General features: G+C 35.3%; 2 protein-coding genes and 1 non-coding gene across 4 annotated transcripts; 2 read left to right on the forward strand and 1 right to left on the reverse strand.

Moving 5' to 3' along the window:
- Positions 1–435: 435 nt before the first annotated feature.
- Positions 436–40,259, reverse strand: LOC131981950 (alpha-1,3-mannosyl-glycoprotein 4-beta-N-acetylglucosaminyltransferase A-like). 2 transcript variants are annotated; one of them, XM_059346492.1, is made up of 15 exons: positions 39,908–40,259; positions 34,492–34,668; positions 32,950–33,066; positions 32,304–32,437; positions 26,644–26,690; positions 23,141–23,254; positions 22,831–22,906; positions 21,688–21,802; positions 20,908–21,038; positions 19,714–19,821; positions 17,992–18,185; positions 15,914–15,992; positions 8,538–8,613; positions 3,116–3,228; positions 436–764 (listed from the first exon to the last, which is right to left on the reverse strand). In XM_059346492.1, the coding sequence occupies exons 1-15, from the start codon at positions 40,218–40,220 to the stop codon at positions 747–749; spliced, it is 1,812 nt and encodes a 603-aa protein (XP_059202475.1). In that variant the 5' UTR covers positions 40,221–40,259; the 3' UTR covers positions 436–746. The 2 variants fall into 2 exon arrangements, with proteins under 2 accessions (XP_059202475.1, XP_059202474.1); XM_059346491.1 differs by lacking the exons at positions 436–764; positions 3,116–3,228 and having other exon boundaries at positions 8,324–8,613.
- A 1,291-nt stretch (positions 40,260–41,550) lies between these two features.
- Positions 41,551–41,622, forward strand: trnaa-ugc (transfer RNA alanine (anticodon UGC)). The gene has a single exon. It is a non-coding gene; the product is annotated as a tRNA-Ala (tRNA).
- An 8,625-nt stretch (positions 41,623–50,247) lies between these two features.
- Positions 50,248–64,284, forward strand: mmp17b (matrix metallopeptidase 17b). Its single transcript, XM_059346627.1, has 11 exons — positions 50,248–50,438; positions 51,334–51,466; positions 52,461–52,626; positions 52,947–53,055; positions 54,331–54,508; positions 56,717–56,893; positions 60,095–60,203; positions 60,285–60,358; positions 60,962–61,111; positions 62,048–62,302; positions 63,575–64,284. Exons 1-11 carry the CDS (start codon positions 50,289–50,291, stop codon positions 63,961–63,963), a joined length of 1,890 nt encoding a protein of 629 aa, XP_059202610.1. The 5' UTR covers positions 50,248–50,288; the 3' UTR covers positions 63,964–64,284.
- The last annotated feature ends 7,805 nt before the right edge of the window (positions 64,285–72,089 follow it).

Genomic DNA, 72,089 nt, shown 5'->3' on the forward strand with positions numbered 1-72,089 from the left:
TAATATAAAGCGTTACCGACATTTTTTTTTGCATCTCGACAACATATATTGAAATTGTGACTTTAATCTGTTCAGGAAATATGGTCAGAACAAGTTAAATGTAACACAGGACAAACTATTAACGGATTAGAATTGTTAAATGGGTTTAAACTTCGCCTAGTAACAACAAATAAACTTTTTGAAATAAGCTACTTTTTTACATTTCTGTTTCCAGTCACAGCCACATGTTGGAGAAGTCACTTCTTGTTACAGTCACATGACCCAAATTTAGGGATTTAATGAGTTAATGTGAAGCATAAAGCTGAATATGGGAGATTATAGAAGATTTAAAGTGTTTGTTACACGGTGTCACCATAGGTTCTTATGGGTTAAAAAAAAACATGTCATGAGAGCTGAAAAATAAACACCACAAGAAGAGCTAGTACTGTATTTTTTCTTTATTTGTTACAACAAAAATATTGCAAATAATAACAATGTAATAGAATAATAAATTACTCATTGAGTAACTCTTGGAGTGTCTGTAGCAGCTTCTCTGGGCCAGCAGTGTGTCGTCATGTCCACATGTCAACATGTTGATCAGCCCAGTCTGAGCTGACGGGACCAGTACTCTCCAGTTTACTCACATTCGCTGTCGGTTTAGGCACTTCATGTAGTCCTCGTAAATAAAAGTCTGTGGAGGGAACGAGTTCATCCAGCAGGGGGCGCCGTGTCTTCATCCAGCAGCAGCTTCCTCTGTTCTGTGATCTTCAAACTTTAATGTCAATCTGTCAGACAGGAACAAGTGAGTGTTAAACAAACCTTAGCTGTACAACCACAGACACACACACACACACACACACACACACACACACCTATTGTGTGCATATGAAAGTGACCTTAGAAAGGGAGCAGAGGCTTTTAACCACACTGGTTCTACTGCTGCTTCTTTTTCTGTTCTGTTTTTTTTTGTTTGGTAAATCTTTTTTGTAGATCTGATTTGAGTGTGCAGCTTTCAACCCACTCTTTTGTGTGTGTGTGTGTGTGTGTGTGTGTGTGTGTGTGTGTGTTAGTCTACTGCCATTTAGTACAGTCAGACCTAAAATAATGTTTTATACATTTTTTTTCTTTTTTTTTTACAGAACATTTAGTGCAGAAAAATATGCTTGGAGTGATAGAAATGATAGCTATTTATTTTATTATTATATTATATATTATTAATATTTTCTAATTTATTTAAATATAATCTTACTGATACTGAACATACTGTACTGATGTTTATTTATTAAAAAAAAATTTAAATGCATTTTTTAAATTTTAATTGTCATCAGATCGATACTGAACATACTTTACTGATGTTTATTTAGGTATTTTATTTTATTTTAATCTATTTTTTTTATTTTAATTGTCATCAATGACTAATACTGAACATACACTACTAGTGTTTATTTAGTTATTTATTTTATTTGAATTTATTTTTTATTTTAATTGTAATCATAGACTGATACTGAACATACTGTACTAATGTTTATTTAGTTATTTATTTAGTTGTATTTATTTTTAATTTTTGTTGTTGTCCTAAACTGATACTGAACATTCTGTACTGATGTTTATTTATTTATTTTAGTGTTTTTTTTTATTTTATTTTAATTGTCATTATAGACCGATACTGAGCATACTGTACTGATGTTTTTACGTATTTTATTTTAATTAATTTTTAATTTTTATTGTTATCCTAAACTGATACTGAACATGTAATGATGTTTATTTGAATTTAATTTAATTTTTCTTTAGTCTTTTTTTTTCAAATTTTATTACTAGAATTGTTGTAAAATGTAAACCCCAGCTCAAAAAAAAACTTGAGACGCTGCAAAATAAAAAACCTGAGCTCAGCTCCTCACACTGTTGTCCCTGCTGCTGTTTGTGGTGATCATAAATAAAGCAGCAGTGTCATATGTGCTGCCTCCTGCACCATGCTGCATGCTGGCTCAGCCACATGGAGAACAGCCAACGACAATAATGAAAGTGCAAGTCGTGCCAGTCGAACATGTAACGACTATAACAGGGAAGTGAGGAGCTGTCAATCAAACTAGGTGTGTGCATGTCGGGAAGATGTTTTAAATAAGAGGAACTTCTTTAAACGGTATGTGGTCAGACCGGTAGATGTGTATTCACATTCATGTGTGCTTACTCACCTGACAGTTTTAATCACACCTTCTGGCTACATTACTTTTAACTAATACAGTTTATTAATATACTGTCCATATACCACTGAAACCCTTTTGGTGCTAAACCAGGGGTCTCAAACTCAAATTACCCGAAGGCCACTGGAGGCAGTATCAAAATGACCAAAAAAAGATACAAAATAATTAAAAAAAAAGACACAAAGTGACAGAAAAAAACTCAATTACTAAAAAAGACAAAAAATAACATTAAATTACTTTAAAAACACACAAAATGACCAAAAAAAGACACAAAATAACTGAAAAATTCCACTAAATTACCAAACAATGACCCAATAATACACAAAATTACTAAAAAAGACTCAAAATTATTAGAAAAAGACACAAAATGACGAAAAAAAGACACAAAATAACTGAAAAAATCACAAAAAAAAGACAAAATGACCCAAAAAAGACACTAAATTACAAAAAAAAGACACAAAATGACAAAGAAAAAAAGACACAAAATTACTCAAAAAAAGACTCAAAATTAGTCAGTGATAATAACCAAAATAATTATTAAAAAAAACATGGAAAATGTCTAGAAATCAGCTCTTAAAGTAAACTCTTTTGAGCTATTTTTGTTGTTATCATTATATTTGCGCAAACAAATGTACCTTTAGTTCATGATTGACAGCTGTGATTAGTGATGTACCAATGAAGCCTCATGAACCATTTGCTTTATTTTCTGAGTCACTAGATGGCGCCCTTGGTTTATTGAAAAAGGCCAAAGCAATGGTAATTAAGTGTGTTTTCAGCTCTTTGTTGATCAGAGAGCTCCATATAGTGGAGTCAGAAAATAAAGAAAATGGTTCATGAGGCTTCATTGGCACATCACTAGTATGTACTATGTATGGTGTTAGTACACAATCATACACAAGTGAATTCACACATGGACACATGTTTTCAGGTCTGACCTCGCTCAGTAGAGCCCAGACGTCAGAATCAGAGTGGACCACCAGGCGGAGAGCAGAGACCGGCTGCAGGGCGTCTTCAATCACCCCCTCAGCTACCCCGTTCTCAAAGGACCCTGGAACACACACACACACACACACACACACACACACACACACACACAACTGGTTTATATGGTTGTCTATGTGCAAGTGTGGAAGCACAGAAGCTAACAAAAGTTTTAGTCTTTACAAAAGCATCATTTTGTCATAATAGTGAGTCATGTAGCATTTTAAACAAGCACATCTCAAATAGATTTAAAGTCCCAGAAGGTGATTTAGTAGGACAACATGTAAGCAAACAGACAATACACAACATGTATTTATCAAGGCCAGGGGTCTCAAACTCAAATTCCCTGGGGGCCGCTGGAGGCAGTATCAAAATGACCAAAAAAAGACAAAATTACTAAAAAAAAAAGACACAAAATGACCAAAAAAACTAAATTACTTAAAAAAGACACAAAATTACAAAAAAAAGACACAAAATGACCAAAAAAGAAAACCAAATTACAATAAAGACACAAAACTGATAAAACAGTAAATTACTTTAAAAAGACACAAAATTACAAAAAAATACACAGAATTACCAAAAAAATACACAAAATTACTAAAAGACACACAATTATTTTAAAAAGACACAAAATGACCAAAAAATGCACAAAATTACTAAAAAAAAGACACAATTACCAAAGAAGACACAAAATTATCAAAAAAAGACACAAAATGACCCAAAAAAGACAAGAATTGACCAAAAAAAGACACAAAATTACCAAAAAAGTAATTAAAGGGACCTTCCACACACAACACGGTAAAGTGCCATTCATATAAAACTCACATTAAACTTTCATATCAAGGTGGGGGCCACAAAATATCGTCACAAGGATCTCAATTGGTCCGCGGGCCGCCAGTTTGAGACCCCTGATGAAGGCGGTTTGTTAAAGGCGACAGAAGGAAGTAAAGTCCTCTATGAATCTCTGACCAGATGGTGATAATGTCAAGTGGTGATGAGGGGGTGAGCAGTGTTATCTGATACTGGGAACTCTCAGTGTGATGGTTCTGTGCTTCATGTCTTATAGACTGTGTGTGTGTGTGTGTGTGTGTGTGTGTGTGTGTGTGTGTGTGTGTGTGTGAGGCAGCAGGGGACACAACAGAAGGACGGGTGGAACGATGCTTTTGTAAAGCAACAAAAGCCCCCAAATGACACTCTTTTGCTGCCTTTTTGCAAAGAATGTTTGATGTTTCCTGCATTTTTCCTAGGGCCGGGACTTTAACGCGTTAATTAAGATAAATTAATTACACAAAAATTAACTCGTTAAAAAAATTGACACATTTTAATCTCACTTATTTTTGCACCGCGGAACGTTTCTCACTGGATGAGTTTCAGGAGGACCGATTATACTGGAGCACCAACTAGCGTTGATGAGTTGAGACAACAACAAACCACAGTGAACATGAAGGAAGAAGCTGATGAGACCTTTGGTTGGCCCCGTGGATGATGGGACATTTAGTTACTAAAAACCAATGGAGGGAAATGACCAAAAAAAGACACAAAATAACTAAAAAAAAGATGAAAAAAGACACAAAATTGCTAAAAAAAAAAGACCCCAAAAGACCCAAAAAGGGCACAAAATAACTAAAAAAGACACAACAGAGACAAATGACGGAAAAAGACACAAAATGACAAAAAAAAAAGACACAAAATGACCAAAAAAAAAGACACAAAATGACTAAAAAAAGACACAAAATGACAAAAAAAGACACAACAACAGACACTGATGGATAAGAGCATGGTTGTGTTGCTAGGCAACAAGGAATTCACATATCACCGCAGCACATCCAGCCTCAAGTATCACCTCAATGCTAAACATATAGCAGCTAGCGGCTAGTGTGCTAGCTAGCGTGGATTGTGTTTTACTTCAAAAACCAAAGTATTCTAGTTTACAGAAGGTCTACCTACCTATAGGCTACCTGGATTTATGAAATGTACTATATTTATAAATATGCTATTGCTACACTTAATGGAAAAAAGTGCACTGGTCTGTTGGACTTGAACAAAAATAAACAATATTCTTGTTGCTTAAGCTAATGTATTCAGTCATTATTCAATGGTATACTAAAAAAACGTGAAAAAAATTACTTCTCACTGTTCTCAGGTCAAATATTTATATGCGATTAACATGCAATTAATTTCAATTAAATAATTACAAAGACTCTAATTAATTAGATTAATTTTTTTAAGTGGACATCACTCAACGAGGCTGCAATGTTTCAGAGTGTAAAAGTGTTTCTGTCCATACAGTGATTTCAGCTACAGTGCATTCTAATATGAGGGTTGCCACGGTAACACCAGTTAAACTTGTGACCTGTGTTACAGCTGACAGTTTACAGGAAAAGATCTTTATTATTTGTGGTTAGAGTGAAGCCAAATAGGCACTTTGACACTAAATCCTCTGCTGTCAAGTCTCTGTTTGAATATAAGCAAATGAATATGTAAAATCTGACACCTGCTGCTGCTGCTGCACACAACACAGGACTCTCTGTTTATAATTTTTTTAAATAATTCTGCATGACAACTTTGCAAACTGGGTGTGTTGAGGTGTTATCTGGGTTGCTGCATTTCCTGCTCTGCAAAACAAAAGTTAAGATTACACGCTGTTCACGGAACGAGTCTAGCCACAGAAGTTAGTTTCTGTATTGTGTGATTGACGTCAGTTTCATTAGCACATTCATGGTATCATATATAAGATATATCAGGGATGGGCAACATGAGGCCCAGGGGCCACATACGGCCCGCACCCTCACTTGAAGTGGCCCTCAGTACAACTACATGCATTTGAGCATGAAATCTTAAAAGTGCAGTGTAAAAATGCACAAAATTACTTCTTGCAATTAATGTTGGTCTGCTGTTCTTGCACTGAAAAACAAAGAAATCGCAATAAGTGTTTTTTTTTATTTGCTTCAAACCTTTTGTATTCCTATTTATACTGCTATACATGCATTTGAGCATGACATATGTTAAGTTACTGCACTGTAAACATATTTAAAATTGCAGTTTCATCATAAGTGCACGGTCCTATATGTGGCCCTGTGGTAGTGTCCATGTAGTGTCTCAAACTCAAATTACCCGGGGGCCGCTGGAGGCAGTATCAAAATGACCAAAAAAAGACACAAAATGACCAAAAAAAGACAAAAAATTACCAAAAAAAAGATACAAAATTACTAAAAAAAGACACAAAATAACTGAAAAAAACACTAAATTACTTTAAAAAGACACAAATTATTTAAAGAAGACACAAAATTACCAAAAAAAGACACAAAATAACTGAAAAAAACACTAAATTACTTAAAAAAGACACAAAATGACAAAAAAAAGACACAAAATGACCAAAAAAAGACAAAAAATTACCCAAAAAAAGATACAAAATTACTAAAAAAAGACACAAAATAACTGAAAAAAACACTAAATTACTTTAAAAAGACACAAATTATTTAAAGAAGACACAAAATTACCAAAAAAAGACACAAAATAACTGAAAAAAAAACCTAAATTACTTAAAAAAGACACAAAATGACAAAAAAAGACACAAAATGACCAAAAAAAGACAAAAAAATACCAAAAAAAGATACAAAATTACCAAAAAAAGACACAAAATAACTGAAAAAAACACTAAATTACTTAAAAAAGACACAAAATGACAAAAAAAGACACAAAATGACAAAAAAAAGACAAAATGACCAAAAAAAAGACACAAAATGACACAAAATTACCAAAAAGACACAAATTACATTACATAACATTTCCACTTCTTCCGGTAACAACAACATGGAAGATAATAATAATAGTAATAATAATAAAGCTAGGTGTGTGCATGTCGGGAAGAGAGTGATGTTTTATTCAGTAATAGAAACTTCTTTAAACCGTATGTGGTCAGACCGGTAGATGTGTATTCACATGCATGATTGGTTACTATTACACCTTCTGGCTACAACTCTCTGAACTAGAACAGTTTGATCAGAGTTGAGACTAAATCCAGACCAGAACTAGCCCGGCGTGTTTCCCACACCCCCACACTGACAGTAGAATGTGAAACATGCAAACTAAAAGCACTCACACCCACAGAAAACAAGACAATAGATCCTCTGATACTCCATTAATTAGAATCACAGGAAATGTTCTGCCTGCTGCTCCGAAGCATGGTGAGTAAAAAAGGAAGGGTTTAATGCAGAGTTTGGATTTCCCCATTGCAGGATTAATAAATTAATTTAATCTTAATGTAGAGGCTCATTTGCATAGAAAGGGGCAGATTTTGCACCAAATATGTGCATATTACATCATCTAATACATGGGTCTCAAACTTGCGGCCCGCGGGCCAATTGTGGCCCTCGTGACGATATTTTGTGGCCCCCACCTTGATATGAAAGTTTAATGTGAGTTTTATATGTCTCTTTACCATGTTGTGTGGAAGGTCCCTTAAATTACTTTTTTGGTAATTTTGTGTCATTTTTAATAATTTTGTGTCTTTTTTGGTAATTTTGTGTATTTTTTTAATAATTTTGTGTCTTTTTTGGTAATTTTGTGTCTTTTTTAAATAATTTTGTGTCTTTTTTTAATAATGTGTATTTTTTTGTAATTTTGTGTCTTTTTTAATAATTTTGCGTCTTTTTTGGTAATTCTGTGATTTTTTTGTCTTTATTTAGTATTTTTTTTGTCTTTTCTTGGTCATTTTGAGTCTTTTTTAAGTAATATAGTGGGTTTTTTTCATTTTCTCTTTTTTTGGTAAATTTGTGTCTTTTTTTAGTAATGTTGTGTCTTTTTTTCTGTCATTTTGTGTCTTTTTTTGGTCGTTTTGTTTCTTTTTTTGGTCGTTTTGTGTCTTTTTTTTGTAATGTTGTGTCTTTTTTCTGTCATTTTGATACTGCCTCCAGCGGCCCCCCAGGTAATTTGAGTTTGAGACCCCTGCTCTAATAGAATCGGAGCACTGAGACGCACTTTGCTCAGCAGCACGGTTAGTGTATGTTTTGTGGCCCCAAAAGCCTTGCAATCCCTTTGTGAATTAACCCTTCAAATAGTGTTAGGGTTCTGATCTAACCAGTCGGTCAGATATCTATGCTTTACATGAAACGACTTTAACTTAAAAAACAGACGAGGCCATCACAGCTGGTTGCAGACCACTAAAACACACATGCTTGTTTTTTACAAATCATATATTTCATTTAATTTCATTGAGTTTGGGGCTGATATGCAAACATTAACTAAGTATTTCTATACTAAAAAAAAGAAAAACAATGGTGGGCAAGTCATGTACTCTGTGAACTCCTGAATACAGTGAAACACCCGTCAGACTGTGTTTTTTTATGAGGTTATGAATGTGTTTGATGTATTTACCAATAACGACGAAGCCATTATTAGACTGTTTGTCTGGAGAAGACGAACCGGTCACTCGTGTGTCTGGTGCTGTAACCTGGAGGACAAAAAACAGAAAACATCAGTTAAGTTTACTCCACAAACACACCAAAGAAAAGAACTGGTAACTCTTTATATTAGGGAACACATATTCAACATGAATTAGTTGCTTATTAGCATGCAAATAAGTAACATATTGTCTCTTAATTAGTCGTTATTAAGTTGTTATTAATGCCTTATTCTGCATGGCCTTATTATACAACCAGTAAGACATTAACTAAGAGTTTTCCCTCAATAACCTCAGAATTATTGCTAATTACTAGTAAGTAAGGAAGTTGTTGTATATGAGTTACGATCTTAATGTGCTTTACATTGTATGGACTTGTTAAGTCCATACAATGCAGTCTGTTTTTATTTACACAGAATTTCAACTTTTTCAGATATGAATCCTTTCACTGATTTCACTGCATTTTACTGAATTTATTTACAATATTTTACTGTTTTTATTGTATTTTACTGAATTTATTAAAATATTTTACCATTTTTCACAGTTTTTTCTGAATTTATTAAAAATAGCTTACTGTTTTTTTACTGAATTTATTTTAAATATTTTACTGTTTTTTACTGTATTTTTCTGAATTTATTTACAATATTTGACTGGGTTTTTTATTGTATTTTACTGAATTTATTTACAATATTTTACTGTTTTTACTGAAAAAAATATTTTTTTAACTTGGTAAGAAACAAATAATCATCAGGTCACTCTGCTCAGGCCAGTTCATCACAGCTTGCAGCTTTAATTTATCTAGTTTTAAGAATTAATTTCTTATTTTAAGTGTTCAACATGTTTATTTCTAGATTTAACAATCTTCATTGAAGAAATCTTGTTAAGGTAAATTATCTGTCCATGCAGCAAGATCATTTCCCTCAGATTTACTGTTTTTATCTGGTTTTTAGACACACCTTTTTTGCAGTGATTGTATCGTGAATCAGGTATGTGATTCACACCTCTAATGGAGAGGGTAGCCTGAATAACCAGACGCCTTGAGTAGTCAGAAAGAGAAATACAAATGTTATAAGTGTTTGACAGAAACCTCCTGTAGACTTGAACCTTCCAGCCTCTCCCTGAACTTCTAGCTATCACCCATTACACACATTACACACACTGCTCTGTGTAGAATACACAATCAGTAACTGTTATCATCAAATCAACGTTTCAAAGACTTGAATAAAGAATAAAACCAGCTGATGCTGTTCGTGGCCACCCAACACATCCTGCTGACTCTAAAACTGCTCAGTGATCAATATTAACCCTCTGGGGTCTGAGCCTATTTTGGCCGTTTTTGAATACTTTTGATTTTGCCCTTCATTTTAGTCATTTTTGGTCATTTTGTGTCCTTTATTTGGTCTTTTTGTGTCTTTTTTTGATCTTTTTGTGTCTTTTTTGGGTCATTTTGGGTCTTTTTGGGTCATTTTATGTCTTTTTTTTGTCATTTTATGTCTTTTTTTGTCATTTTGTGTCTTTTTTTGTCTTTTTGTGTCTTTTTGTGTCAATTTGTGTCTTTTTCTGGTTATTTTGTGTCTTTTTTAAGTCATTTTGTGTCCTTTTTTTGGTCATTTTGTGTCTTTTTTGGTCAATTTGTGTCTTTTTCTGGTCATTTTGTGTCTTGTTGAGTCATTTTGTGTCTTTTTTGGGTCATTTTGTGTCTTTTTGGGTCATTTTATGTCTTTTTTTGGTCATTTTGTGTCTTTTTTTGGTCTTTTTGTGTCTTTTTTTGTCAATTTTGGTCTTTTTCTGGTTATTTTGTGTCTTTTTTTGTCATTTTGTGTCTTTTTTAGTCCTATGGTCCAACATAAAATGTGATTTTGAATGTTTTTTTTAAACTTTCAAAACACTATCATGCTTAATAAAAAAATGTAAATGTGTCAAATGTGAACAAAGGTGTCAAATCTAACATATAAGAGGGTTCCATCCAGTTCTATCATTTGATACTAAATCTATTTGAGCTTGTCTCCAGTTTTACTTGGTATATCATCATCAAACTGAAACTGGCCTCATGGAGTTTACAGCCAGAACTTTAGAGGTAAATTTACAGTAGGGCTCCACGCTGCTTTGTTTTCTAGTCTGATGGAGGCAACAAGTCTGGATTATTTGGAGTTTTGGAGACTCCACAGGGTTCAGACTGGAAGTCTCTGGTTTCAGCAGCTCTGAACGAGGTGTGTCATGAATATTCCACCTCCACTCCCTCCTCTAATCTCTGGACACACTCCTGATTATATCACACTGATACTGTAAGACAAAGGTGGATGAAGTCACAAGTTATAAATAGGAAAATGATGGCAGAGAAATTGACAGCAACATTTCTTTTCTCTTGAATTATTCTCCTTGTATTTAACCCTCTGGAGTCCTGCTGCTGTCAGCTTCCCCTTAAGGTTTTGGCTTTTCTAGAAGTTTCCATGTCCCATTTAGCGCGTCAACTCTTTTGTGTTTAATGTTTTTTGTGTTTTTTCATGTGTTTTTTGCAATTTTTTGTGCATTTTTATGTGTGTTTTTTGCGTGTTTTTGTGTATTTTTTGTGTTTTTATTTTTTAATGTGTGTTTTTTGTAATTTTTGTGTGGGATTTCTGTGTGTTTTTATGTGTTTTTGTGTGTTTTTTGTATTTTTTTTGTGGGTGTTTTTTGTCTCTCATACAAGTGTTATAAAAATGTAATATATAATTTTTTTTTCACTTTCACCACATCAAATCAGTTAGGAGCATAGATATAAAAATGTTTTTATTTATTTTTTCATTTTTTATGTTTTAATGCCCTTTTTGTCATAAGAACCACTGATTTTCTCAAGGGGCAAAAACACAAAATATGCAATATTTTAAAAAATTAGGTGGAATAAGGTGGAATATTTGTGGTGAGCTTATTACAGCCTTGACTATCTCCTATTCTATACACATTGCAAAAGAGGAATTTTGGAATTTTTTAAATTATAATAAAAAACAAACCTTGGCCAAGTTTCATATAATTAGCCTTTAAACTGACTGATATATTGAGAATCAAAAACATAAAATTAGCTGAATGTACAAGTTTGGACCCTAAGGTGGCTCGAAGGTTAAAGGCACAATGTGCAGGAATTGTCTCCTGCTGTTTGTAAACACAACATTTAAACTTGGCACCTCCTTCCCGCTCAACTAAAGTAAAAAGCAAACCCCAGAACAAGCTGTACCCCCATTTAACCCTCTGAAATCTTCGGCTATTATGTCCTTAAAAAAATCTGTTAAAAAATCTTCACCATGCCATGTTGGTATCAGTTTTTTCAGCGTTACCTCACCTATACGTCCTGATAATTACTTTTAAAACTTTGACTTACTGGATCAAAATGTTGAACCCAAAAGAAACAAAGGAAAACATAAAATCTGATCTTGAAAATTATATTTCAAGACACAAAATTTTAAATGTTGCAAATATGAAAACAGGTTGCAAATATTACATATATCAGGTACAATGAGGATAATATATACTTCTATATTTTTATACTAAATATATTTGACAGTATCTCCGTTTTACTTGGCAGAATATAATATTAAAAAAATCTGGTATGGAGTTTCAAGCCAGAACTTTAGAGGGAAGCTGATGGAGAGACTCAATGTTGCTTCATTTTTATGTCTTCACATCATGAAGAAGTAATGTGCCGGTTGTTTCATGGACTCTAGAGGGTTAAACTCTCTATATTTGAATTTTACTTGCTGCTGCTGACTGCTATTTTGCATCATCTTGCCCAAAGGAGAGCAGCGTCTCTGCAGAAACAGACACAACTACACACTTCTAGTGGGTCATAAGTGAAAGGACAGGATATTTGTGTATGAGTCAACTTCCTTTTGCAAATCAGTGTCAAATAGTTATGAACTGGTGTTAGAGTTTAGCTTCAGTTCTCTCAGAACTGGAGAAGATTTATTAATTTAAAGAGGAACAGAGAGCAGCTCTGAAGGCTCTGATAGACAGATGGTTCATCCATTCACCTGCCGGGTCATTTTTTAAAAGTGTTTGCTCTTTTCCCAACAGTTTCCAGTGACGTGGGGTTAGCTCTGACCTTCTGAAGGCAGCAGCCGCCACAGCTTCCACCAGGAATGGTTAATTCAGGACGCACACAGTGAATAAAGGAATATTTACACACCCCAGATTCTTTCTGGCATGTTTAATAACCACACATTGTCCACCAAACAATATATATTTTTTGTCTTCCCTCCCCATCAAGACCTTTGATTTCACACTGTGAAATGTCTTCATGTAGTCAGAATCAATGCATATTGTTAAGAAGCGGCTATTTATAATAGATGTTGTAAGAGCCATTTTGCTTTGTATTTTGACTATTTTCTCGTTATTTTGACTTTTTTTCCCTCATTTTGAATCATTTCTCGTGACTTACACCTTTTTTCCATGATTTCAACTTTGTCATTTTGACTTTTTTCTCGTGCCTTCAACTTTTTTCTTTTCATTTTGACAATTTCTTGTGACTTCGCCTTTATTCTCATTATTTCACTATATTCCCTCCCCATCAAGACCTAGATAGTTTTCATGTAGTCAGAATCAATGCATGTTGTTAAGAAGCGACTTTTTATAAGCAACTGTTTCCCATTTTTGGACCAAAGGCAGTTTGAAGGCTGGTTTGGAGTCGTTGCCTAATCTGATAAGAACCGGCTCTCGGCCAGGAAAAAAAGAAATTCCAGAGCGGCACCAACTCTTTGCTGGTTTCGAACTTAAACTGCTTACATCAGGGTCTGTGGGAGGATTATGGTGAGCAATAAGACCAACGAAAATGTTGTGACCCCTTTTTTTTTTATATCACTATAGACACAAAATCAAAGCGGTCGTGTTTGGATGCAAATTTTGGCTTTGCAAAGCCAGGAGCAACATTTGCTGCAGTAGCCAACCCCTCAGTAAGGAATGTTACTATTGGCTGTCCTAGTAGCTGAATGACGTCATCACCTAATTTGCATAATTTACCATATGCATGTATTGTAATGGACGCTGTAGGAGAGAGGAATAACGTTGTAGGAAAGACAAAAAGTAAGTAAAAAACACCCTAAAATGTTTAGAACTGCAAGTGCTCTGTCTTCTTTCACAATTCCAACCCTCCTCTTTAATCCGGCCTCTGGACCGGCTAAAGTGACCCAACAGAGACTCTGACTGTCAACCAGACAGCAGCAACTTTGTGCATGCGCGATTTGCAGACTGGACGCAAAGGGGTTAACATCCCGTCCGGCTCTGTGACTGCAGCTGGGAGAGACTCCTGCGGGAGGACTGGGCCGCTTCGACTCGTTCTTACTCTTCTTAACGAGAACAAAATTCAAATGCGAGAGCGCACACTGTAAAAAAGATAAACAATAGCTACTCAATAACATTGAGGCAACAGATTGCACGCAATATTATTAACTAAATCTAACTACGTTACAAGTTGAGTTAATAACAACTTAACAGGAAGTGCTACGTGTCAATTAAAAACATACTAATTCTATTGTGTTGGATTCATTCAAAATTCTCTTGATTTAGAATTACATACACATAAAGATTATATTTATTGTGATCGAAATAAGTAGATTCCATCTCAGACATTTTTATATTAAAGTTACTTAAACAACTGCCTCAAAATCAAGGACACATTTATATTTAATACATTTTAGCAAATATATTAAGTAAAATGAAATGACAACAGAATAATTTATTACAGTGCATTGTTGTGATGGTGATTATTTTATTATATGTGTGTTCTGGTCATTTGAGCATTATTAAACATGCCACTTTTAATTTGGTTATAAAAAACCTTATTGCATTTTTTTATATATATATGTAGGGGATTGGGGGTGCGTCAACCAGGTTGGGACAGCGATATTGCAGGCTATTTTTTTCGATAACGATATTCTTGACAATATTAGGAAATACTTAAAAAGATATAGAAAATATGATTTTTTTTTAGTCTGTATAAATAAATAAAAATCTAAAATGTAGTGTGAAGTGCAAATCTCAACAGTTGCCAAATACAAAAAAATTTACTCTTGACTCTTGAGTATGAGCAAATAATAAAAATAACCATTTCGGGGTTCCGGGGGAATATTTTAATGAAATTTTGTAAAGGAGAATAAAGGTTCTTGTATGTTTTATTTAAGGCATCTTATTTTGACAGTCTTCTTGTAAATTCTGGCTGACTGGTGACAGACACTCAGCCTTACGCCACTTCATCAAGAAGTAGGAACGTTGCCAATATCATGATATGCATTTTTTTTAACCATAAAAAAAATATACCGATATTATCATGAACGATACGATATGGCACACCCCTAGGTCCGCGGCTAAAAAAGTTTGGGAACCGTTGCACTATATAATACATTTGATATGTGCTCAATCCATTTCCTAGCCCCTGTTTGATGTTTCACTCTGTACTGTGTGTGAGTTTCAGGTGCAACGTGAGCTGTGAGGACCTGGACTCCTCTGCTCTAACGGGGTTTCCCTCTTATCTTCCACACAGAGATTCCATGTCTGTGTAACTTTACTCAAAGGTCACACTCGCCATGACCACTTTTCCCCTTTGGTGTGACAGAAGTGTCGATTGACTGACACACACACACACACACACACACACACACACACACACACACACACACACACACACACACATTCTTGTTCTTCTATCTTTGTGAGGGCCCTCATTGGAATAATGGATTCCCGTTTTTGTTTTCAAATTCAGTTAGTTTTCATGAGTTTTTAGAGTGAGTTTGCTAGTTTTAGCTTAGTATTTATTTTTTTAAATGCTTTAGTTTCACTTTAGTTTTTATTAGTTGTAGTTTTTTGTAATGGGGTATTTGTTGGGTGGGAGATTAAAAGAGGTCACAGTAAATTTTGCCTTTATTTCCTTTGTCTGATCCATCTTCATTATGTATGAAAAAAGTTGAAAAAGACGAAAACGAAGGACATTTTCACTATGATTTTAGTTAGTTTTGTAACCTCACAATACAGTTTCAGTTAATTATCATTATCATGTAACCTTTAACCCTTAAAACAAAGTCTGAAATCTAAAAAAAAAAAGCCTTTAAAGAAGTGAGGACCGGCCGAAATGTCCTCACTCCGTTGGTTAAAAAGGTGTTCTGGTCCTCACTATGTAGGAAGTACAAGAACACACACACACACACACACACACACACACACAGGTAGCAGATAGCTTGTTGTTGTGGGTGTTTCCTGTTGCCTTGCCACTCTTACCCAAGGTATCAACACCTGAGATGAAAACTAAGACCTGCTCGACGGCCCTGATGGAACCAAAGAACACACACACACACACACACACACACACACACACAGGCAGGTTACTCACATTGCTGGGCAGCACTTCTACTGTGGTGTTGCTGAATTTATCGGCGCTGGTCTCGATGTTCCCGCTGTGAAATCGGTACCTACAGTAAAGAGCACAGGTGAACTGTCAGGATCAACATACAGGATATCAATACATCAGAGATAACCTCAGGCTGTAACAATACCATGAAACGGAACAATACATTGATTCAATAATTGATAATCTACTATCATCAATGAACAGTGAAAATGTCGATATATATATATATATATATATATATACATATATATATATATATATAAATAAGAATTTCTGTGTGTCTACCTGTTAATGGACACCTTGTTGGGCATTAACCTTTACTTATACCACTAATATCTCAATATATGCACAAAGCAACAGCCTTTTTTATCTTAATGTGTGAACAAGATATGTTTGAGATATTGTTTGGTACAATCTTATCATCCTCATATTATGTAGATACAACAAAGAAGAAACCGCAGGCTGACAAGCTTAACTTTAAACGTCCAGCCGCAACTTTTAAATCATTTTTAACCTCAATTTGAACAGATTTTACGCGTAAATGTTGTTTGTTTGTGGTGTTTGAGATGTTTTGAGGCCTCTGGCTGCAGTCTGTCAGCAGTAACATCAGCTGCAGGTTCTCTGTGTTTATCTCTGCGGTTGCCAGGTCTGTCTAATGGTATTTGCTGTGTGTGCGTGGTAGAAAAAACAATCATGTCACAGCTGCACGCCTCTGTATTTGATGAGGGCAAAACAAACCAGCTTCCACTGCAGACAAACTGACTTGAATGTTACAGGGCCTATCTGTCATATACATGTTTACAATTCCTCTCTGATTGTCTTTAAGTGACGTGTCAGTCAGAGCGTCACACAGCAACATACAGAGGGAATCTGTGTCATCATGCCTTATCTGGACTAGACTAGACGAGACTAAATCTTATCTAGAACTAGAAATACCTCCTGTAACGCAGTCAAATGTAATAATGTCCACAAACTTAATAAAAATCTGCAGCTTTCAATGCAATAATCCCACAAACGTAATACATTTTCCACAAACGTAATAGCTGCTGTCTACTACAAACGTAACACGCGGTTTCCCACAAATGTAAGAACTATTACATTTGCAGGGACTTATTACGTTTGTGGGCAAGGGAAAATCTTCAACTAGTATTAGTAGTGCGTGTATAGGTAAACAAATAAACAACAACAACCCTGTCAACCATTATTCATTGCGTTATTACATTTGTGGGAAGTTGTTACAATATTGAAAGTTGAAGATTTTCACTTGAAACCTGTTATGTTCTCTGTGTTTATGTTTATGCTATGAGGATACATCTTTGTTGAACAATGTGAGTCTACCCACTTAAAAGGGGAGATATGACAATGTTATAACGCGAAATTATCACGTTATTTCATGTTATAACGTGTTATAACGTGATATATAGCGTTAGCCTGCTAGCCTGTGTCAATTGAATTGCAGTTGAACAAATCAAATAAATGAATGATTCATGTTTTAGTTGGTCTCTCTCAACGGCGCCAAGTCACGACACTAAAAACAAGAGCAGAGTCTCATGCGTGGTTAAAAGCCAAGGAATAAAAATAGGTTTTAAGATGAGTTTTAAAAATGCATGCTATCGATCGGCTGCTAACGTTAGCACGCTAGCGCTAGCCCGCATGTGCATCACTTTTGAGTGTCCTCTTGAAACACTTCTGTTGAGTTGTGGTCTTTGCAGCTCATTTTCTAAATGCTGCACTTGTGTTGTCAAACTGATGAAGATTTTTTTCAGGCTTTTGATTAATTGTTTCGGGACTGCTATGGTTGTTTAAATTGCTGTTGTTTTGGTCTTTTAAAACTTGTATGCACATTTTTATGTTATGTGTATGATTTCTATGTGAAGCACTTTGTGACTTCTGTCTGTGAAAGGTGCTATATAAATAAAGTTTACTTACTTACTTACTTACTCTCAGGGCCACCATACAAACAACTTTAAAATCTTTGTTTTCTGAATGGAGTTAGGATCAATCAGATAATTCATGGATTGTGAATTCACAATGACAGTGACGCTTTTGCCAAATCTGACCTGGAGATGTGGATTGGCTGGGGGAATTTGAAGAGGATATAATCGTTCTGGAGAGGCGTTAACGCCCAGAAGAAGTCCTCTCCTTTATACGCCCTTATCAGGCTGTGCTGCTGGTAATGTTTCAGGCTGCTGCTCAGCTCTGCAGCGGGGTTTTTGTGAGCCTGGAACAGAGTCTGCTTCCCAAAGTCTTTATCCTGCACACACACACACACACAGACACACACACACACACATTAGGACATGTATAAAAACACATTAATCTGCGTTGGGTCAATGCTTCTGTATCTTAAGTTTACGTGCATGACTGACAGAGATCTCCACCTTCTCTTGTGTTTATATCATGCTGTGATGACAGTTTAACCATACAGATGACCTTTAATCGTCCTTTCAGACGGTGACACCCTCTTAGTTCACAACATCTACAAATATTTCCCACCTCTTGTACCTACACAGGAGGCAATCATCTGTAATCCTATAGGAATACATAAATAAAAAAATACATTTTGTTCCAACTTCATGAGCCACAGTGTAAACAGTCATGTAAAAAATGATTAGAGCACCCTTGTTTTCTCTAATTTCTTGTTCATTTTAATGCCTGGTACAACTAAAGGGACATTTGTTTGGACAAATATAATGATAACAACAAAATTAGCTCATAAGAGTTTAATTTAAATGCTGATATTGAGCCATTTTCCATGGTTTTCTTGATAATAACAAAAATCATTATTAAAAAAACATGGAAAAGGTCTAGATATAGTCACAGATTTATGAGAAAAAAGTCTGAAAAACAGGCTAGTGTTTTGTTTTTCAAGATACTACATCACCACGTTTCATTTGTTTCTACGAGTGGGATGTCTCCCGATTTTCCATACAAAACACAAATTTTTCCGACTTTTTTTTATCTCATAATTCTGCTACTTTTTTCTTGCAAATTTGTCACTTTTAATCTCGTAAATTTGCGACTTTTCCATCCAGTGGAGGAGGGTAATATTTTGAGAAAAGTTGCAAATTTACGAGATTAAAGTTGCAAATCTACAAGAAAAAAAGACAAAGATTAGCGAGATTAAAGTGGCAAATGTACGAGAAAAAAAGTAGCAGATTTATTTGATTTAGAGTGGCAAATCTGCAACTTTTTTTGTTTTCCACATTTGCCACATTAATCTCATAAAAATTTTGCATGTTTTCCATACAAAACACATTTTTTTCAGATTTTTTTCCTCATAAATCTGTTACTTTTTTCTTGTAAATTTGCCACTTTAAATCTCACAAATTTGCGACTTTTCCCTCCGGGGGATGGGGGTAATATTTGAGAAAAAGTCGCAAATTTAGGAGATTAAAGTGGAAAATGTACGAGAAAAAAAGTTGCAGATTTAAGAGATTTTAATCTCATAAATTTGCGACTTTTTCTTAAAATATTACCCCCCTCCCCCGGTCCGTATTTGGGGTTTTTTCATACTTGGCCCTAATACGCTGTCGTAGTATAGAATGTATATATATGTCTTGTTTCTTGGATTCTTTTTCTGTCTGATTCAATATCTATGTGTCTATATTTCCCCAATGCGGGACAAATAAAGTGATTTCTTATCTTATCTTATCTTTGACAACTGCTTGGGGTTCAGAGAGTTCATCTGTGTGATTAAATCTATGGAAATATGTAAATCAGCCACTTCTATGAATGTCATTTCACGTCTGAGCTGCAGTAAAGCAGGTTGGTGCTCTCACCTTCAGGTGTTGGAGCTTCCCGGACAGAGACGAGTGGAGGCCGACGTGCTGGAAGAGAGACGGCTTGTAGCGCTGCTTCAGTAAAGCCTTCTGGACGTTACAGTCCTTCTGGATGAGACAACACAGCAGCATGCAGGTCAACACACTGTCACATGACATCACACTGTACAATAACAGCTAAAAGTCTGGTCAGAACATACAGTCACTATATGCACTTTATGTGTTTTTTATGCACACTGTTCACTGCACCATATTTGTTTCACAGCACCTATATTTTATACTGTATATTTATATTTTATTCTGCACAAGAATCCACACTCCTTCTTTAGAAATATTTGTTTTGATTGTATTTTATTGTTTGAATATGCCTAGGTTCTTCTTTTTAATTAATTGTGTTGTTATTGTCTCTGTGTGTAATGCTGTCTGTCTGTCTGTCTATCTATCTATCATATCTATGTACATTAACTCAAGTTCTGTACTTAAGTATCATTTTGAGGTACTTCTACTTTACTTGAGTATTTCCATTATACGTAACTTTATACTTCTACTCCACTATTCTATATTATACTTTTTACTCCACTACATTTAGCTTTTCAGGTTTTTTTATTTTATTTAACCTTTATTTAACCAGGGAATATCCCATTGAGATTAAGAACCCCTTTTTCAAGGGAGCCCTGGAGATATATATATATATATATGTGTGTATATATATATATATTAGATTAAACCTCATATCAGTATATTGAGTGTTTAAAATTATTGCTACCTTGAGAAAATTAAATTTGATTTGGATTTTGATACTTTAAGTACATTTTGATGCTGATACTTTTGTACTTCAGTAAAAGTTGACAGCTTTAAACTAAAAAGCTTTAGTTACTTTTCAGGTCAAGATTTATTGTTTCAATTTCTCTCTGTTTCTCTGTTTCTAGTTTTGAAGTTACTGTATCTCATCTCAGTCACGTTATCTTGACTCTTAATGAAATGTCAGATCTGTGTGTTGACTCGTGGCTCTACCTGCATAAAGAGTACTTGAAAGAAAAACACATCACAAGAAATACACGCCCAATGACTGCCTGTCAATCTGCTATGCAAAGAAAATAAATCACAAGGGATTATTCAATAGGTGTGTGTGTGTGTGTGTGTGTGTGTGTGTGTGTGTGTGTGTGTGTGTGTGTGTGTGTGTGTTGGACTTACTGCGTCTTTCTCCGGGTTGCAGACTTTGACCCACAGGATGTGATCCAGCAGCCAGTCGATGGGTTTGTCTCTGTGGAACATCAGGAAGAACTCAGAGATCATCGGGAGGTCCCGGGTACGGAACATCTTACCTGGAGAACACACACACACACACACACACACACACACACACACACAACACACACACACAGGTTTTATTACCATTGTCATGTCTGTATACTAATTAGTGGATCATTATTTGACTAACCTACCAATTTAATATTTAAACACACACAGGCCACACACACATACACATACATACACACACCCACATGTACACACACACACACACGCACACACACACACACACACACAAACACACACACACACATACACACATACACACACATAAACACAAACACAGACACACACACATATACGCACACATAAACAAAAAACACACACACATACAGGCACACACACACAGATACACACATGAACATACACATACACACATGCACACACATGCACACACACATAAACACAAACACACACACATACAAACACACACACACACAAAAACACACACACATAAACAAAAACACACACAGATACACACATGAACATATACATACACACACACACACACAAACACACACACACACACACATACAAACACACACACAGTTGTATTGTAATTGTCATGTTTGTATACTAATTAGTGGCTAATTATACTGATTTACCTACCAATTTAATACTTTAAACACACACACACACACACACACACACACACACACACACCTATGAACCCGAGCTGGGAGAACTCCAGGAACAACCATGGTTTGGGGTCTTCCTGGATGGCGTAGTTCTTCATGTCCTCGAAGTAGCTCGCCTTCGCCTCGACATCATCCTCTAACTAAAAACAACAACAACAAAAAACAACATTTTTTAAAAGCCAAACATTCACCACAAAATAAACACATTTGTAATATTTGTTTTTGATTGAACTGAGAAAACAGTTGAACCTGACCCAAAAAACAAAAAGGAAATTTTGTGAATTGTTCATTCTCCATAATTAAAGTATAACTCAATCATTTTTAAAACAGTAAAATAGTTTCTACTTCTCACAGAACTTCTTCGCAATCAGGGGTCTCAAACTCGCGGCCCGCGGGCCAATTGTGGCCCTCGTGACGATATTTTGTGGCCCCCACCTTGATATGAAAGTTTAATGTGAGTTTTATATGAATGGCACTTTACTGTGTTGTGTGTGGAAGGTCCCTTTAATTACTTTTTTCGTAATTTTGTGTCTTTTTAAAATAATTTTGTGTCTTTTTTAGTAATTTTCTGTCTTTTAAAAAAAATAATTTTGTGTCTTTTTTAAATAATTTTGTGTCTTTTTTAGCAATTCTGTGTCTTTTTTTTGGTCATTTTGTGTCATATTTTAAATATTAAACTTTTTTTTGGTTATTTTGTTTCTTTTTTAAGTAATTTAGTTTTTTTGTTGTCATTTTGTGTCTTTTTAAGTAATTTAGTGTTTTTTTCAGTCATTTTGTGTCTTTTTTTGTAATTTTGTGGATTTTTGGTAATTCTGTGTCTTTTTTAGATAATTTAGTGTTTTTTCAGTCATTTTGTGTCTTTTTCTGTAATTTTGTGTGTTTTGTTGGTTATTTTGTGTCTTATTCTAATAATTTTGTGTCTTTTTTTGGTCATTATGATTCTGCCTCCAGCAGCCCCCAGGTAATTTTAGTTTGAGGCCCCTGATCTAAATGTATCATCATTTTTGTAGGTTTTTCTTGCTGAAGCCCCCCTGATGTTGCTGCAGTACCACTCTCCACCTGTACTGTTACTGATGCACTGAGGGGGGGCGCTGTTTCACCACAAACTGTATAAACATGCATGACAGCAAACAGGTTTATCTCCAGTTGTTGGACCTTTGAGCCCTACCTGAACATAAAACGTTCCTTTGGCTTGAGCGTAGAGCATGAGGAAGCTGAAGTCCAGATTCTGCTTCGTTCGCCACCTAAAGATAGACACAATCATACATTTATGGGATATAATAAAACCCTAATTCACCTTCTACTGCTTATTCTCCTGCTTATCTGATCAAATACTGCACATAGCAGTATCCTAAATGCAAATGATCTGCACACAGAACACAAGAAGTTATATACATATAAATGGGAATAAAGCAAGAAATATCAACTTAATCCTAAAAAGCATTTAAGATGAATATTAGTATAAAAGGTAGAAGTACTTGACTCGGTCCTTGGAGTCTCCGAAGGTCTCTCTGAGGCTGCTGAAGTCGGGGTAGTAATACTGAGAAGGAGAGATGACCTCCAGCAGCCCCGACTGCACCTCCTTCGGAAAACTGCACAGAAACAGCTGGTTGAGTGACAACAGCAACATATAAAGATCAACATAACTATTCAGCATTTCAGTCATTTGATTTTGATTGATTTTATCCTGATACTTGAGTCACGATAAGTCACATAAGAGAAAATTCTCAGTATTGTAAGTGTATGTGTGTGTGTGTGTGTGTGTGTGTGTGTGTGTGTATGTGTGTGTATATATGTGTATGTGGTTGTATGTGTTTGTATGTGTGTGTGTGTGTGTGTGTGTGTGTGTGTATATGTGTGTATATGTGTGTATGTGGTTGTGTGTGTGTGTGTGTGTGTACGTGTGTGTGTGTGTGTGTGTGTGTGTGTTCAAAGTATTAAATTTACAGGTAAATCAATACAATGAGTCATGTTTTGTGTACACAAATGACAATAGTAATAAAATGTGTGTGTGTGTGTGTGTGTGTATATGCATGTATGCGTGTGTGTGTGTGTGTGTATATGTGTGTGTGTGTGTGTGTGTTCAAAGTATTAAATTGGTGTACAAACATGACAATAGTAATACAATCTGTGTGTGTATGTGTGTGTGTGTGTGTGTGTGTGTGTGTGTGTGTGTGTGTGGTTGTGTGTATGTGTGTGTGTGTGTGTGTGTGTACATGTGCGTGTGACTGTGTATTTATTTGTGTATGTGCGTGTGTGTCTATGGCTGTGTGTGTATTTGTGTGCCTGTGCACGTATTTACTTGTATTGTATTGTATTTATGTGTGTGTGTGTTCAAAGTATTAAATTGGTGTCCAAACATGACAATAGTAATACAATCTGTGTGTGTGAATGTGTGTGTGTGTGTGTGTGTGTGTGTGTGTGTGTGTGTGTGACCTAAACAGATCAGCGCAGAAGTAAACAATCTTAATATCAACAATGAATCTTTATATTATATGTATTATGATGTTTGTCATAATGTAGCAGCTCAGACAGACTTCTGACCAACCAGGTGCTTTAGATACGTTTTTTTATTGGTGTTTTTTAATTTTATGATTGTGTTTTATGATGAGTTATGAAGGCAGTTAAGTTAAAAGAAAGAGAGAAACTTGTACACACACACCTGTGCAAATATGTCAGCAATCACCACCCAGTATTTTCTAGGCTGACGTGTCAGTTTAAAGTACTTTAAAGCAGTTGTTCTCAACCTTGGGGTCGGGATCCCAATTGGGGTCGCGAGATGATTTCTGGGGGTCGCCAAATCATTTTGGAAGTCAGCTCTGTCTCCACTGAGTTAAAGTGTTCATGTGTTAATGTGTTTTAGTCTTTTTGGTCACTAAATGTTTTTTTTGTGGTTTTTTTGTGTGGTTTTTTTGTTTTTAATTTTGTGTCTTTTTTTGATCATTTTGTGTCTTTTTTGATCATTTTGTGGTTAATTTGTGTCTTTTTTGGTAATTTTGTTTCCTTTTTTTGGTAATTTTGTGTCGTTTTTTAGTCATTTTGTGCCTTTTTTGGTCATTTTGTGTCTTTTTTTAGTCATTTTGTGTCTTTTAGGGTAATTTTGTGTCCTTTTCTTTGTTAATTTTGTGCCTTTTTTGTCATTTTTTGTCATTTTTTTGTTAATTTTGTATCTTTTTTGTCATTTTGTGTCTTTTTTTGGTCATTTTGTGTCTTTTTTTAGTCATTTTGTGTCTTTTTTGATCATTTTGTGTCTTTTTTGGTCATTTTGTTTCCTTTTTTTGTCATTTTGTGTCGTTTTTTAGTCATTTTGTGTCTTTTTTTGGTCATTTTGTTTCTTTTCTGGGTGATCTGAACTGTGCGTGTGAGATTGTGTTCAGTGAGCGGGGGTCACGGACAACATGCATGTGAAATTGGGGGTCGCGACTCAAAAAGGTTGAGAACTACTGCTTTAAAGTACTTTAAAGTACTATTCAGAGAACAGAACACCTGTGTGACTGAAGTGTTGCTTTAACTGACATGTTAACTGCAGCTTGCAGCTTCAGCAACAGGAAACATCTAAAGATGCACAGATAAAAATGTTGCACCACATGAGCCACAAAGGAATAAGTGCAAAATATGTACAAAAGAAACAATGCGGATGTGTTGAAAAGACTTTTCCTTTAACTTTCTTTGGACTTCTAAGCAGGAAACTGTCTTGTAAAAATCAGTTGTTGCTTTTTTCCCACTTCCTTGTTCGTTTGGTTCTTGTTTGACCAGCTGTCACAGCTCATGTAATGTATATTATGTAAAAGCTGAGGTTGGGTTTCTGTTCATCACCCAAGAGAAATGGTAAAAGGCTGCTGTACAGGTGAGTGTTTGTTTTAACCTGTAACTTTAATAACACTAAACATGAGCAGCATGAAAAACCAGATAAAAACAGTAAATCTGAGGGAAATGATCTTGCTGCATGGACAGATAATTTACCTTGACAAGATTTCTTAAATTAAGATTATTAAATCTAGAAATAAGCATGTTGAACACTTAAAATAAGAAATTAACTCTTAAAACAAGATAAATTAAAGCTGCCAGCAGTGATGAACTGGCCCGAGCAGAGTGACCTGATGATTATTTGTTTCTTACCAAGATTTAAAAAAAATTGTGTCTTTTTTTTTGTGTGTTTTTGTGTTTTTGTGCCTTTTTGGTCATTTTATGTCTTTTTGTGTCTTTTTGTGTTTTTTTTGTCATTTTGTGTCTTTTAACATCTTCTTTTGGTACAAAAGAGATACAACTAAAGTTGCAAGCAGCGATGAACTGGCCCGAGCAGAGTGACCTGACAAGACTGTGTCTTTTTGTGTCTTTTTTGGTCATTTTGTGTCATTTTTTTAGTCATTTTGTGTCTTTTTGTATCTTTTTTTGGTCATTTTGGTGTTTAGCGTAACAATTTTGGTCATTTTGTGTATTTTTTTTAGTCATTTTGTGTCTTTTTTTGTATCTTTTTTGTTATTACATGTCTTTTAACATCTTCTTTTGGCCACAAAATGACCAAAAGAAGACAAAAAATGTACAAAAGAGATAAAAATTAAAGCTGCAAGCAGCGATGAACTGGCCCGAGCAGAGTGACCTGATAATTATTTGTTTCTTACCAAGATAAAAAAAACTTTAGATTTAGAAGTGTTGGATCATTTATCTAGTTTTAAGAGTTAATTCCGTATTTTAAGCGTTCAACATGCTTATTTCTAGATTTAACAATCCTAATTTGAGAAATCTTGTCAAGGTAAATTATCTGTCCATGCAGCAAGATCATTTCCCTCAGATTTACTGTTATATCTGGTTTTTAGACACCTTTTGTTGCAGTGCACCACTGTTTGCACGGAGCTCTTTGAAATCTTTTCCAGTAAGAAAACCTCAAAAGCACAGCTCCGAGAAGTGTCTGCAGTCAGAACAACCACAGAGGACATGAAACCAGAGCGGCGTGACGTCATAGTGAAAGTTTCCCACTCACTTCTTCCTGATGATGTCGGCCACGCTGCTCACATACTCCGGCTCCGTCTGAGGGAGAAAAGAGATGTATTAGTTCAGGGGGGGTTTCTGCTGTGTTAGTGAACAGCAGACAGACAGTATAGAGGTCTCGTGGGGTGAGACAGCTTCATTGTGCTCATCCCTCTGACTCCAGACCTCGTACAACCAGTTTTCACTGATATGGGGATCTGTTGTTACTCACTACTGTAACTGTAGCCTCACACACATCATGCTAACTCTATGGAGTCTCTTATTGTGTCCATTCTTTAATCCTTTCCATCCTGCCTGTATACAACACTTAAAAATGTTAGGTAACGCTTTATATTAAGGTCCTTGTAATAACCATTAATTAACAAGTAATAAGGCCCTTGTAAGTCCTTACAAAATGCTTATTAACATTATTGTGTGTTTATAAGCTTATATAAGTGTTAATAATGGCATTACAAACACCCATGACCCACCCATTATGTCTTTGCCATGCCTTTATTAATCTTATTTTGTTTGCTTATTGATATTAAAATATATTTTATTGCTCATCTATTATAAGTTAACTATAAGTTAACTATGCTTTTTGCAACTACCGAATCTAAAGCGAGAACAATGCCTTATTACTTGTTAATTAATGGTTATTAAGGACCTTATTATAAAGCATTACCAAATGCCATGTTGTTGTTGTTTTTTTCACCTATATGACCTGATAATAATTGATGGGTCATTTTGTGTCTTTTAAGTCATTTTTGTGTCTTTTTTTAGTCATTTTGTGTCCTTTTTTAGTCATTTTGTGTCTTTTCAGTCATTTTGTGTCTTTTTAAGTCATTTTTGTGTCTTTTTTTAGTAATTTTGTGTCATTTTTAGTCATTTTGTGTCTTTTTTTAGTCATTTTGTGTCTTTTTTTTGTCATTTTGTGTCTTTTTTAGTCATTTTGTGTCTTTTTTAGTCCTTTTTTTAGTCATTTTGTTTCTTTTTTTAGTGATTTTGTGTCTTTTTTTGTGATTTTGTGTCTTTTTTTAGTCATTTTGTGTCTTTTTTTGGTCATTTTGTGTCTTTTTTTGGTTATTTTGTGTCTTTTTTGGTCATTTTGTGTCTTTTATAGTCATTTTGTGTCTTTTTTTGTCATTTTGTGTCTTTTTTTAGTAATTTTGTGTCTTTTTTAGTCATTTAGTCCAACATAAAATGTGATTTTGAATCTTTTTTTTAACTTTCAAAACACTATCGTGCGCAATAAACTATGTTAAATGCTGCAAATGTGAACAAAAGGTGTCAAATCTAACATATAAGAGGGTTCCATCCAGTTCTATCATTTGATACTAAATCTATTTGAGCTTGTCTCCAGTTTTACTTGGTATATCATCATCAAACTGAAACTGGCCTCATGGAGTTTACAGCCAGAACTTTAGAGGTAAATTTACAGTAGGGCTCCACGCTGCTTTGTTTTCTAGTCTGATGGAGGCAACAAGTCTGGATTATTTGGAGCTTTTGGACACTCCACAGGGTTAAATACGAACACCCTTGTGTGTAAACAATACATTTAATTTGTGTGGCACCACAGAAACAACAAGGGAAGAAGTTTTCTCTGTGACTCTCTTTTGTTTGCTCGAGGTGATTTTGCATATGTTACCTGATCATACAACAGCTACAAGACCTTGTTTTACCTGAGTGAATACACACACACACACACACACCTAATATTATTAGTCTCTGGCATGTGTGTCGACTCAGAAAAGAAGTATTTACCAAGTTACCTGACCTGTCAAACAGCGTCTTTGCTCTGTGAGAGAGAAAGACTAAAGGTGGGAAAAAGCTGCTGACTCACTGCAAGACTTGTTCCATTAATCATGATTTATGAGAAGTATTTTACAGATAAGGTTGTGGGAAAGTTGTCTTTAAATTATGGAGTGTACAACAGCAGCTGGGCTCTCGGTAATACAGCTGCAGTAAATCTGATGTCAAAGTGCAGCTTTGTCGTTTATTAATTGCATCTATAATATTTTGGGAGAGATTTATGACACTGGGAGAAGTTAAAGCAATATTCAGCAGGAAAAAAAGCAAACCAGCCGGGTTACACTGTCTGTTTCATGTTCCTCTTTAAGGAAATACTCTGGAGATTATAGGAGAAGTGACTTAAGGGTGAAAGTGAAACCAGAAACCTCCATTCACCTGTATGCAGTTCACATACAGGTACAGCTCAAATAATTAGGATATCATGAAAAAGTAAATATATATATATATATATATATATATATATATTCTCAGTTGAATCTATATAATGTAAGAGTTTCACTTTCTGATATGACTCTTTCTGTAATTTTGTGTCTTTCTGGTCATTTTATGTATTTTCTTGGTTATGTTGCATCTTTTTTTGGTCATTTTGTGTCTTTTTTTAGTCATTTTACATCCTTTTTTGGTAATTTTATGTATTTCCTTGCTATGTTGTGTCTCTTTAGGTAATTTTGTGTCTTTTTTTGGTAATTTTGTGTCTTTTTTTGTAATTTTGTGTCTTTTTTCTCGTAATTTTTGTGTCTTTTTGGTCATTTTATGTATTTTTTTGCTTATGTTATGTCTCTTTTGGTCATTTTACATCCTTTTTTGGTAATTTTATGTATTTCCTTGGTATTTTGTGTCTCTTTTGGTCATTTGTGTGTCTTTTTGATCATTTTATGTATTTTCCTGGTAACAAACGAGGAAAAATCAATTTACACTCAGTCATTTTATAGATTACAGGTATATCTCCAAAAATTAGAATATCATGAAAAAGTTCAATATTTTTTGTTAATCATTTCAGAAAGTGAAACTTATACATTATATAGATTCATTACAAGAAATTACAAGAAAAACAGGCTTGAAATATTTCACTCTGCATGTAATGAATCTATATAATATACGAGTTTCACTTTCTGAAATAATTGACCAAAAATATTGATACTGATATTGATATTGATATTATATATTGATAAATATATATACTTTTTCCAGATATTCTATTTTTTTTAGGTGTACTTGTCTCTTGTATTTTAATATTTCTGCATATTTTGGGTCCCAAAACAGCTTTGGAATTGCATCAATTGGATATCACTAGAAAGCTGAGACTCTTGTGGATTCAATGAGCCAAATTGTATTCATGTGTGATGATGTTAGTCCCCATGGTAGCATTCCATTGTAGCGAGAGCATTTCTTGAAACTTGAGCTCAGTGTATAAAATGAGCTGCTGTAGGATAATCACAGCCTCATGAAACTTTGCACGCACAAACTAGAGACTTAGAGCATTCAATTTTACAACTTAATAGCAATGGCTAGATCAGCAGCATTGCTATACTAGAAGTGGCAGCACTACGTAATAGTATTACCTGGTAAAACCTGCATCAGTTGTTGTGTTAAGAGAGTTTGAGTGGGTGAACAATTGGCACCATATAGTAGAGTATAAGGAATGTCTTTCTTAAGGCTTTGATCTGAACTGAACAGACTCTCTGATTGACAGCATTGTGTAAAAGTTGGTTAACAAAAGGTGTCCCTCAAGGTTCGATTTAAGGCCCGGTACTTTTCCCAATTAATATCAATGATAATGTCCATCTGTATGCAGATGATATTGTTTTATATTTTCGGGCTTATTCTATACAAATGGCAAATGACAGTCTGCAACATTCTTGTAAATTTCTTCAAGAGGCACTCATTGATCTCTTGTGTGAAATGCTGATAAAACCAAATAGCTTATGTTTTTACAAGGGCTAAGAATATCAAAATCATAGCAAAGTCCAGATTAGCACTTAAATCTATAGGTATTGAAATAGTACCTTATAATAAATATTTGGGAATATGGATTGATGGAAATTTCACTTTCAATCTGGATACAAAGCTGCAGAAGAAACTTGGCTTTAAAAAAGAGCAGTGCATAAAAGTTGGTTAACAAAAGGTGTTCCTCAAGGTTCAATTTAAGGCCCGGTACTTTTCCCAATTAATATCAATGATAATGTCCATCTATACGTAGATGATATCGTATTATTCTATACAAATGGCAATTGACAGAGAGGCACTCATTGATCTCTTGTGTGAAATCCTGATTAAACAAAATAGCTTTCCCAATTAATATGAATGATATTGTCCTGGCTTTAAATGCCTGTAATGTCCATCTATATGCAGATTATATTATTTTATATTGTTGGGCTTACTCAATACAACTGGGATCAACAATCTTGTAAATTTCTATATATTGACAATAACAAGGGTTTCGTTGAAATTTCCTACCTAAGAGTTTCCTTAAATTGCTCGCCAATTCTTGCAGAAATTAATCCTCAAGTGGTAAAAAAATGAGTACCAAATCTGTGTAATAAATGGTATCAACTCAAAAATTGCGAGTGAGAAATAATTGAGCACAGCAATGCCCTTCATATACACACAGCATAATTCTCACTTTTAAAAACAAAACAAATGGGAAGTACAACATGAATTCACAGCATGGTTATAATAGTTTTGGATTTTTCATTAGTTTTAGTTTTAACTTCGTTGTCAATTTTTGTTTTCAAATTCAGTTAGTTTTAATGAGTTTTTAGAGTGACTTTGCTAGTTTAGATAGATGAAATAGGTTTCATATCAACAAAAAAGAATAGATATGAAAAAAGTTGACAAAGACTCAAACAAAGGACATTTTCACTATAATTTTAGTTAGTTTTGAACCAGAAAATACAGTTTCCGGTTAACTATAATAACCTTGCTTGACAGGCCTGTTTTATCTTATTCTCTGTTCACTGCTCTGGAGCCGGACCAGGATTGTGCTTGTGTGTTTCTTAGCCCCAAGATAGCAGCTCCCTTATCACCAGGCTAATAACTGCTTAGCCTGTTGCTAAGTGCAGTTTGAAAACAACAAGCTAAGCTTACTGCCTGCTGGCTCTGGCTTCATATTTAGAATACAAACAGGAGAGTGGTATCGATCCTCTCGGCTCTCACTCTCAACAAGGGAGCAAATATGATACTTGATACCAAAGAGAAAAAAACCCTGTGTCTGTGTGTGTGTGTGTGTGTGTGTGTGTGTGTGTGTCTGTGTCTGTGTGTGGTTGTGTGTGCGTGTGTGTGTGTGTGTGTTCTTGTACTTCCTACAGAGTGAGGACATTTTTGCAAAGTGAGGACTTTTCGGCCGGTCCTCACTTCTTTAAAGGCTTTTTTGAGATTTCAGACTTTGTTTTAAGGGTTAAAGGTTACATGATAATGAAAATTAACTGAAACTGTATTGTGTGGTTACAAAACTAACTAAAATTATAGTGAAAATGTCCTTCGTCAACTTTTTCCATACATAATGAAGATGGATAAGACAAAGGAAATAAAGGCAAATTTTACTGTGACCTCTTTTAATCTCCCACCCAACAAATACCCCATTACAAAAAACTAAAACTAATAAAAACTAAACTAAAACTAAAGCATTTCAAAAAAATATATAGTAAACTAAAACTTGTAAACTCACTCTAAAAACTCATACAAAAAAAAAAAAAAAAAAAAAAAATTAAAACTAAAACTAATGAAAAATTAAAAACTATTATAACCTTGCAACGGAATTCACTATTACAATGAGGGTCCTCACAAAGATAAAAGTACAAGAATGTGTGTGTGTGTGTGTGTGTGTGTGTGTGTGTGTGTGTGTGTGTGTGTGTGTCTAACCTCAGCAACAAAGACAATGATGAGCAGATCTTGCTGCTGTGAGGGCGTCAGGCTGTAGAGCAGAGAGCTGAGGGTGCTGACCAGGTAGCTCTGCTTCTCACGCTTCACTGTAGGAATACCCATCACTATGGAGACTGACACACACACACACACACACACACACACACACACATTTATTTTTCCAAGCAAATGAACCTTTAGAGTTTAATTTAAGAGCTGATATTGAGCCATTTTCCATGGTTTTCATGATAGTAACAAAAATAATTATCAAAAAAACATAGAAAATGTCTAGATATCAGCTCTTAAATTAAACTCTTATGAGCTATTTTTGTTGGTATCATTATATTTGTCCAAAAAATGTACCTTTAGTTGTACCAAGCATTAAAATGAACAAGAAACAAGGGTGGTCTAATAACTTTTTCCATGACTGTACACTTTATGTGAGGTAATCATGTTAAGGAGGCCTAAATCTCACAACTGTGTGTGTTCTTCTGAGGTTCTAGTGATGAAAATTAACAAGCAGCTACAATTTCAATCAACTTGGAGGAAAAAGGAAATCTTGAATCCTTCAAACGAAGCAGAAACACGAAGCAATACAGGCGTTATATGGCAGTAAAAGTGTGTTTTGTGTGTGAGAGCTGCATACCTCCAGTGCGTCCCTGTCCCAGCAGGACGTTGGGGACGAGGCTGTCTGGATGATGTTTGAGGTGGGGCATGTAGACGTAAATGTTGGGCTGGAGGAACGTCTGCTCCCTTGTTGTTTCTGTGCTCAGGAGGGAAGAGGAGAGGAGGCAGTCAGTCAATGCAAAAACTCACATAATAAGATACTAGATACAGGTAAACCTCTTATAAAGCCATTAAGTCTTTGGAGTCTTGGGCTATTTTGTCAGTTTTTGAATACTTTTCATTCTGCCACTTACTAAGCACTTACTGTGCTAGTGCATGTTTGTATCATTATTTTCAGCACCTCACCTATTTGATCTGATGAATATTTTTTCACTTTGACTTACTGGATCTACATTTTGAACCCAGGATTTTAAAAAAACAACCAAAAAACATAAAACTGGAATTTAAAAAATAGGTTTTTTTAAACTTACAAAACATAACCATGCTCAGTAAGAATTGTAAATGTCGCAGATGTGAATATATATATATATATATATATATATATATATATATATAATGAGGACCTAGTTCTATATTTCATACTTCATATATTTGACCTTATCATCTGCTTTACTTGGCCTAACATTATCGAACAAAAACTGAGTTTGAAGCCAGAACTTTAGAGAGAACTCGATGTCAGGGCTTGAAGTTTCTCTGTTATTATGCCTTGACATAATGAAGATGAAGATGAAGTAATGTGTCAATGCTTTTGTGGACTCCAGAGGCTTAAAACACTTTAAAATGTGCATGAATGCTGTCCAGCCAGCAGAGCCAGACCATCACGCTGCTCTGCTCTTCTTGCTGCCCGACGATTTGCAATTTCTCAGACAAGCTGGAGCCAGTTTAAGCGTAAATGGCGTTGGCCCTGGGGCCCAACGCTGGTCATGTCTGATTTCTAGCCGTAGGGTTAGACAAAGACATATGGTGGTATGGTGATAGAGGTGTGGGGAAAAAAATCGATAAATGTCTTTCTTAAGGCTTTGATCTGAACTGAACAGACTCTCTGATAGACAGCAGTGTGTAAAAGTTGGTTAACAAAAGGTGTTCCTCAAGGTTCGATTTAAGGCCCGGTACTTTTCCCAATTAATATCAATGATAATGTCCATCTATATGCAGATGATATTGTTTTATATTTTCGGGCTTATGCTACACAAATGGCAATTGACAGTCTGTAACATTCTTGTAAATTTCTTCAAGAGGCACTCATTGATCTCTTGTGTGAAATGCTGATAAAACAAAATAGCTTATGTTTTTACAAGGGCTACGAATATCAAAATCATAGCAAAGTCCAGATTAGCACTTAAATCTATTGAAATAGTCCCTTATTATAAACATTTGGGAATATGGATTGATGGAAATTGCACTTTCAATCTGGATACAAAGCTGCAGAACAAACTTGGCTTTAAAAATAAATAGAAAGGGAACCTGTTTTTCCACATTTTGTAGAAAAATAATCATAAATATTGTATGCAATAAATAATGCAAACTCAATGAATGAATGCAAGCATGTTACTTTAACCACCTGTGGAAATGTTGCTGCTGGTGGTGTTGCTGGTGGTGTGGCTGCTGTTGGCAGCTCTGGACATGTTCTTCAGGTGATCCAGGATGCTGCTGAGATCCCGGCTGACCTGACCCCCCAACTGCTCAGCCACCAACAGGCGCTCGTACAGGGTCTGCAGGTTTGGCAGGATTGTTGGACCTGCAGACAGAGAAGTCAATATGAATCACAATGGTATCAATCAGTGTTCTCACTGTGTCATCAGATGGCTCTTTCACTGGTCAAAATTAGTTTTTCTTAATCAAACTTGTTTGTTTTGAATTGGCCCCAATTGTCAAGCAACCCAATGGAAACCAATGATGGACCCAATGGAGGCTCCAGAACAGCTTTAACTCTTTTAAACCAGCTATTCTCAACCTTGGGGTCCCAACCCCAATTGGGGTCGCGAGATGATTTCTGGGGGTCGCCAAATCATTTTGGAAGTCAACTCTGTCTCCACTGTGTTAAAGTGTTCATGTGTTAATGTATTTTAGTCTTTTTGGTCATTTAATGTCTTTTTTTTGATAATTTTGTGTCTTTTTTTTTGTAATTTTGTGTCTTTTTTGGTCATTTTGTTTCCTTTTATGGTAATTTTGTGTCTTTTTTTGTCATTTTGTGTCTTTTTTGTCATTTTGGGTCTTTTTTGGTCATTTTGTTTCTTTTTTGAGCCATTTTGTGTTTTTTTTGGTCATTTTGTGTCTTTTTTGGTCAATTTGTGTCTTTTTGTGGTAAGTTTTTATAATTTTGTGGTCAATTTGAGTCCTTTTTTACTTCATTTTATGTAATTTTCTGGTCATTTTGAGTCTTTTTTTTTTTAAATCATTTTGTGTCATTTTATGGTAATTTTGAGTCTTTTCTGACAAATCCCAAAGTATCAAGTTGTTACTTTCCAAGGAGTCTCTGGCCTGAAGCTGACTGTTACACACTCAGGAGGTCAGAATGGACCTTTAAACTTATAACAAAGGACTTAGATTAAAAGTAACATATAAAGTGTAAAATATAAAAAAATATATAAATGCACAGACAGAGAGATGTTTTAGTTGTTGTCTGCTTCATTTTTTGTCCAAAATTTGTTGTATCAACTGAGTTTGTATGATCTGAACTGTGCGCGTGAGATTCTGCAACAAGCACACACTATTTTTAAAAAAATCTACATTTCAATACATTTGAACTTACACTGAGTTTACATAGCTTTAACTACTTGAGCTGAAATTTGACCTGTGATAAAAGTTTACATATAAATGACACTATTTACAGTGCAAACACTTCCACTGTCTCCATTCTCAGTTACACTGACATTTCAACTGCTTTCATATCTTCTTCTTAATGGACACTTTACAACTTTCAGAGTCATCAGACTGCTGAACTGATCACATCACATGTCTGTCTGTCTGTCTGTCTGTCTGTAACTAACATTTCAACTGCTTTAAAAAAAAGTGAAGGTATTTTAACCTGTAGCACAACAATAATCCAGCCCACTTATCTCAAATATAGCCTTTCTAGCTCACTAATTAACTCTTGCCACATGCACACAGACTTTCCTTTTGTGAGACACCTGTCAGCATGAGCTAACAGGAACAAAAACACTTTCAACAACCACATGGTGAAATCAGATACGAAGGAAGTCTTTGCAAGATATTTAACTGAAAACCAGTGGTGGAATGTAGCTAAGTACACCTTGAGGCACTTGTTCTTTACTGGAGTATTTCCATTTTATGTCACTTCATACTTTACTTTTTAGGGGCAAATATTGTACTTTTTGCTCCACTACATTCAGCTGCAAAGCTTTGGTTTTAGTTTAGTCGAGATTTAACATGAAAATATGATACATTTAAAATGATTATGCATGTTTATAAATTGAACCACATAAAAGTAAAAACTATAAATTATGTTTATATTTTAAACATAATTTATATATAAATACTTTTCCAAGTGCCCACAAATTTCACAAATGTTATCAAACAAAACACAAAATGACCAAAAAGAAGACGAAAAATTAGTAAAATGACACAAAACTACCAAAGAAAACACAGAATTTACAAAAAAAGACACAATACTACCAAAGAAAAGACATAAAATTACAGATAAACACAAAAAATGACAATATTTCCAAAGAAAAGACACAATATTACCAAAGAAAAGACACAAAATTACAGAAAAACATAAACATTTACAAAAACGACACAAAATGACCAAAAAAAGACAATATTTCCAAAGAAAAGACACAATATTACCAAAAAATACACAAAATTATGTTAAAAAAATAAACAAAATGACAAAAAAATCCTTAAAATGACGAAAAACATTTTTCTCCACATATTGTACATATTGAAGTATTTATGATGCGAGACAGCTTATAAAACAGAATATATATATATATATATATATATATATATATATATATATATATATATATATATATATTTTAAATAGACCAAATAGTAGTGTGACACTTGACTTATATTAATATAAAATGAGCCCTACCTCGACAATAGTAGAATGCTGCTACATAAATGCATCAAAAATAAACATTCAATAATTTTTTAGGATTATATCAATCCTGTGTGTCTATTCTGCATAACAAGTACTTTTACTTCAGTAAGTTTTGAATGCATGACTTTGTCTTGTAGTGGAGTATTAGTGCTTTTACTTAAGAACAGGGTGTGAATACTTGTTCCACCACTGATTAAAACAATGTCATTTAGTCAAACTAAGGTAAGCACAAAGGGACAATGGATGCACTGTCAGTAATGCAAACAATGTAAGGATGATACAACATAAAGAAGAGGATGTAAGTAAGCGGACTGTAGGAGGAGTGTCATGGATGGATGGAAGTGAAAAGATGCTGTATCACACCCAGTCTGAACCCTCTAAAGTCTCCAAAAGCTCCAAATAATCCAGACTTGTTGCCTCCATCAGACTAGAAAACAAAGCAGCGTGGAGCCCTACTGTAAATTTACCTCTAAAGTTCTGGCTGTAAACTCCATGAGGCCAGTTTCAGTTTGATGATGATATACCAAGTAAAACTGGAGACAAGCTCAAATAGATTTAGTATCAAATGATAGAACTGGATGGAACCCTCTTATATGGTAGATTTGACACCTTTGGTCACATTTGCAACATTTAAAATTCTTTATTGAGCATGATAGTGTTTGGAAAGTTTAAAAAAAAGATTCAAAATCACATTTTATGTTGGACTTAAGGACTAAAAAAGACACAAAATGACCAAAAAAAGACATAAAATGACAAAAAAAGACACAAAATGACCAAAAAAGACACAAAATGACCAAAAAAAGACACAAAATGACTAAAAAAAGACACAAAATGACCAAAAAAAGACAAAATAACTAAAAAAGACACAGAAAAAACACAAAAAGACACAAAATTACCAAAAAGACACCAAATTACCAAAAAAAGACACAAAAAGACTAAAAAGAGAAACTTCTTTATTGAGCATGATAGTGTTTGGAAAGATTAAAAAAAAGATTCAAAATCACATTTTATGTTGGACTAAAGGACTAAAAAAGACACAAAATGATTACTGAAAAGATTACTAAAAAAAAAGACACAAAATGACCAAAAAAGACAAAAAAAGAGATTGTAAGATTGTTTTATATATTCTAAATATATTATGAGATTATAATTATGATGCATTTATGTTCGCAGCATTTAATTTTAGCAAGATATGGCTCATTTTAACGATTAAATATACTGTTATGAGGTTTAGGTTTAAGTCAAATCACTAGAAATTGATCGTGTTTTTATGTTAAATCTTGAACTGAAAAGTAACTAAAGCTGTCAGATAAATGTAGTGGAGTAAAAAGTTCAATATTTGCCTCTAAAATGTAGTGGAGTAGAAGTATAAAGTTACAAATCTGAACATGGTTTTACCTTTTTTGAAGAGATTTTTCTAATTTTGCAGTGTGCGTTTCAACATTTTTAACGCAATCTTTTGTGTTTACTGTTTTTTGTGGGATTTTTGTGTATTTTTGTGTGTTTTTATCTGTTTTTTTTTGTAATTTTGTAATTTTTTTGTGTGTTTTTTTGTCTTTTTTGTGTTTTTTTTATGTGGTTTTATGTATGTTTTTGTCATTTTTTATAGGTTTTTTATTTTTTGTAGTTTTGTGTGTGTTTTTGTGTTTTGTGTGTTTTTTCTGTGTTTCTAAATGTTGATCCAGTAAATCAAAATGACAAAATAATAATCAGGTGAGGTTTAAAAAGATGATACCAGCATGGCATGGTGATCATTATTTAAGTTGCATATACAGGCAGAAAACTCCAAAAGGTTAAGTAAAAATACTGAAACCACACTGTGAAATGACTCCACTACAAGTAAAAGTCCTGCATTCAAAACTTACTGAAGTAAAAGTACAAAAGTATCAGCATTAAAATGTACTTAAAACAAAAGTAAAAGTACTCGTTATGCAGAATGAATCCACTAAGATTGTTAAACATTATGAGATTATTATTATGATGCATTTATGTTCACAGCATTTAATTTTAGCAAGATATGGCTCATTTTAACGATTAAATATACTGTTATGAGGTTTAGGTTTAAGTCAAATCACTAGAAATTGATCGGGTTTTTATGTTAAATCTTGAACTGAAAAGTAACTAAAGCTGTCAGATAAATGTAGTGGAGTAAAAAGTTCAATATTTGCCTCTAACATGTAGTGGAGTAGAAGTATAAAGTTACAAATGTGAACATGATTTTACCTTTTTTGAAGAGATTTTTCTAATTTTGCAGTGTGCGTTTCAACATTTTTAATGCAATCTTTTGTGTTTACTGTTTTTTGTGTGATTTTTGTGTATTTTCGTGTGTTTTTATCTGTTTTTTGTGTGTTTTCTATGTGTTTTTTTGGATTTTAAATTACTTCACTACAAGTAAAAGTCCTGCATTGAAGTAAAAGTACAAAAGTATCAGCATCAAAATGTACTTAACATAACAAAAGTAAAAGTACTCGTTATGCAGAATGAACCCACTAAGATTGTTAAATTTATTCTAAATATATTATGAGATTATTATGATGATGCATTTATGTAATTTTAGCAAGATATGGCTCATTTTAACGACTAAATATACTGTTATGAGGTTTAGGTTTAAGTCAAATCACTAGAAATTGATCGTGTTTTTATGTTAAATCTTGAACTGAAAAGTAACTAAAGCTGTCAGATAAATGTAGTGGAGTAAAAAGTACAAGATTTGCCTCTAACATGTAGTGGAGTAGAAGTATAAAGTTACAAATGTGAAAACACTCAAGTATAAATTTACTGTACTTAAGTACAGTACTTGAGTAAATGTAGTTAGTTACTTTCCACCACTGACTGGTTCACATGGAAACAAACTGTCAATTAAGCGTCAATTAAAAAATGAGTTCCAGGCCAATAAATGACAGCTTACCTCCATCACCGGGACTCGATTTAATCCAAGCAACAGAAGTAATACCCGCGAAAACCAGCAGAAATCCAAATTTGTAGGGATATAACCTCATCTCATTTCTCAGGGACAGTCCGCCTGTTTGTGTGTACCGACGTGCAGGTGGAGCAGAGAGGTGCAGGTACACAGCAGGTAACGTTACACGGACAGGTATGACACTTCCTGTGTCTACAGCAGAAAACACGGCAGCATGCCTGCCTTTGCCCTTTTCCGTCTTTGGGGACTGGAGGTGGGGACCGGAGGTGTGAACCTTTGCACGCAGGAAAGCTCCTTTCATTTCAATAAGCTGTCAACCTGCAGGAGCAGCGGCCGGGCGGGTTAAAGAGCAGGAAACAGCGACATCTAGCGGCGGAATGACGAAGTGCTTCAGACGAGACCACACACTGGAAACCAGGGGTCTCACACTCTAATTACCTGGGGGCTGCTGGAGGCAGTGTCAAAATGACCAAAAAAAGACACTAAATTACTATTAAAAAAAAGACACAAAATGACAGAAAAAACTAAAATACTTGGAAAGACACAAAATGACCATAAAAGACACAAAATGACTGAAAAAAACACTAAATTACTTTTAAAAAAAGACACAAAATTACAAAAGAAGACACATAATGACCAAAAAATACACAGAATTACCAAAAAAGAAACAAAATGACCAAAAAAAAAGACACACAAAATTATTTTAAAAAGACACAAAATTACTAAAAAAGACACAAAATTACAAAAAAAAAGACACAAAGTTATTTAAAAAAGACACAAAATTACCAAAAAAAGTAATTAAAGGGACCTTCCACACACAACACTGTAAAGTGCCATTCATATAAAACTCACATTAAACTTTCATATCGAGGTGGGGGCCACAAAATATGGTCAAGACATATTGGCCCGCAGGCCGCGAGTTTGAGACCCATGCTGTAATATGACCAAAAAAAGACACAAAATGACTAAAAAAAAAGACACAAGACTAAGAAAAGACACAGAATGACTAAAAAAAGACACAAAATGACAAAAAAAAAGACACAAAATAACTTTTGAAATAGACACATCAAAAGACACAAAATGACCAAAAAGACACAAAATTATTCACAAACACACAAAATGACTAAAAAAAGACACAAAATGACCCAAAAAAAGACACAAAATGACATAAAGACACAAATAAAATAGAGTCCCAACAGAATAAAAAAACAGAGTTGATGACAGGATCACACACAATCACAAGATCACATATATTTTGGTTTTTCTTTGTTTCTTTTTGGTTCAAAATGTTGATCCAGTAAGTCAGAATAAAAAATAAATTATTATTAGGTCATATAGGTGAGGTTGAGCTGAAAAAAATACACCAACATGGCATTTAAACATGTTTTAAGTGGTGTATACAGGCAGGATGAAAATGATTCAAAAATAAACAAAATAGCCCCAGACTCCATCGAGTTAGCGTAGCCCACGGAAGATGAACGTTAACACAAGTTGCTGATAAAGCCATTTTTCTTTCCCCATGAACAGCACGACATCAATTATTTTGGTATTTAGACACGATATAAATAACCACCCGGCCACATTGCAGTGGCTATGTATCAATACCCTACTATCCGGAGACACTTCCGTCAGGGGATGTAGCTCAGTGGTAGAGCGCATGCTTTGCATGTATGAGGCCCCGGGTTCAATCCCCGGCATCTCCACCTTTTCGATCTCGTCACGATAAAGTTTTCCCAGCGGAACATGATTTGCGATTTCGAAGTTAACAAACTTAACGATGTATAACTACTTCGTAGTTTCCCAATTGCAGCCCTGGTGACGATATTTTGTGGCCCCCACCTTGATATGAAAGTTTAAATTGAGTTTTATATGAATGGCACTTTACCGTGTTGTGTGTGGAAGGTCCCTTTAATTACTTTTGGTAAAAAGGTAATTTTGTGTCTTTTTTAAATAACTTTGTGTCTTTGTATTTTTTTTTGGTAATCTTGTGTCTTTTTTGGGTCATTTTGTGCCTTTTTAAAAATAATTTTGTGTCAAAAATGAAGGTTTACTCACCCATCAGTAGGAATATTTTGTTTTCCAGATGGAAAAGAGCCAGGAAATTATGTTTTGAGTGATTTGTTTGTGGTGCAAAATGACTCATACAACCACAAAATCTGAACGGTCCTTTTAAGCCACTAGTTAAAATGGGATATGATCAAAACTTCTATGATCCAATTACATTTTTAGTCATTCCAGAGTGAGAATTGAGTAATTCTCTGAGTGAGACCACAGATGCATTTTACCACTGTCCTCTCAGCTCTCACACTTTAACACTGCTCTCTTTGTGGAGCTCTTCTCTCCTCCACCCAAAACTCTGGTGGTTTACCACCATCTGACCACAGGTCAGCTCCATCAGGCCGCCGTCAGGCCAACCATTGTCACCAACGTGTTTATACAGTGTAGTAGGCTGTTTGCCCCAGGCTGATACGTCACCATCACTTATCCACAGGCTTGGAGACATTTACACACAAAATAGACTTCTAATGGGATCACTGACCGCCAGTGGTGGAAGGTAACTAAGTACATTTACTCAAGTACTGTACTTAAGTGTCATTTTGAGGTGTTTGTACTTTACTTGAGTATTTCCATTTTATGAAACTTTATATTTCTACTCCACTACATTCAGCTGACAGCTCTAGGTACCTTTCAGGTCAAGATTTAACTTGTAAGATATAAAAATGCTGTTTATATATAAAGCATAATTTATATATAAGCACTTTTCCAAGTGCCCACAAGCTTCACAAATGTTATTAAAAAAAAACATTAAATGACCAAAAGAAAGATGAAAAGTTTCTAAAATGACACAAAATTGTCAAAGAAAACAAAGAATTACCAAAAAAAGACACACAATTACCAAAAAAGACACAAAATTACGTTAAAAAAGACAAAATATTACCAAAGAAAAGACACAAAATGATTACAAAAACACAAAATGACCCAAAAAAGACACAAAATGACCAAAAAAGACACTAGATTACTAAAAAAGACACACAATTATTAAAAAAAGACACAAAATTATTAAACAAAGACACAAAATGACCAAAAAAAGTAATTAAAGGGACCTTCCACACACAACACGTTAAAGTGCCATTCATATAAAACTCACATTAAACTTTCATATCAAGGTAGGGGCCACAAAATATCGTCACGAGGGCCACAATTGGCCCACGGGCCGCGAGTTTGAGACCCCTGGTGTAGAGTCTTTGAAAGCCATTACCAGTCAAACTCTAATGCAGATGCTCCAGGGGGACCCCGTGGGTGCAGGACTCCAGAGGAGTTAACAGAGACACCATGCAGTCCAAAAAGAGCATTTTTGTTGCCGTGGACAACAGCAAGATGAACCCCACGCAGTCCCAGACACACAGCTCCATTCATGTATTTACCAGGACCCCCACCCAGCCACCCACCCAGCATCCATCACCCATTACTACCAAGTGACCTCTGACCTCTCCCAACAGCTGCATTCATGAGGAAATAGCCTGTTGTCACGGTGACAGAGGAAACGCTTAGTAGTCTCCATTCACACCAGAAACCTTCATATTTATATTATATACATATATATATAAATACAAATGTTGTGGTGTGTGTGTGTGTGTGTGTGTGTGTTTGTGTGTTTGTGTGTGTGTGTGTGTGTGTCTCTCTCTCTGTCTGTCTGTCTGTCTTTCTGTCTGTCTGTCTGTGTGTGTGTGTGTGTGTGTGTGTGTGTGTGTGTGTGTGTGTGTGTGTGTGTGTGCGTGCATGTGTCTGTGTCTGCGTCTGTCTGTCTGTCTGTCTGTGTGTGTGTGTGTGTGTGTGTGTGTGTGTGTGTGTGTGTGTGTGTGTGTGTGTGTGTGTGTCTGTCTGTCCGTGTGCGTGTGTGTGTGTGTGTGTGTGTGTGTGTGTGTGCGTGCGTGTCTGTGCCTGTCTGTCTATCTGTCTGTCTGTCTGCCTGCCTGTCTGTCTGTCTCTCTATCTGTCTGCCTGTCTGCCTGTCTACCTGTCGATCTGTCTGTCTCTCTCTCTGTCTACCTGTCTGTCTGCTACAACAACAGATGATTGTCTCATGTCCCTGTAAAGCGTCCTCCATGTGTTTTGTCCCTCAGCAGACAGACAGAGATCAGACCTGATGGACTAATGATCCCTGTGGGACGCCTCAGCTGCTAATAGCAACAGCACTCAGGAGACAAAGAATATTAGTATTGACAAGAATCAGCCGAGGGCTTTATGGAAAATATGAAGCAGTACGACATCCACTCAGTACGCTGTGGTTAATCTGCTGCAGGTGATTCCACTCTATGTCTGTTGCTTTTAAACTGTGATATGGATCAAAGTCTTTATGGGGAGAGATGAATAGAAGAACGTGGTACTTAAGGAACGAGGTCACAACGCTGAGCCTCGAACAGTTGGTCCAACAGCTTAAGCCTTTGGAGTCTGAGGCTATTCTGTTGGTTTTGGACTCCTTTTCATTCTGCCTGTATAAACCACCTAAAAAGTGTTCACCGTGCCATGTTGGTATCATTGTTTTCAGTACAATCTCACCTATATGACCAGATTATTATTTTTTCATTTTGACTTACTGGATCAACATTTTGAACACAGAAACACAAAAAAAATACAAAAAACCCACAAAAAACACAATTAAATTACAAAACCCACCACATAAAAACACACTAAACCACACAGAAAACACACATTTAAAAAAAAAAAAAACACATAAAATGACATAAAAAAATTACAAAAAAACACATAAAAACGCACCAAAAATTGACAAAAACACAATAAAATTACAAAAAACACATAAAAATACACAAAGTTTTTTTTTTACAAAAACATAAAAAACACATAAAATGACATAAAAATTACAAAAAACACACATAAAAACACAAAAATGCACAAAAATTTGCAAAAACCCCACAAAAATTTACAAAAAACACATAAAAACACACAAAAAACATTAAACACGAAATATTGCATTAAAATGCATTGAAATGCTGAAATGCACACTGCAAAATAAAAAAAAAATCTCTTCAAAAACTTCAGTAAAATCATGTTAGACTTGATCAAGGTAGTTTTAACCTTCGCTGAAAAAAAAATTGACGCGTTAAATGGGACATGGAAACTTCTAGAAAAGCCAAAACTTGAGAGGGAAGCTGACAGCAGCAGGGCTCCGGAGGGTTAAACATAAAGACAGAAAACACAGACAGAGAGAGACAAACCGCTTCTTCTTCGTTTCAGTTTTTAATCCTGGCGTTAAGAGGATTGTGTGTAAAATGTTAATGCCGCCACGAGAGAAGAGAGACATGAACATGCAGATGTTGCACACATGCACGCACACACACAAAATCCAAACCCATATTTGCTGTGTAACACTCACTAATCCTCCCGCAGGATTCCAGAGCCACAGAGTGCATGACGGGACTAATTGTTTTAATTTTAGATGTAAAAAAAAAATAAAAAAAAATAGGAGGGGGAAACATGTTGAAACAAAGCGTTTTTTTTAATTTTCATTGATGTTAAATATTCATCAGGATGTGTCAGGAAGTCAGGGATGGAAAGATAGAGCAGAGGCTGCAGAAAAAACTGAGGCGGAATCTTCTTAAGTGAAGGAAAGAGGCTGTTTCTGCAAACATGCAAGCTTACATTTGTCATGGCAGTGTGGCAGTGGGTGGGGTAGAGGGTGGGTGGGGTGGGTGGGGGTTACGAGCTGAAGAAGCAAGAGAAGAGAAAGGACCCATCTGTCCCTATAGTGGCAGATAAAGAGAGAGAGGGAGGACGGACGGACTCATGCAGGAAGGTGAGGAGAAAACATCTTGTTTTATGCAGTTTTTCACTACAGGACTAGATTTGGAGCTCCTGCTATTTCATGCAAGTTATTCTGATTATTAAGTTATTGTGATGTTTGCATGTGTTGTAGATGCTAGAAGTCATTTAACAGATGTTGCATGTGTCAATTCCAGTATAACCAGCTGACTTCATGCTTAAGTGTAAGAAATCAGGATTTAGAAGGGAATTGAAAAAAGCTGTTTTGAGTAAAGAAATTAGGTTAAATTCAGTTGACTGATATCTGTAAAGCTGCAGAATGCCTTATTTTATTTTATTTATTTTTTGTTTAAACTTGTACAGAGACATCTCTTAATGAACTGATCTCTGAATGTGTCTGTGTATATGTGTGAGTATGTATGTGTAGGTGCTTGTACTACGTATGTATATACTTGTACTGTGTATGTATATACTTGTACTGTGTATGCATGATGCATGTGAATGTTACTGTTATGTGTCTTGCTTTTTAGGGACCCCAGGAAGAATAGTTGTCACCATGGTGACAACTATTGGGGATCCAATAAACAATAAACAAACAAAAAAACAATAAACCAGCTGACTGATAGAGAGGTCATGGTGACTGGGCTGATGTGCAGCTATTTAGTCTCAAGGAAAAAGTGAAAAACATTTTAGAATCTGTACAGGACAGTAGCCAGGATTTAACTAAGTTAAAAACTAGTTAGGTCGTTAGTCTGAGCTCCGCTAATCCCCCGAAAGATTTCATTTTAATCTTGTAGAAGAAGTCAGTTAAACCTCTGGAGTCCATCTATTTATTGAAAATACACGTTTTATTTACAGTAATTACTGTAATTTATATATGATATGTAGACAAGCTGAGAAATCCAGTTGAAAGTGCAATCAAAGGAGCTTTCACAGTGTGACATTTATGTTTCTAGACCATTTTTAAAATGTGAATTTTCTAAAAAAAAAAAAAAAAAACTACTATTATTATTATTATTATTTACATGCAAATAGATTGTTTTGTAGTTATATTATTTATTATTTTTTTCTGCTGTTTTTGTGTATAAATGGTCAAAAGAAATGGTACATTTCCATAGACACATGTGTCTTTTGTTTGTATTTTCGGTATTTTCCGCAGCTTTATACTTTAATTGAAATAAAATGAAAAATCTGACTGATAGCCAAGTTTGTGTGGAGAAAAAGGAGCCATGCATGAGATATAAGGACAGACTGAAAGATGCTGAACAGAGACAGAAATTAATGCAGAGGAAGTTGACAAATTTGAAGCAACATCTCCTGGACTTCAGAGGTATAACTGTTCAGTTATAGAGAATTCAGCTTTAGTTGAAAAATAAGTGCCTCAAATCAAATTTGTTTTTATTTGCCTTGGCTTTAAAAACTTGTCAAATTAAACTTCATAGAGTAAATTCATTCTGGAATCAGCCAATAAAGGTTCTCTAAAGGCCTCAGAGATCTCAAGCCTCCGCCATGAATAGGTCAATGTGTTCTGGTGAAGGGGTTTTATTAGTGATGTACCAATGAAGCCTCATGAACCATTTTCTTTATTTTCTTAGCCCACTAGATGGCGCCCTTGGTTCATTTATAAAGGTTCCAGTAATGGTAATCAAGTGTGTTTTCAGCCCTTTGTTGATCAGAGAGCTCCATCTAGTGGAGTCAGAAAATTAAGAAAATGGTTCATGAGGCTTCATTGGTACATCACTACTATAATTTAGTCCAAATGAACCATCTTCTTCACTTTCTGAGCAACACAGTTTGTTGAAAGCACACTGTATTGCCATTCTTTGAGCTCATGAGCGCCACCTAGAGTCGCCAATAAATACAACAAATGGTTCATGAAGTTTCATTTGAACATCAGTGAACTGTAAAGCTAAAATATGTATTTTATTCAGAATTTCATATTTGAAAATTTGCAGTCAGCAATAGATGGAATAAAATTTGTGATAACACTTTACAATAACCAACTAAGTCATGTTTATAGATGGTTTATAGACCAATTATTAACCATTTACAAAGGGCTATACATATTTTAAACTATTTCTTAAAGGTATATGAGTCATTTCAAAATCATTAACATACTTAATATGGTGTTAAAAATGTTATAATGAGTGCAACTAAAACTGTTAATAAACTATTAATTATAACTGAATTGTTTGTTATTGATAAAGTAGCTATAAACTTACATTAATATACCATATATTTGCCATTTTTAAATGATGTAGTTAGTTAAACATTAATAAATTATGTATTTACCATTCTAAATGGCCTATATACGGTTTATAAATAATGATTAAACATTAATAAACTATCTGTTTTCCATTTATAAATGATGGTTATTGTAAAGTGTTTCCAAGAAGCTCTCGAACAGTTAAAAGATAACAGTGCATGCCAGTTTTTCATAAAATAAATGTGTGTATTATAATAATGCCTTTTATAGAACGAGGTTAATATTAGCTTTAATTTAAGGGAGAATGTTTGTTGCTTTTTTTCCAGTCTTCCCTTTTGACTCCTGCCCTTTTACTCTCCTTGCTGCTTTAATCTCATTGCTTTAACACCGTCCTCCTCCTCCATTCATCCCTCCCTTTCATCCTTTTTTCTCTGCCCCCAATGCTTTAACTGAAATGGTATACCCTCTAACTTAATTAAATGAAGCATCTGACTGACATGGACACACACACACACACACACACACACACACACATCCAGCAGCATCCTGTACAGGAGTCAGCGATTCCCTCCCCTCCATGTTTTATGGTAATTTCGGTCCATCTTCTGATTGCATCTGCTATATTGTCTCCCAGAGGGAATACGACATGGATGTTTCCCGTCAACTTCATTCACTGCTGGTTTTAACTCATTCATACTATTGTGACATTTGCTGTCAAGGTGTTTTCCTGATTTTAAAGTGAGACAGTAGAATAAGGAATGATTTAGCCTGCTCTCATTCTCTGTTTGTACTTATACCTACTAAAGGTAATGCACTATAATTCAAATACTAGAAAATTTCCTCTGGGGAAATTCTGAAAGGGCCACGGGGGCTACTGCCGGTGTGTGTACACTATGATGAGATTCTTCAGAGATTTCAAACAATTAATACTCGTAATATTATAATACTACATAATATACAAGGGGCACACCTACAACAAGCATTCCTTTTCAAGTATTTATTTATACAGCAACCTATGACCTTTAACCTCAAAATGTGTGTGTGTGTGTGTGTGTGTTTGTGTGTGTGTGTGTGTGTGTGAAACACGTGTATCTGGAGGAGTGTGCGCGCTTACGTGTGTGTGTGTGTGTGTGTGTGTGTAACTAACATCACATAAAGTTACCTGTGTGTGTGTGTGTGTGTGTGTGTGTGTGTGTGTGTGTGTGTGTGTGAAGCATGTGTATCTGGAAGAGTGTGCACGCTTACGCTGCCGATGTCGAATGTACCGGCACAGTGACAGCAGCCAGAGGTGGACAGACTGGAATTTCTGGCCTCGAACAGAAAACATTTTTGGCAAAACCATAATACCTATCATTGATCTGACTTCACTTTGAGCGTCCTGAGTTCTTCCTGAACAGCTACATATGTTTTTTGTGAAGAAAAATTAAGAAATAGCTTTGTAAGAGCGATCTGAAAAACTGTTAAATATGCTTTACTACAGAAATATTCCTGCGTTTTTAATATGGGAGCCAATGAGGCTGTTGGTGCGTGTTGGTGGATCATCTGTGCGTCCTACGCCCAAACTATAACTCTGACAGCTTTACCAGAGGATTGTGAGTGAGAAGACAAATTTTCCTACGTTTCTATGTATAAATTATTTCTGTAGAGTGGAATTTGAGGCCTGGAGCGCAGTTTTCAAATTTACTTTTTGACAGTTTCTTCTCTCCCTCTACACTCTGGTGATGATGTCACACACTGTGACACGAACATTCCGTGCAATACACACCCATTATAATCTCAGAATTTCTCCAAAAATGATCATGGTCATTGAACAGGGATTGATAAAAAACTATATGACCTATCGAAACGTGGATTAATACACCGATACACAAGACTTGTGTCTACTGTTTAAAGTTTAAATGGAGTCTCTAGCTGAAATTATGCCTGAGAGGTAGATGTTTGAAAATCTCCAATTATTGTTCTTTTTTCGCCCGTCCGATTCACTTCAATGCAAAATTTTGCTGAGCCTCTGAGTGTTGTAGAAACAGTTAGAGATTAGCTGGCGAACACAGTAAATGGAACATTAAGCAACTAAAGAGACAGATATTTCCCTCTGGAGTTTGTGAAGACTAAAAACATCAGAGTGTTATCAGAATGTGATTATTGGACTCAAATGATTGATAATGTTCCGTAGACGACCAAAAATAGTATATTTAATCTTTAATCTTCTTCTTCTTTGGGGACTACTTTAGATTATGTTCTTTTCTGACAGTATTTGGAGCTCCAATTGCATTTTGTCTCAAAATTTTCATTAATTTCCTTTCCACTCCAGGGAAGGAACATCACCTCCAGCTCCAATGGATTTACAATCGACCCTGAAGATTTCTGCTAAGTGAATATTTGATGCAGAAGCATGCAGGCAAGATGAAGATGTGGATTATTTTTCTGTGCCTGATTAATGGATGCTTCCAGACAGCTTCTGCTGCTGATGTCACCCCAACACCCTCCACTGCCACAGTGGCACCCACTGAAGACGAGAGCACCCAACTGGTGGTAAGACAGCTTCATCACAACTGATGTTTCCCTTTGAGCCATTTATTGTCACTATGCACACAGTTAGAGCAATAGGAGATGATGAGGCTTGACGGATATGGTTTTCTATAAATGATTAACAGAAAAACACAAGAATTACAATATATTAGTACTCTAACTAGCGGGGTGAGGGGTAGGTCTACCACTGCTGAGATTCTAGAGTACCACATAACAAAGAAACATCCATTTAACAATTACGTAAAATAAGAAATTCAGCATTCTAAATTAGCTTATAAGGATTCTTGCATTTCCTTAAGAGCTACAATTAACAAATCATGTGCACCTCACACTTACACACAATATTATATCTGTAGTCTCAAGGCAAACAAACAAGATGACGATTATAGCATTTACCAATCTATACTGGTCAAACATTTAATCACATCCAATTTACAAATAACCATTAAAGTACATCAAGATATGAAGAAAGCAGTAAAGTCACTTTATCACGCACAACCATAGGTTTGTATCTGAATCACAGGGACCGAGGGCCCTCACATGCTGCTTCATATTGCTGCCAGCCAGAACAAAGGAAATGGGCGGGACATATAGAGTATACCATTGATTAGGAGTAAGTGAAGTCAGGTGAGAATGGGTGGATCCATGCCATGAAAGTAGGTGGAGGGTTACTGGATAGTATGGCTCTATTCTACAAATAGTTTGGACATGCCACAGAATGTTTAACCAGGAACATGTCTATCCTTGAACCTTAGTGAAGCACTTTGAGTTCCCTATACATAAACATTTTCATAAAAATCTTAGTTTTTTTTTTATGTGAGCAGTTTGTAGACACCTCAATGTATCTGGGTTATCTGCCACTGTATTGAGATGACTACTTGTTCTTCTCTACTCATAGGATTGGTTGATGAAGTACGGCTACCTGCCTCCTCCAGACCCCTCCACTGGCCAGCTGCAGGCCTGGACCGCGGTCACTAACGCTGTCAGGGCCATGCAGAGGTTTGCAGGCCTCAGAGACACCGGACTCGTCAGTAAGGATCAGAGATACTGCATGCTTTAACCCTACTGTTGTGTTGCAGGTCCCATTTCAAATACCCCATTACAAAAAAACTAAAAATAATAAAAAACTAAACTAAAACTAAGCATTTTCCCCAAAAATAAAAACTAAACTAAAACTAGCAAACCCAATCTAAAAACTCATTAAAACATCTAACTGAATTTGAAAACAAAAATTGACAACAAAATTCAAACTAAAACTAATTAAAAATCCAAAACTATTATAACCTTGAAGAGAACATAACAGGAGGCTTTGATGCACAACATATTGACCCCCCTTCTAATCCACAACATGGGTCAAAAATGACCCACATTCATTTCCTTCATGTTATTTAATCTTTTGGGTATCAACTTATTTTATGATTGAATATTCCAAGTATTCTTTAAATATCTTGTTTTTGATAGCAACAGATCATTATTTCCATTTTGCCTCTCATACTTTATGAAGAAAAACATTTTTGTATTATTACATAGCTAACTACTTGGCTAAGTAGCTTGCTAAGCTAACTACATAGCCAAGAAGTTAGCTAAGTAGTTAGTTTAGCAAGCTACTTAGCCAAGAAGTTAGCTAAGTAGTTAGCTTAGCAAGCAACTTAGCTAACTACATAGCCAAGAAGTTAGCTAAGTAGTTAGCTTAGCAAGCTACTTATCTAAAAAATGGATATGAGTCATTTTGACCCATGTTGTGCATTAGAAGCATAGTGACACAAAAAGGGTTTTTATTCAAAAATGAATAAAGGAAAACATAAAATTAGGATGTATTATGATCAAAAACAAACGAATTGAGGAAAACCTGGAATACTGAATGATGAAAATAATTTATTGCAAAGATATAGAACATAAAAACTCTTGTCGGGTCACTTTAGACCATGTTGTGTATCAAAGGGTTAAGATCCAACACATCTCTGTTGTGGGGTTTTATGCATCTCTTTGATTCTACTGTGGTTCTGTTGTGGTTCTGTTGTTCAGACGAGGAGACGATGGCGCTGATGAACAGTCCTCGCTGCTCTCTACCTGATCAGGACGACACCTCCAAACCACCGGCCAACCAGGAGGGGAGCACCATGAGGAGGAGGAGGAGGAGGAGGAGGAGGAGGGCTATAGCCATGTGGACACGCAGGAACATTAACTGGAGGTTGGAGGACATAATATGGAACACATAGTATTTACTATTTTCATCAGTGGTGGAAGAAGTATTCAGATCTCTTACTTAAACCTCTGAAGTCCAGGAGATTTGGTTCAAATTTGTCAACTTCCTTAATTTCTGTCTCTGTTCAGCATCTTTCAGTCTGTCCTTACATCACATGCATGGCTCCTTTTTCTCCACATAAACTTGGCTATCAGTCAGATTTTTCATTTTTAACCAAGTATAAAGCCACCAGGAACCCAAAGTTGCTTTAACTCATCTGTAGTTGCGTCTCTCTCTTTTACTCTCTCTCTCTGTTTCTCTCTCAGGTTGCAGTCGTATCCCTCCTCCTCCCATCTGTCTCGTGAAACCATTCGTTCTCTGGTCTTTTATGCTCTGAGAGTTTGGGCCGAGCCGACGCCGCTGGAGTTCCACGAGGTTGGTTCTGTTTGATGCTGCATTGATGACTTTTAGGGACGATCAGAGTTCTCTGCAGGTAGAACGCCGTGTCAGAACCGGAGCTGGGCTATCCACAGCTACACAGGCCTGATCATCACCAACAGTACTTCTACGTATCTATGTCACATTCTATGTATCTATGTCACTTTCTATGTATCTATGTCACTTTCTATGTATCTTTGTCACATTCTACGTAACTATGTCACGTTCTATGTATCTATGTCACTTTCTATGTAACTACGTCACATTCTACGTAACTATGTCACGTTCTGTGTATCTATGTCACGTTCTATGTATCTATGTCACATTCTATGTAACTATGTCACATTCTACGTAACTACGTCACGTTCTAAGTAACTATGTCACGTTCTACGTCACGTTCTACATAACTATGTCACGTTCTACGTCACGTTCTATATAACTATGTCACGTTCTACGTCACTTTCTAAGTAACTATGTCACGTTCTACGTCACGTTCTACATAACTATGTCACGTTCTACGTCACGTTCTATATAACTATGTCACGTTCTACGTCACTTTCTACGTAACTATGTCACATTCTACGTCACGTTCTACGTAACTATGTCACGTTCTACGTAACTATGTCACGGTCTACGTCATATTCTATGTATTGTCTATGTAACTATTTCACATTCTATGTAACTACTTTACATTCTACATCACGTTCTACGTACCTATGTCACGTTCTACGTACCTATGTCACGTTCTATGTAACTATGTCACATTCTACGTAACTATGTCAGGTTCTACGTAGCTATGTCACCTTTTATGTAACTATGTCACGTTCTATGTAACTATGTCACGTTCTATGTAACTATGTCACATTCTACGTAACTATGTCACCTTCTATGTAACTATGTCACCTTCTACGTAACTATGCCACCTTCTACATAACTACATCACGTTCTACGTAACTATGTCACATTCTATGTAACTACTTTACATTCTACGTCACGTTCTATGTAACATTCTATGTAACTGTCACATTCTATGTCATGTTCTACGTAACTATGTCACGTTCTATGTCACGTTCTATGTACCTATGTCACATTCTATGTAACTATGTCACCTTCTACATAACTACGTCACGTTCTATGTAACTATGTCACATTCTACGTACCTAGGTCAGTTCTACATCAGAACCCTGTGAGAAGTGTATCTCTGTATTTGTATGTATGATGAAGGGAGTATCGGCCCTGAGTATCATCACCAACAGTCCTTTCTGTCTCCAGGTGGGCAGCCCGGACGCAGCCGACCTGCAGGTAGACTTTCTTAGCGGTTACCACGGTGACGGCTATCCCTTCGACGGGGCGGGCGGAGCAGTCGGCCACGCCTTCTTCCCATCGGACCCCGCCCGGGCGGGAGGAGTCCACCTGGATGCAGAGGAGGAGTGGGCCTTCAGACAGCCAGGTGGAACATTCATTTATTTATCCGTCATTTATTTTCACGAGGGAATCATTGAGAGTATTTCCATTTCCAAGTAACTTAGAAATGGAAATACTCAAGTAAAGTAACATCACAATAATGCTAGTAAGCTCAGTCCAAAATAAAAATATAGTGATGTCATATATTTAGATGTTTCTTAATAAAGAGAACAGTAAGGAGATCCAGTTAAAATGTATCAATAAATGTAGACATAAATAAATAATTAATAATCGATGATTAATGTAGGATTAAATACATGAAAGTTGATAGAGCTGATAAATATAATTATTCAATTAAACACATTATAATTAAATAGGACATAAATGTATATCATGAATTCATTTCTAAATGTCTTTCAGAGTTAATTTCTTATTTTAAGCGTTCAACATGCTTATTTCTAGATTTAATAATCTTAATTTCAGAAATCTTGTCAAGGTAAATTATCTGTCCATGCAGTAGGATCATTTCCCTCATATTTACTGTTTTTATCTTGTTTTAAGAGACACCTTTTTTGCAGTGTGATTGGTTTTCCAGGGCGTACCCACCCTTTCGGCCTTTTTTCACCCTTTTTTCTAAGCCCCCCATGACCCTAGTTAGGGTAAGTGGTTACAGATAATGAATGAATGTTCCCCCAGTGCCACCCTCTATTGACTCTCTACAAACAATTACTAATGGATCGCCATGAAATTTGCTGAGGATATTTATAGTCCCCAGAGAATTGTCACATTTTTCACTTGCACACACTCAGACACACACTCAGTCCAGTTGCTTTGACATTTCTGGGGTACATTCATGCTGCAGGGTGGAAAAGGCTGCTTCTGTAGTGGCACACTGAGGTTAACCCTCTGGAGTCACCAAAAGCACCAAATCATGACTTCAAAGAAGATTCAAAATCACATTATATGTTGGACTAAAGGACTAAAAAAAGACACAAAATTACCAAAAAAGACACAAAATGACTAAAAAAGACACAAAATGACCAAAAAAAAGACACAAAATGACTAAAAAAAAACACAAAACGACCAAAAAGACACAAAATGACCAAAAAAATACACAAATTTACAAAAAAAACACAAATTCACTAAAAAGGACACAAAATTACAAAAAGGATACAAAATGACCTAAAAAAGACACAAAATGACACAAAATGACTAAATAAGACACAAAATGACACAAAATGACCAAAAAAAGACACAAAGTTACTAAAAAAAGACACAAAGTTACTAAAAAAAAGACACAAAATGACCAAAAAGACACAAAAATTACCAAAAAAATACACAAATTTACTAAAAAAAAGACACAAAATGACCCATAAAAACACTGAAGACACAAAATGACTATGAAAAGACACAAAATTACTAAAAAAAAGGACACAAAATGACCAAAAGAAAGACACAACATGACCAAAAAGACACTAAATGACAAAAAAAGACACTAAATGACCAAAAAAGACACAAAATGACCAAAAAAAAGGACACAACATGACCAAAAAAGACACTAAATTACAAAAAAAGACACAAAATGACCCAAAAAGACACAAAATGACCAAAATGACCAAAAAAAGACACAAAGTTACTAAAAAAAGACACAAAATGACCAAAAAGACACAAAAATGACCAAAAAAATACACAAATTTACAAAAAAAAAGACACAAAATGACCCAAAAAAACACTGAAGACACAAAATGACTATGAAAAGACACAAAATTACTAAAAAAAAAAAGACACAAAATGACCAAAAAAAAGACCCAACATGACCAAAAAGACACTAAATGGCAAAAAAAAGACACAAAATGACAAAAAAAGACACAAAATTACAAAAAAAGACAATAAATGACCAAAAAAGACACTAAATTACAGAAAAAGACACAAAATGACCAAAATGACAAAAAAAAAAGACAAAAAAAAAAATGAATGAATGAATGCATAGGAAGTTGACAAATTTGAACCAAAATCTCCTGGACTTCAGAGGTTTAAACTTTCTTGTCTGCAGGAAGGTTCTCCAACAGCTCCACCTTGTGATGTATAATGAGTATTGCATCCTTTAGTAGCTGCTCAGAGGAACTAAATCACACCCCGACACCTTCTGATCAGATCAATCCTTCTCCCTTTCTGTCCCTCTTCCTCTCTTCCCCTGTTCTCCCCCTTTTCTCCCCCTGTTCTTCCCCTGTTCTCCCCCTGTTCTTCCTCCCAGCCTCTGAGGGCACCGACCTGTTCACGGTGCTGGTCCATGAGTTCGGCCACGCCCTCGGCCTCGCCCACTCCTCATCTCGCCACTCAGTGATGAGGCCGTACTACCAGGGTCCTGCTGGAGACCCTCTCCACTACCGCCTGGGACCTCAGGACCTGGAGCACATCACCCAGCTCTACGGTGAGGCTCAGCACAGCTAGACTCTCAAAGCTCTGTTTATTAAAAAGTAAACTTTGGAAAACTTTGGATTGGAAAAATACCACAAAAACAAGTGGCGGCTGGCTCGACCTCAGTGTGGATTTAGAGCAGGGGTGGGCAATTAATTTTCCCAAGGGGCCACATGACCAATACCACGAAGGTTGCAGGGGCCGGACCAAAACTGAACTAAATTCTGCTTAATATTAATTGAATCGCTTTATAAAATACAGTAAATTATCTGGGTTTTGAGCTGCTACTGATAAGAATACATGTATTCAATACAAGGTTCCTATTGGTGTTTTTGGATTATAAAGCTTGTTTTTCATGTTTGTAAATTTTCTAGGTGTTTTACAATGTTGTGATGCTTTTATTTTGAAAAGGTGCCGTCCAGTGTGAAACGGGTGCTGACAGGAAATAGGGTAAAATGAAAAACAAACGGTAAATAATAATGAGTGCGTCGTAATTCATATAAAGTTGATATAAAGTATCAAAAAGGCTTCTAAAGTCTAATTTTTATTTCCATGGAGCTACGATTTTAAATAAATCTTAGTCGACCGTCATTCAGCCAGAAATGCTACTAAACATACATTCAAACCACAAAAACAATATAGAGCATGTATGTTATGCAGTAAACCAGTAATTTATTAACTTTATGCAAAAAGCAATACGTCTTTTTGACAAGGTACTGAGGTAAACTGCGTTTCTTTGCAGGTGGGCATGCATGCAGGCAGATATACATAAACCACCTTCAAAATAAAAGCACTGCGGTTGTATTGACACCTTTTTTGGTCACTTGATGATTAATCCTGATCTTGGTTGGCATGTGAGGATGCATGTGCAAGAACCAAACTATTGCATCAGACAAAATCAGAGAAAGATGATTTAATGACTTCCTTTTTTATTAAGTCAGATAGAATAAGGACCTTCAGATGTATTAAACTGGAGCTTTTATGAATGAAAGAGGACAGCTGTGAACTAGTAGCGTCAACTGATGTCTTGTGGAAGTACAGACAGCTATTTCCTTTTAGTTTTATCCTCCACTTCATGCTCATGTGTGAAAGCCATTTATTGTAAAGAATCAAAGGATCAAAAGAAAGAAATCTCTGTGGTGAAATGTGTGACCGCGTTGTTTAAAAAGAGTGGTTCTTAAGTTATTTGCCTTTGCATAATGTCATGCATGCTTCCTGCAGCAGCTGTTGAGCCACACAGACAGCTGTGTGCTTGGATATGAAACGCTTCATATGCATCAATAAATAAGGATCAAGCAGCTGTTTTGTTACTTTTAACTCATCCTCTTTAGGTTCAGGGCCACTGTTGCAGGATTGTTCCATTTTTGGTTCTGTGATTTGCAACTCTGTGTTTGATGAACTGTGGGAACTAATATGTTAGTGTAACAGGGTGTAAAAGTAAATTCTATCTGTGATGGTGTAAAAATAGATTGTTAAAATAGTCAAACTGATATTATGGAAAAACGGGGTTAAATGTTTAAAAACAAAGTTGAATTAATTCATTGAGTATTCTATTCTTTATTGTTAAAAAGTAAAATATATAATAGCGTTATCAGTGATCTACATGGTAATCTTGATCTTTGAGTCTGGGATCGATTGCTTTGGTCTCCGCCCACAGTACCCAGGGGAAATTGTGGTAGTTTCCTCATGCGGGTAAATGTTCTTATCGAGGAAACATTGCCATCACTCTTTGTGATTATTTCTCCCTGTTTTCAGGGGCGCAACATTAGCAGCTTACAAAGTTAGCTTAGTGTCTTTCTACTTCTTCCAAATCTTGAAAGTAGGTGTAAAGTGTCCAGTAGTTTAAAACACTATTAAGTATTACTTTGCAGGGAGATCTTTTAACCCTTAATAGGGCGCTTATTGAAATACTTGCAAATTCCAAATTTCAACCCTCGAGAATATTGGAGGATATTACATACAGCCAGAATGTGTCTGACTGTGGAATGTGTAGGGGGGTTAATATTTTGAGAAAAAAAAGTTTACGAGATTAAAGTGGCAAATCGACGAGAAAAAAATGCGCAGATTCATGAGATTTAAAGTGGTGAATCTGCAAGAAAAAAGTTGCTTTTTCACCACTTTTTTTTGGTAAATCTGTTACTTTTCTCGCACAGATTTGCCACTTTGAATCTCTTGAATCTGCGGCTTTTTTTCTTGTAGATTTGCCACTTTAATCTAGTAAATTTGCAACTTTTTTCTCGAAATATTACCATTTTGGATATCCACTGAAGTTACCAAATACGGTTCTTCGCCCGATAAAGGGTTAAAGTATCTTGAAAGGGAGAAGTGTCAAAACTACAAAACCTTCACCATCCACTGGGGTGCCTCAAGGATCAGTGCTAGGCCCCCTTCTCTTCTCAATTTACACCTCCTCACTTGGCACAATCATCCTCCATCATGGCTTCTCATACAGTTGCTATGCCGATGATACCCAGCTGTTCCTGTCCTTCCCACCAAACGACCCCACAGTCTCGGCTCGTATCTCTGCTTGACTCTCTTAATCTACACAGACAACAAAGATAAGAATCGTACTGACCGCTCGCGCGTCCTAAAAGCACTTGCGTCCTAATGGACTCAAACCAAAATTTGGCACTTATTCTTGCTATGTTTCTTGACTTCATCTTTGCTTGTGTTCTATTAACTCTCATTTGTACGTCGCTTTTTAAAAACCTATCTTTTTTCAACAGCATTTGGTTGAACTGTGTGTGTGCTTGTGTGCATGTGTGGTTGTGGGAGTGGGTGCACACGTGTGAGTAAGTAAGTGTGTATGTGGTGAATATGGCATAGCTTGTCTACCTGCACTTTTCAAATAATTTGTAATTTTTTTTTTTTATTGTTTGTTTTTCTTTGTTTTGTTTTATTTTGTTTTTTAACTGTAATTATGTATATCCATTGTGGAGCACATTGAGTCTGCCTTATAAATATAAATAAATATAAATAAAGTTGAATTGAATTGAATTTTGATAAAAGCGCAATGAAATTGTTGAATTGTAGAAAGCTGCCTTTCTTAACCTGCATTCTCAAGAAGTCACTAGCATGGTGCGCTAATACTCTTGTCTTCTGAACGTCTTTGTGCATTATCTCATAAGAATTGTGAAATATGTTTCTGGCTGCATAATAATTGCATCATCGTGGCTGCTTTATTAGGTTTAAAATGATTTGATTTTTGATTCAGGTAAAAGGAACCAGCTGCTGGCCACTAATGCTCCCCGCCTCGTCCCAGAGCCTCAGCTGCACCACAGAGACCATCATCATCATCATCATCATCATCATCACAAACACAGGTAAGACTTCTGACGTGTGATAAATTAAGATCAGATTCTGATAGTTTCAGATTCAGTCTCATTGTGTTTAACTCCCTTCAGCCACGTCACAGATCGATGCAACACCAGTTTTGATGCTGTGGCGAGAATCAGAGGAGAGACGTTCTTCTTCAAAGGTCTGAACACACACACACACACACACACACACACACACACACACACACACACACACACACACTGACCTGTTGGTGATGGGGTGTGTGTGTGTGTGTGTGTGTGTGTGTCTGTCTGTGTGACTGTCTGTGTGTGTGTGTGTGTGTGTGTGTGTGTGTTTCTGTGTGTATGTGTGTGTCTTTGTCTGTGTGTGTGTGTGTGTGTCTGTGTGTGTGTGTGTGTGTGTGTGTGTGTTTGTGTGTATGTGTGTGTCTTTGTCTGTGTGTGTGTGTGTGTGTGTGTGTGTTTCTGTATGTATGTGTGTGTCTTTGTCTGTGTGTGTCTTTGTCTGTCTGTGTGTGTGTGTGTGTGTGTGTGTGTGTGTGTGTCTCTGTGTGTCTGTGTGTGTGTGTGTGTGTGTGTGTGTGTGTGTGTCTGTCCGTATGTGTGTGTGTGTGTATGCGTGTGTGTGTGTGTGTGTGTGTGTGTGTGTGTGTGTGTCTGTGTGTCTGTGTGTCTGTGTGTCTGATTACTACCTATAAGTTACTCAGTAGTTGTGAGGACCTGTCTGTCTGTCTGTCTGTCTGGTCCTGATTCCCAGGTTAACTTCCTGTTTCTCCCTGCAGGTCTGACGATGTGGAGGGTGACCTCGGGGGGCTTGGTGTCGGGTCGGGGGGCTTCGGTCAGACGGCTGTGGAGAGGTCTTCCTCCTGACCTTCCTCGCCTCCACGCTGTGCTGGAGAGACAGTCAGATCATGCCATCATCTTCATCAGTGGTACGAGACATTCATCCTACTACAGCATGAACTTTATCCACATAAATACAGTCACGGAGAAAATATTAGAACCTTTTTCTTCAATTTCTTGTTCATTATAATGTCTGGTACAACTAAAGGTACATTTTTTAAACAAATATAATAATAACAACAAAAATAGATCGTAAGAGTTTAATTTAAGAGCTGATATCTAGACATTTAACATGGTTTTATTGAGAATGATTTTGGCTATTATCAATAGAACCATGTTAAATGTCTAGATATCAGCGATTAAATTAAACTCTTTTGTGTCCCTCTTGGTTATTTTTACATCCATTTTTTTTGTCATTTTGTGTGTTTTTTAGTCATGTTTACATTTATTTTTGGTCATTTGTGTTTTTTTGGTCATTTTTACATTTATTTTTGGTCATTTTGTGTTTTTTGGTCATTTTTACAATTATTTTGGGTTATTTTTGGTCATTTTCTGTCTTTTTTAATATCTTTTTTTACATTTATTTTTGGTCATTTTTACATTTATTTTTGGTCATTTTGTGTTCTTTTTGGTCATTTTTACATTTATTTTTGGTCATTTTGTGTTCTGTTTGGTCATTTTTACAGTTATTTTTGGTCATTTTTACATTTATTTTTGATCATTTTTACATTTATTTTTGGTCATTTTGTGTCTTTTTAGTCATTTTTACATCTACAGTCATGGAAACATTCTTTATAATAACCAAAATCATTATCTATAAAATGGAAAATGTCTAGATATCAGCTCTTAAATTAAACTCTTATCAGCTATTTTTGTTGTTATCATTATATTTGTCCAAACAAATGTACCTTTAGTTTTACCAGACATTAAAATGAACAAGAAATTGAAGAAAACAAGGGTCAAATAATGTTTTCCATGCCTGTATATAATCCCATAAAGTTTTTTTTCCTTGTATCTTGCTGCAGGTTCCCAGTTCTGGCTGTTTAGGGATCTGTCCCTGCAGGACGGCTACCCCCAGCCCCTGTCGGCCCTCCGGATGGGGGCGGCCCTATCTGGAGCAGACGAGGAGGAGGAGGCAGCAGGGAGGTGGGGTCTGGTCTGGGACCCCGAGGAGGGCCCCGTGTGGGGGAACATGGGGGACTACGAGGTAGAGAAGCAGGAAGACAACTGGACTCAGCTGCTGAGAGAAGGTGTCAGCGGCATCACCACAGACAGCGACGGTGAGGACACAAACCATGTTGTTAAAGCTTCTGTCAAGGATAAAAAAAACACTTCAAATCCATATATTTCATCATGAAAACAAGCATCACCTGTGCATTTGGTATTTGGTACACAGAATTACCAAAAAAGACACAAAATGACCAAAAAAAAGGCAAAAAAATGACTAGAAAAAGACACAAAATGACCAAAAAAGACACAAAATTACAAAAAAGAAACGAAATGACTGAAAAAAACACAAAATTACTTTAAAAAGACACAAAATTACCAAAAAAAATACACAAAATGACCAACAAATACACAGAATTACAAAAAAGACACAAAACTATTTTTTTAAAGACACAAAATGACCCAAAAAAGTAACAAAATGACAGAAAAAAGACACAAAATGACCACACAAAAAAACTTAATTACTTAAAAAAGGACACAAAATGACCAAAAAGACACAAAATGACCAACAAATACACAGAATTACAAAAAAGACACAAAATTATTTTTTAAAGACACAAAATGACCCAAAAAAGACACAAAATTACAAAAAAGACACAAAATGACCACACAAAAAACTTAATTACTTAAAAAAGGACACAAAATGACAAAAAGTACACAGAATTACCAAAAAAGACACAACATGACAGAAAAAAACACTAAATTACTTTAAAAAGACACAAAATGACAAAAAAGACACAAAATTATATTTTTTAAAAGACACAAAATGACCAAAAAAGTGACAAAATGACAGAAAAAGACACAAAATGACCAAAAAAGTGACAAAATGAGAGAAAAAATACACAAAATGACCACACAAAAAACTAAATTACTTTAAAAAAAGACACACAATGACAAAAAGTACACAGAATGACCAAAAAAGACACAGAATTACAAAAAAGACACAAAAATATATTTTTTAAGAGACACAAAATGACCCAAAAAAGACACAAAATGACCAAAAAAGTGACAAAATGACAGAAAAAAGACACAAAATGACAAAAAGTACACAGAATGACCAAAAAAGACACAGAATTACCAAAAAGACACAAAATTATTAAGAAAAGACCCAAAATGACCCAAAAAAAGACACAAAATGACCAAAAAAAGACACAAAATGACCCAAAAAAAGACACAAAATTACCAAAAAAGACACAAGATTATTTAAAAAGACTCAAAATTACTAAAAGAAGACACACAATTATTAAATAAAGACAGAAAATTATTTTAAAAAGACACAGAATTTTTTAAAACCTGTTGTAAAACCGTCTCTTGCTCTCCTCCAGGCTCCGTCTATCTCTTCAGAGGAGACTCCTACTGGAAGTTCTCGTCCCCAGGCTCCTCGCTGCAGGACGGATACCCGAGGTCCTCCACCGCTGACTGGCTGGACTGTCCCGACTTCTCCTCGTCCTCTCCGGAGGTGGACGAGCTCTCCTTGTCTCTGTCTCCGCCTGCAGGAAGACAGGAGCTGAGGGAGAGGTGGAGGGAGGAGAGAGAGAAGGAGGAGGAAGAAGAAGGACAGAGGAGGAGGGACAGACATGGACACAAACATAAAGAGGACAGAGGTTCACACATCTGGACACAATGCAGCTGCCAGAATGGAGCTGCTGGCTGCAGGACGGCAGCTTCTGCTGCTGCCTGGCTGCTGCTCACATGGTCCCTGTTGACTGGTTAACCTCTGGGCTCTGAGCCTGTTTTGGCTGTTTTTTGAATACTTTTGGCAATTATTTTCTCACTTTAACCTACTTTATCAACACATTGAGCCCAAAAATCATGAAATCCGAGTTGAAAAATGATACTACACTGCAAAAAAAGCCAACTTGTATTTTTTGGCCAAAAACAGTGATTTAAGTTGGTAAAACTTGGAAATATAAATTATTGACATTTAGGGCAATAATGTAAGTTAGCACAACAAAGGAAGCCAGTTGTCTGCTCAAAAACAAGTTGGTGCGTTGTTGTTACTTATATCTTTAAGTTGGAGTTCAAAACAAGGGACAATAGTTCTGCTAACTCTTATTTCTTTGTTGTGAAATTCGGGAAAGCGGTGAAATTCGGTCATAAGCAAAAGCTAGCGGCTAACTGATGCTAGCGGCTAACTGATGCTAGCGGCTAACTGATGCTAGCGGCGCTGCTTGTTACAGCTACAAGAGTAGCCGTTAGCATATCAATGCTAACTCAAAATTGTGGTCGCAACATTAGCTGACATTTCAAGGTGGCGTTACAATCGTGCCAATTCAGCACATTGCAGAAGTTAGCAGAAGTAAGGATTAAAAGTTATTACAATGTAAAATTATAAGTAAGTACAACTTACAGTTGAGTTGACAAAAATCTGAATTCAGAGTTGTGCAAACTCAAAAACAAAACTTAAAATATTTAGTTTAATTGTCCAACTTAAAAATGTATCGAAGTTTGTTGCCTTGAAATTTTGAGTTCACCCAACTTTTCTTTTTTTGCAGTGTATTTACTACAATAAAAACCACAAATATGCTCAATGAACTGTTTTGGAACTTGAAAATGTAAACATAGGATACAAAAATTAACATATAAAAAGGTAAAAATGTAAATATAATAAAACTATATACAAAAAAGTCCCATAAAAACACACAGGTAACGCTTTATATTAAGGTCCTTGTAATAACCATTAATTAACAAGTAATAAGGCATTGTTCTCGCTTTAGATTCCTTTAGCTGCAAAAAGCATAGTTAACTGTTAACAAGTTCATAGTTAACTTATAATAGATGAGCAATAAAGTATATTTTACTATCAATAAGGAAACAAGAGATTAACAAAGGCATGGAAAAGACATAATGGGTGGGTAATAGGTGTTTGTAATGCTTTTATGAACAATTATAAGATACTCATGAGGCTTTTATTAATGTTCTTTAGCATTTGCAAACTGTTAACAAGTTTCTTATAAGTGCTTATAAATCTCTTATAGCCTGCTCTTAGCTGTATTATAATGCCATTAACACTTATATAGGCTTATAAACTGACAATAATCTTAATAAGCATCTTGTAAGGACTTACAAGGGCCTTATTATTTGTTAATTAATGATTATTACAAGGACCTTAATATGAAGCGTTACCAACATGTGTATTTATAGGGTTTTTTTCCTTGTTAGCTGCAACTCTTCAAAACAAAGCTACACCAACGCTCAAATATTTCTGTACTATCAAATTAAAACTATCATATCTTTGGGTTTACATGACCTAGGAATGTCAAACAAAAACTGGGAGAAAGTTTCAAGTCTGTACTTTGGAGTGAAGTTGATAGCAGCGCTCCATGTGAACTAGTTTTTTTGTTAAACGTCACATGATCTGATCAGGACGGCACGATCATAGACCCCAGAGGGTTAAAGATGTACAAGACAAAAAAAAGTCATCTGTCAGAGAATAGACAGTCATCTGCAAACATGATCATCATGTGCAATCACTACATTGACCAGCCATTACATTTCTTTTCAAACATCAATTTTTTTTTTGTCATTTTGTGTCATTTTTACATTTATTTTGGTCATTTTGTGGGGTTTTTTTTTTGTCATTTTTACAGTTGTTTTTGGTCCGTTTTACATTTATTTTTGGTCATTTTGTGTTTGTCTTTCTGTCATTTTTACAGTTATTTTTGGTCATTTTGTGTTTGTTTTTTTGTCATTTTTATACTTATTTTTGGTCATTTTTACATTTATTTTTGGTCATTTTGTGTTTTTTTTTTTTTTTTTTTTTACAGTTATTTTTGGTCATTTTTACAGTTATTTTTTGTCATTTTGTGTTTGTTTTTTTGTCATTTTTACAGTTATTTTTGGTCATTTTTACAGTTATTTTTGGTCATTTTTATAGTAATTTTTGGTCAGTTTTACATTTCTTTTTGGTCATTTTGGGGGTTTTTTTGGGTCATTTTGTGTCCTCTTAGTCATTTTTACATCTACAGTCATACAACATTTCTTGATAATAACCAAAATCATTATCAATAAATACCTACCCCAAGCAGGTGCTTTCTGAGCCGCTACCTGAGCTGTTTATCCTCTCTAATGTTGACTACTTAACTTGCGTACATAACTTCATCTTCATAAGTACAAACAAAAATGCTTATTTTAACCATAATCTGTTTCTAAACCTAACCAAGTATAAAGAACAGGATGTTAAATGACTCTCAAAATCACAATTTGTTTGTTTTTCCACAACAAGACACACTACCACATATTCTTACAATGGTGGACACAGGACAAGGAGAGATAACAGCAGTTAAGATACTGGGAAACAAGACAACTTCATACTGGGAAACAAGACAACTTCATACGGGGAAACAAGACAACTTCATACGGGGAAACAAGACAACTTCATACGGGGAAACAAGACAACTTCATACGGGGAAACAAGACAACTTCATACGGGGAAACCAGACAACTTCATACGGGGAAACAAGACAACTTCATACTGGGAAACAAGACAACTTCATACGGGGAAACAAGACAACTTCATACGGGGAAACAAGACAACTTCATACTGGGAAACAAGACAACTTCATACTGGGAAACAAGACAACTTCATACTGGGAAACAAGACAACTTCATACGGGGAAACAAGACAACTTCATAATGGGAAACAAGACAACTTCATACGGGGAAACAAGACAACTTCATACTGGGAAACAAGACAACTTCATGGAGTTGGACAAGGATTGGGAATTAACACTAGTGCTGAATTAAAAATTCGAGACTTTCACATGTCTTCTCTGCAGTGTTGGGACAACGAAGCTTCATGAAGCTTTTGCTTTATTTTTTGCCCACTAGATGGCGCTCTTGGCTTAAAAAAAGGCTTCAGCAATGGTGAGTGAGTGTGTTTTCAGCCCTTTGTTGAACAAAGAGCCCTGAAGGTGGAAACTCCAAATTTGCTTGACAAATGGACTAAAGTGTACTGATATGTGAAAATGAATTACCGTGACAACTGGCCTCAAGGATAAACCAAAGTGCATGTGACTCATGATAATAATAATATCCATGAAGACAACAATAAATACTGCTAACCAACATGAAATATTTAAACAAAGGCAATGTATATAACATCAAACATGAGACACAAAATAAAGTAACCACAGATTCAAATTTATTGTCTTCTGTTCTTTTCTATGAATTTCTTATTTATCCTTAGAAGTCTAAGCATTCACATTACTTAACCCTTTGGAGTTTGGGGCTATTTTGTCGGTTTTTGACTCCTTTTCATTCTGCCTGTATAAACCACTTAAAAATCTTTACCATGACGTGTTGGTATCATTGTTTTCAGCACAACCTCACCTATATGACCTGATTATTTTTTCATTTTGACTTACTGGATCAACATTTTGAACACAAAAAAACACAAAAAAAGTCCAAAAAACACACGTAAAACACATAAAACAAACCCAAAACACACACAAAATTACAAAAAACACATACAAACACACTCTAAACACACCAAAAACACAATAAAAATACTAAAAACATGCATAAAAAACTCAAAGAAATTACAAAAAACACAGATGAAAACAAAGAAATTACAAAAAAAACCCACAAAAGATTGCATTACAAATGCTAAATGCACAAAGCTAAATTAGAAAAATCTCTGCAAAAAAGTAAAATCATGTTAATACACATTTTTTTTTACTTTTGCTGAAAAATGGTTGATGCATTAAATTGGACATGAAAACTTGTGGAAAAGCAAAACTTTAGAGAAAAGCTGACAGCAGGGAATTGATTTGTGATTCATTCTATTGGAAATAAAGTCAAGATTATTCTGATATGAATGTATACATGTGATTGCTGGTGTTTGTGTAATATATCATGTTAAAGCTCTTAACCCTTTGATGCACAACACATTGACACCCCTTCTAAGGCACGCATTCATTTCCACATCTTCAACTGTATCAACAGCTAACTAGCTAATTACTTGTACCTTTTCTGACATTACTCTCAAGGTAGGCTCAACCCAATACAATTTACCTATGGCTAAGCCCCGCCCCCTCCGCTCACTCGGACAAACTGTCAACATTCGGTGACAGGCGCTATGGCAGCTGTGACAGTCAGAGAAATTTCACAGGAGGCAATTAATCACTTTTGGAGACAGAAAAATGAAATATCATCTCGAAGTCACCAAAAGGGCCTTCATTAACAGGTTAGAGGTTTTCACTCGTCTTTTCACCCCACTGACACCGCTCACTGCGGTGCTTGTAGTAAACAAACAGAGATCGCTAAGTGAACACCTCCTGCAGCAGCAGCACATACACACTGTACTGCTACAGAGCTAACTGTTAGCCTGTTAGCACATACACACTGTACTGCTACAGAGCTAACTGTAGCTAACTGCCGCTAACGAGGCCGGCCGGCTCGTTAACAAGAGGCTCTTGTTAACGAGCCGGCCGACCTCGTTAGCGCTCGTTAAGACGGAGTCGCTGGATTTGATATTGATAGATATTGATTTCTTACGGCACACTTGTGTGCCGCGGAACAGCAGTTGGGAATCACTGCCATAGGGAACCGGGTTACTGCTCCCATATTATTGGGCTATACCTTGTGTCAGAGTTGCATGTACCCCATGCACACCGTTTGACCATTTTAAACTTAAAATCTCAACAAAAAACACATAAAAATGATTGAAAACGGACTAACTCCAATGCATTTCAATGGATGTGGAAGCAGAGAATGTCCGAGTGTATTGAGTTAGCTATGCGCACTGTGATTGGCTCATCGCGTTTGGGGGTGTGGCTTAGCCATAGGTCAATTGGGTAATGGGTAATTGGGTAATGTCAAAAAGATGACGTTGTGGTCTACTTAGCCTACTGCCCCCGCGACCCGGCCCGCGATAAGCAGACGAGAATGGATGGATGGTGAAGCACAACACGATTCCACTGAAAGTCAATGAAAGATATTATCGCCCGGCTCGACTTTCTTGTAAATTCAGATTTGCATCTCTCAGCTCTCTGATTTAATGACACATGGCACAACATTAAAAAGCTTAAGTTAAAAAGTGTTCACCATGCCATGTTGGTATCATTGTTTTCAGTACAACCTAACCTATATGACCTGATTATTATCTTTTCATTTTGACTTACTGGATCAACATTTTGAACACAGAAAAACACACACACAAAAAATACAAAAAACACACAAAAATCACACATAAAAACACAAAAACACACAAAAATTGCTTTTAAAAAAGTACACAAAAACCCCCCACAAAAAAACACATTAAAATTACCAAAAAAAAATGACACAAAAAATTACAAAAATCACACATAAAAACACAAAAACACACAGAAAACACACAAAAAAATTCAAAAAAATTACAAAAATGCAAGAAAATTACAAAAAACACAAAGAAATTACAAAAAAACACATAAAAACACACAAAAAACATTAGACACAAGAAATTACAAAAAGCACAAAAATCACACGTAAAAACACAAAAGCACATAAAAATTAACACAAAAATTTACAAAAAACACACATAAAAACACACAATAAATTGCAAAAAAACACACAAAAAAACAAGAAAATTACAAAAAACACAAAAAAAAATACAAAAAACACAAAAACATTAAACACAAAAGATTGCATTAAAAATGCATTGAAATGCTGAATGCACACTGCAAAATTAAAAAAAATCTCTTCAATCTCAATTCTATTCTATTCTAAAGACTTTCAGTTTTTAGTCTGCGACTGGGGGAATCTTCTGGTGTTATCCCAGTATAAGTCATTTGTGACCTTTAGAGAATCGTTTTCTTTGATCTCTAGTTTTGGAGAGAAAAAACAAAAAACAAAAAGAACATTTACATCTAAAAATAGGAGCTTTGACATTAACCCTGTACTATCAAGATCTGTGGGGGCATTTTTGTTTTCATCTGAATCAGACATCTTGGTGGACTCGCCAGCGTTGGCATGAACAGGAACTTTTATTTTCTACTATTATTTCTGTAGAGAATAAAAACCTACTGTCTGCTGAGGGCATCTTGTGAGTTTTTATGGGGACGACGTGGTTCTAGATAACAGAGCTGGGGTAGAAGGTTGGAATTGGCTGATGAATTAATTATTTTTACTGTTAAAACTGAAATTTAGTCAAACAATATTCCCTTGTAATACTGCGCTGTAACTTCATTTCCTTTCATATTTGATATTTTTCAAGAATATTATTATATTAAGACTAAAATATAACATTACTTTACCATATTAAGTCTAAAATTTGCACATCTTTGGATAGAGTTGTTAAACACTTTTAAACACACTGATAACAAAATCAATTTGAAAATGTTTATTCACTGAAAACAAAATATAAAAGCTGAAAGAAACAACCTGCTTAAATACTATTCAGTATGTACTGGACTTCTCTAAGGTTTTTGGTTTGTTTGTTTTTTGTTTTGTTTGTTTTCTGTAAAATTCTCTCCTTTTTATGTTTATATATGTCCTCTTTTACAACATACCTAACTAATATTGTCTTAGATTTATTCATCTATTGATCATTATTTTATTTTATTTTATTTTATTTTTATTTTTTGTTTTTTATTATTATTTTATTATTTATCTATCTGTATATATTTATTTATTTTTACTTTTTGGGGTGGGGATTCTGTTCTGAGTGTTCCTGTATGTTCTATGGTGAAAAAAACTTAATAAACAAAGTTAAAAAATATAAATATAAAAGCCGAAAGAAGACGACAACATTGTAGTTACTGCACTCTGTTCATCATCACTATTAGAACCTTTTACAGCAATGCAGTAGCTACATTTTTGGGGTCAAAGGTCAAATAAATCATCATGATTTTTGAGCATAAATATTACATCATCAACACATGTAGAAATAAGTGTCATATCACTTATCTACATGTAACCCGTTTGTCTGGCCAGGTAAAAAAGATTAAAAAACTTTAAAGCAGTTTTTTCTCAGTTTTACCTTTTGTAGTTACTGCAGTTAGACTCTGTAGGGCAGTAATACTGCAGCCGGCCAGCAGGGGGCGACTGAGAGGTTTTGTAACTCTAACTAAATGGCAGCTGTCATGTTGTCTATCTTTATACAGTCTATGACAGGGGTGTCAAACTGAAATTACCTGGGGGCCGCTGGAGGCAGGATCAAAATGACACAAAAAAGACACAAAATGACTAAAAAGAAAAGACACAAAATGACAAAAAAAGACACAAAATGACTAAAAAATACACAGAATGACCAAATAAGACACACAATTATTTAAAAAAGACACAATATTATTTTAAAAAGACACAAAATTACTAAAGACACACAAAATTATTTGACAAAGATACAAAATGACAAAAAATACACAAAGTTATTTTAAAAAGACACAAAATTATTTTAAAAAGACACAAAATTACCAAAAGAGACACAAAATTATTTAAAAAAGACACAAAATTATTTAAAAAAGACACAAAATGACCAAAATAATACACAAAATTACTAAATAAGACAAAAAATTGCTAACAAAAGACACAAAATTATTTTAAAGAGACACAAAATTACCAAAAAGACACAAAATTACAAAACAGACACATAACTGAAAATACACAGAATTACCAAAAAAGACACAAAATTATTTAAAAGACACAAAATGACAAAAAAATTACTAAAAAAGACACAAAATTACCAAAAAAGACACAAAATTACTAAAAAAGACACAAAATTATTTTAAAAAGACACAAAATTGCTAGCAAAAGACACAAAATTATTTTAAAAAGACACAAAATTACCAAAAAGACAAAATTACAAAACAGACACATAACTGAAAATACACAGAAATACCAAAAAAGACACAAAATTATTTA

Source organism: Centropristis striata, chromosome 12 (genome assembly GCF_030273125.1).
Source record: "Centropristis striata isolate RG_2023a ecotype Rhode Island chromosome 12, C.striata_1.0, whole genome shotgun sequence".
NCBI lineage: Eukaryota > Metazoa > Chordata > Actinopteri > Perciformes > Serranidae > Centropristis > Centropristis striata.

Bases quoted from the DNA above. Each gene is read 5' to 3' on its own strand.
- LOC131981950 (XM_059346491.1), bottom strand. From the start codon at position 40,220: ATGAAAGGAGCTTTCCTGCGTGCAAAGGTTCACACCTCCGGTCCCCAC. The intron at 21,039-21,687 runs GTGTGTGTGTGT...TGTGTTCTCCAG, and splicing joins CTCCCAGCTCGGGTTCATAG to GTAAGATGTTCCGTACCCGG. The intron at 18,186-19,713 runs GTGAGAGCACCA...GTGTGTGTGCAG, and splicing joins GGAAGCTCCAACACCTGAAG to GATAAAGACTTTGGGAAGCA.
- mmp17b (XM_059346627.1), top strand. From the start codon at position 50,289: ATGCAGAAGCATGCAGGCAAGATGAAGATGTGGATTATTTTTCTGTGC. The intron at 60,204-60,284 runs GTAAGACTTCTG...AACTCCCTTCAG, and splicing joins CATCATCATCACAAACACAG to CCACGTCACAGATCGATGCA. The intron at 62,303-63,574 runs GTGAGGACACAA...GCTCTCCTCCAG, and splicing joins CATCACCACAGACAGCGACG to GCTCCGTCTATCTCTTCAGA.